The following is a 72,089-nucleotide window of genomic DNA, read 5'->3' on the forward strand; positions in this document are numbered from 1 at the left end:
AGCATGGGAATTACTGCTGGTGGAGGAAATATTTATTAGCATTAATACTTTAAAGGGATTGGCGAAGCATTTATTTTTCTTATTCCCAGGTTATTTTTCTCATCAATTTGGGTAGTATGCTACAGAGTTCTTGAGGTCTCTTTCAGAATTTTTATGGAAATATTTTAGTTTTGATGATTAAACATAAAAATGAACCAACTATTTACAACACTTACTAAAAGCAATACTGAAAACATTCAAATGATGCAAAAAATTCAGCCCAAAAACTAAATTGTAGATAAGTTTTAAAATGTTTGTGTATACAAAGCAATATGTTCATATATATATATATATATATATATATATAAATTGTTTTACTCATTCCTTTTTCAGAAAAATACACAGATTCATAGCAACAAGTGTGTTTATTGGGCTTATTTGTTCCAGGGTCCTGGACATTATTCAGGAGTTCACTTAGGGAACACATTAATTTACATAACATGTATTAAAATACAAACACATGTGTGCAAACCTATTTCTGAACTTAATATCATTAGGCACCCATGAAACATTTGAAGTGAGCATGTGAAAGATAAAGTAAACTACCACCTAGAGTAGAACATTGCCTGAGGGAGCACATTGCAATAGACACAGGTGAACTGAAAGGCCCTCTGTACATAAAAATGTGTATCCTGAAGGCCATTAGAGAGAGAGAATGATCAGTCATTCCCTCTGAAGCTGGTTCATGAGAGAAGCTTTTCCTGGTGTTTACTTTTTATTATTTTAAAACTTTTTTCTCCATTTTTGTTGCATTTTGTGTATACTTAATGACAGGATGTTGCTTCATTTTCATGCTTCTATATCCATTCTACTGTATATTCATTCTTCTATATATGGATAACCTGCTTTCCAAGAACCATTTCTTAAAAAGACTGTCCATGCTCCCATGCATGTTTTTTGCATCTTTGTCTAAAAGGATTATTTGAGTATTTCTGAATGGTTTTGTTTATGAGTCTTCTATTCTGTACCATTGATCTGTGGTCTGTTTTCATGGCAGTTATTTTTGAGCAATATGTTGTGTGTGTGTGTGTGTGTGTGTGTGTGTGTGTGTGTGTGTGTGTGTGACCTAGGCATGCAGTAGAGACAGAGGAATGGCAATGGAGGGCACCCTCAGTGCGATCCATATGTATGCAGTAGTGTATGTTCTAAGGGCACTTCCTAAGGAGGATTTTTGTAGTTGTAACTATCCTTACTCCAAGTGTTATATGACTCACTTGAATGATAAGACCCTGTGGTCCCACATGCTATTGTTGATGGCTGGATCTTATTTGGGAATAAACCTGGATTTTATAGAGGGATAGGTGGGCATCATGTTCTTTAAATAGTCTATAAATGGGTTTGTCGTTAGTTTAAAAAATATATGTATATATTTTTCAATTGATCCACACTAATTAAACATAGGTAAGTGTTTGGTGTGACATTTTCTTACACATCTACAATGTGCAACTATAAGATGAGGGTAATTGGTTTATCTCTGTCTTCAAACAGTATGCTGACAGTTTTTGATATGAGTTTGGTAGCAGTTGAAGACTGGATCAAGGAGGGAGGAAGATATATATTATGTTAAAAATGAACCATATACTCTGGGGTAGGAAGAAAGGTTTCAATGAAAATGAAAGAGCCCAAATGGTCTCCCTACCTGTGTCTATAGGCTCTCTAGACCTACGAGATCCTCATCTGTTCTTTAAATAATCAATGCTGAGTTCACTTCAGAATGTGAACCAAAAATTGATGGCTAGATGATTATGTTCCCATAATTTTTTCTTTTTCAATAATGTCTTGTATAATTTTATTCTTATACTGTATATCTCTCCTACTTAATGTACACTTCTGTGGTTACTAATATATATTGCTATTAATATTAATATATATTCAAAGTCAGTCATGCATCATAATCCTACAAAACCCATACAAATGAGTACTCCTTCTCTCCACTCACTAGGAGGCTATGAAGAGTAGATCCCTGAGTTTGAGTTACCCAGTAAATTTATTTATAGAGAGAAAATATTCAGGGGGTCATATTTAAAGTTAGTAGTGTAGCAGTCATTTAAGCTAGGATTGGGTGTGATAAGTACAGAGAAAAATCGCTATTCTACCTTCTGCTCCCATCTATGGTTAAGTTTGTTTTAACAAGAAGGGAATGAAATTTCTACTTCATCAAGGAAGCTGTTGAACCAGTTTTCCTATACTTTATGGATCACTACCTCAATTTCTTGGATTTGTGACTGGAGAAGACCTTGCTGCTATTTAGAGCAGGGTCTGGCTGGAATTTAGTTCTTAGGCTCAGTTAGCATTAGGTAATACAATTCAATCCATGTAGAAGGTAAAATAGATGTTTCTAGAAGGGAACAAGTCTTGTAATCTCCCACTGGTGAAGGGAGATGTAAATTTTTCAAAGAAAGAGGAAGCACTGAATGAGAGGAGCCAAAGAAGGTCTAAAGATTGTGCCAGTAGGATGGGATTAGCTTGATGCAGAAAGAAGACAAAAGGTGAGGACTTCCCAGGGCATCTGCCAGTGATGTCTTCCTAACTGCCTCAGATACCCCCTCACCTAGGTCTTGTTACCTACTCCTCTTATTTGAATACAAAGGGGTTTCCTTTTACATTTACATGAGTTTTTCTCTAGTTTCTAAGGGCCATAACATCAATCTTTATTATGTATTGTATTTTTTTTAATTTCTTTTTTGTGGTGGTGATGGGAATTGAACTCAGGGCCTCATGCATGAGAGGCAAGCACTCTTCCACTGAGCCACATTCCTACCCCCTTTTTTAAGTCTCCAAATTAATCATGGGCTGGGATAGTTTGGAACAAGTTAAGTTCATAAGGAACCCTTACAAATTCTCTGTTCTGTTGGGTCCTTGCTGGTAAATGAGGTTCTCCTCCTCTTGAAGTTCTGTGCTTTTCCCATCCGCACCTGCATTTTCTACTGGGCCAGGAGAGAGTTCTTCAGGTGGTGTGTTCTTGGTATGTTGTGTCTGATAAACCTGGTGCTCTTTCTGTTCGGAGTTCTTGAGTGGTATTGTACTGTGGCAGCACACACAGAGAGAGAAAGAAGACTTCTAAGATCTTATGACAGAGGAGGGTTCATAACAGTGTCCCCTGGCTCTTGGATTGTAACAGTAGCCTCTCACATGATCTCATTGCTCCATCCCTACCTCTGATAAAAGTCAGAGTGGTAAAAATAGTTAAATCATGCCATTCCTTTACCCAGAACTTCCTGGTACCTCTCATTCTCATTTCTAGTCCAAGTCAAATTACTTATGGGCTCTGCTTCAGCTGTCCTTCCTCTGACCTTAGCTCCTCTCTTCTTGCCCTCCATCACACACCAGGCCCTCTGGCCTCTTTGCTGGTTTTGTACATTCCTGCTCGGCTCAGCACTGCTCCTCCAGATGGCCTCCCTCAGTGACAGTTCAACAGTCCCATTGGAGTGCACTTTCCTGACCACTTGTTCTACCTGAGTCCCCTTTGTAGCTGGTTATAGTGATTTGATCATCACATCTAACTGGAGTTTTTAATTTACTTTTTTAAGGTCTGGTTATTTAGTGATAACCTATGTTTTCCTGAACATATTAATAAATGGTTTTACTGTCAGTGTTTGATAACTCCAGTGTGTTTCACCTGTGGGTCTTCCTTTATATTCTGATTTGGAACTATAGCTCCTATATTCTGGCATGCCTTGGAATTTTAGATTAAAAGTTTGTGCAATGATCTTTTTTGGCATTTGTTACCAGGGATTAAATCCAGGATTCTTACCTATTGAGACACATCCACGCCCTATTTAATTATTTATTTTGAGACAGCATCTCACTATATTGCCTAGGGCCTCACTAATTTGCTGAGGCTGTCTTAAACTTATGATCTTCTGCCTCAGCCTCCTGAATCCCATAATTACAAGTGTGTGCCAGCACACTTGGCTGATATCTTCTTTGAAAGTGGATTTAACTTTCTTCTAGCAATGTCTGAGCAGATGACCCCGATTAAGCAGAGAATGGTCTATTTTGGGTTTTCCCTTATTCCCAGGCAATAATGCTTCTGGGATCGCTAAAGCTTGGGTTCTTAGGGAACTTCATCACCTCTGCAGACCCAGATGTCCAATTTTTGTCTCCCTGGCTTAAAGACTGCTGAGATATTTGCTCAGATGTATTAAGGGCTTCTGGAAGATGCCTCTAGCAGCCTTTTCCTGCCTAATCCCAATGTTGCCCTTTGTTTATAAAGTTTGCATTTCCAAATACCTGGAGAGGAAAAGGCATGAGGTGCTGGGATTGCTCAGTGCTCTTCCTACTTTCTGGGATTTGGGTTTCTCCACTCCTGTGGCTTTGTTGCTCTCATCAGAGACTTTTCACATGCTCCTTCTCATGTTCTGTCTGCTTTGATGGTTGTTCTCAGGAAGATGGAGCAGCTGTCCTCCATAGGCCAAGAGAAAGTTCTTCATGGATGATTTTGGATTTCACAAGTGAAAACTCTAATTATTGCAGTTAGTATTTCAAACCTATTTAACAATCTCAGTTCAGCATAAGTCTTATTCTGAATTGATTTAAGGAGCCTTTTGTAACTCTCCAATGAAACATTTTTCACTTCACATTAACTTAATATTCAATTTTTCTTTAAGGCCTTGAGCTGTTTAACTATTCATTTGATTTACTTAACCATTTTCATATGTTTGCCCATTAAATAAATAATAATGTCAGTACAAAACAATGTTGGAGTTTACCGTTTTAGATAATTGAAGGTGCGCAACAACCAGAGATGTACAAGTTGAAACAATAAATTCAGAAAAATCTTTCCAGCTCCTGACTGCTATACTAAGCTCCTTTTGTAGTCAAAATATTATAAACTCCAATATTAAAAAAATACAGGAGCTGCATGAAGATCATGTAGGCTATCCCTGAACTGAAGTTGTATCATAGTGTGAATTTCAAGTCAGACAAGATATTACTATCATCTGTCTTTTACTTCCTTTCTGGGTTTTGCATAATTTTCATAATTCTTACTTTTTAGGACCCCTGAATTTGGGAATGTGATATTTAACTGGAATGCCAGTATTCTAATTTGTATCTGCCTCTGATTATAGGTTCTAATGTTGTTCTTATCACAATCATGTGGGCTGTTCTTTGGGAAAGAACCTACTCACTGCAGCACAGTTTAGAAGATGCTTGGTTTAAATGTGTTCTTATCTGGTGTTTAAAATCTTGATTACCAAAACTATCAACTTACTATTGGTTTTCCCTCTACAGAAAAACAGAACTCTGCAGATGTCTGCCAATAAGGACTCATTTTCAATTGACTTACTCCCAGTAAACTGTGATGGCTTCCTTGGGACCACCTCCAGTGACCAGAAAGGGCCTGTGTTATGTTTCTACAACATCTGTTATCATGTAAAAGAGAAGAGAGGCTTTCTGTTTAAACAGAAAATAACTAAGAAAAAGATACTCTCAGATATCAAGTATGTGCATGACCTTTTTTAAAATTAAATTATTTATTTATTCTAATTTGTTATACATGATGGCAGAATGTGATTCATTTCATATTGTACATATAGAGCACAATTTTTCAAGTCACTGATTGTACACAAACTATTTTCACATCATTCGTGTCTTCATATATGTACTTAGGGTAATGATGTCTAACTCATTTCACCATCTTTCCTATCCCCTTCCCCCCTCCCTTACCCTTCCTCCCCTTTATCTTATTTAAAGTTCCTCCATTTCTCCCATGCTCTCCACCATTGCCATTATGAGTCAGCATCCTCATATCACAGAAAACATTTGGCTTTTGGTTTTTAGGAATTGTCTTGCCTCATTTAGCAATATATTCTCAAACTCCATCCACTTACCTGCAAATGCTATGATTTTATTCTCTTTTAATGCTGAGTAATATTACATTGTGTATATATACCAAAGTTTCCCTATCCACTCATCTACTGAAGGGCATCTGGGTTGGTTCCACAAAGTAGCTATTGTGAATTGTGCTGCTATAAACATTGGTATGGCTGTGTCCCTGTAAGAAACTGTTTTTAAGTCCTTTGGGTATAAACTGAGGAGTGGGATAGCTAGGTCAAATATTGGTTCCATTCCAAGTTTTCCAAGGAATCTCCATACTGTTTTCCAGAGTGGTTGCAACAATTTGCAGTCCCACCAGCAATGTGTGAGTGCGCCTTTTTCCACACTTCCTAGTCAACACTTATTGTTTGTATTCTTGATAGCTGCCATTCTGACTAGAGCGAGATGAAATCTTAAGACTAGTTTTGATTTGCATTTCTCTAATTGCTAGAGATGTTGAACATTTTTTCATATGTGTGTTGCTTGATTGTATATCCTTTCTGAGAAGTGTGTGTTCGGGTCCTTGGCCCATTTATTGGTTGGGTTATTTGTTTTTTTACTGTTAAGATTTTGAATGCTTTATATATCCTAGAGATTAGTGCTCTTTTCAATGTGCTTGTGGTAAAGATTTGCTCCCAAGATATAGGCTCTCTATGCACCTCATTGATTGTTTCTTTTTCAGAGAAGAACCTTTTTAGTTTGAATACATCCCATATATTGATTTTTTAATTTTGTTTCTTGTACTATATGAGTCTTACTAAGGACATTGGGGCCTAATCTGACATGATGGAGATTTGGGCCTACTTTTTCTTCCATTAGGTGCAGGATCTCTGGTTTAATTACTAGGTCCTTGATCCACTTTGAGTTAGTTGAGTTTTGTGCATGGTAAGAGATAGAAGTTTAACTTCATTTTGTTACATGTGCATTTCCAGTTTTCCCAATCTTTTTGAGGCAATCTTTTCTCCAGTGTATGTTTTTGGCACCTATCTCTAATATAAGATAACTGTAGTTATGTGGGTTAGATTCTATGTCCTCTATTCTGTAACATTGGCCTACAAGTCTATTTTGGTGCCAGTACCATGCTGTTTTTGTTTCTATTGCTCTGTAGTATAGTTTAAGGTCTGGAACAGAAATGCCTCCAGCCTCACTCTTCTTGTGCATGACCTTTTAAAGGACCACTTTATTGACCTACAATGAACTTCCAGGTTTTCTGTATTAGCAATAAACTCTATGAATATTTGTGTTCACATCTTTAGACATATTAACAAATGCTTTCATTTCTTTTGTCTAAAGTAGGAGTGAGAGGGGATCCAACATGGCGGCTGGCGAGCAGGCAGCATTTTCTATACCTCCGCAGTAACGGGATCAGAGAGACACATAAATACACTTGCATGGGACATGCTGAGGAACTTCTAACAATTTTCCACTGAAAGGAGACCTGCCGATAACTAGTAAGTCTGTGGGAGGGGTCAGTTGGTCCCAGGTGAGTGAATCTCCGCAACGCGGATCAGGGTCACAATCCCGCCTGCCGCCGCTGAACTGCAGCGAACATAGGAACCTACTGGGCCCCGCAGGCCTGAGTCTGTGAACTGACTCTAGCGGCTTGGTGCTAGGATCCACACTCCTAACACCCCACCCCACCCCCAGCCAGTTCGGAGCAAAGCGGACCAGGGACACAACCCCGCCGGCCGGCCACGGGCGGCGGCCAGACTGGGCCCCGCAGGCTTGAGTCTGTGAACGGCCTCTGGCGGTCCAGCGATAGGATCCACATTCCTACCACCCCACCCCCAGCCGGCTCGGTGCAAGGCAGATCAGGGACACAATCCCGCCGGCCGCCGCTGAACTGCAGCGAACATAGGAACCTACTGGGCCCCGCAGGCCTGAATCTGCGAACTGACTCTAGCGGCTTGGTGCTAGGATCCACACTCCTAACACCCCACCCCACCCCCAGCCAGTTCGGAGCAAAGCGGACCAGGGACACAACCCCGCGGGCTGGCCACGGGCGGCGGCCAGACTGGGCCCCGCAGGCTTGAGTCTGTGAACGGCCTCTGGCGGTCCAGCGATAGGATCCACATTCCTACCACCCCACCCCCAGCCGGCTCGGTGCAAGGCAGATCAGGGACACAATCCCGCCGGCCGCCGCTGAACTGCAGCGAACATAGGAACCTACTGGGCCCCGCAGGCCTGAGTCTGTGAACTGACTCTAGCGGCTTGGTGCTAGGATCCACACTCCTAACACCCCACCCCACCCCCAGCCAGTTCGGAGCAAAGCGGACCAGGGACACAACCCCGCGGGCTGGCCACGGGCGGCGGCCAGACTGGGCCCCGCAGGCTTGAGTCTGTGAACGGCCTCTGGCGGTCCAGCGATAGGATCCACATTCCTACCACCCCACCCCCAGCCGGCTCGGTGCATCGCAGATCAGGGACACAATCCCGCCGGCCGCCGCTGAACTGCAGCGAACATAGGAACCTACTGGGCCCCGCAGGCCTGAATCTGCGAACTGACTCTAGCGGCTTGGTGCTAGGATCCACACTCCTAACACCCCACCCCACCCCCAGCCAGTTCGGAGCAAAGCGGACCAGGGACACAACCCCGCCGGCTGGCCAGGGGCGGCGGCCAGACTGGGCCCCACAGGCTTGAGTCTGTGAACGGCCTCCGGCGGTCCAGCAATAGGATCCACATTCCTACCACCCCACCCCACCCCCAGCCGGCTTGGAGGCGGCCAGACCAGGCTCCGCAGGCCTGAGTCTGTGAACTGCCTCTAGCGGTTTGGCGCTAGGACTTTGGCAGCGCTTAGTGCTGAGTTCCAGCTTTCAGACAGAGGAGAGAAGCGGTCCAGTTGGGTTCCAGACACCGGTCGGACCACAGAGGAGGACAGCAGCCGCCATTTCGGAGAGATGATGTAATCATCCCCATGTTCTATTGATCTCAGCTCATCCAGCGACGGAACAGGTGATTTCAGGCTGGTAGTTGCCTGCGTCTAGCAGACAGATTTCTAGCTCAGGCTCGGGACTGGGGATCTTGTGGAGAATACTCCTAGAGGCTCATGCCTGGCAAGGCGTGTACCGGGCACTGAGCAGCTGGATTCTGGTTCCCGGGGCTAACCTGGCCCAGGTCTGAGGAAACTGCGGAGACTGCCGGTGGAGGCCAGCTCCAAGTGGAGCGTGCGCTGAGCTAGGGGCGACTGGGTTCTGACTCCCGGAACAGTTTTGGCCCGGGGCTAGGGAACCCGTGGGGGTCGCTCGCTGGAGCCAGCTCCCAGCGGAGAGTGTATTGAGATAGGAGAGGCGGGTTCTGGCTACCGAAGCTGCTTTGACCCAAGGCTAGGGAACCAGCGGTGTCTGCTTCTCAGTCAGGGTCCTGTTGGGTGCTGTGGGGGCAGAGTGGAGCTTCCACCTGCACCCAGAGCAGGCCAAGTGACCCGCCGGCGTGGTAGCATGACACCCCAAACGCAGCTGGGTCTGAAGAGAGTAGCCGCCCACGCCTAGAATAGGACCAGCGGCCCCGCGAAGCGGTAGCCAAGTAACCTCATTTGGAGTAGGGGCTGTGCAGAGCGTGCAGGCAGACCTGCGGCCCACTGGCAAGACAGGCCAGGTAGCTTGCCAGAGTGGTGGACACGTAACACCGAGGCAGTTGCGGCACACTGGTTGGAGTGGGGGCGGAGCAGGGTCGCCGCCCGGGTCCGGAGGGGGCCCAGCGACCCGTTGGAGAGGTAGTCAGGTACTCCCATTGGGAGTGGGGGCTGTGCAGAACTGTGACCCACCGGCCTAGAAGTATGCCAGCGTGGTAGACTCGTCACACCAATTGGAGTGGGGACCCAGCAGAGCCGCCACCCACATCCAGATCAGGACCTACGACCCCAGGGCGTGGTAGTTACGTTACCACAATTGGAGTGGGGGCAGCGCAAAGCCGCCTCCTGTGCCCGCAGGGGGGGGCAGACCTGTGACCGATCAGCGTGATAGATAGACCACCATAATTAGAGGAGGAGCACAGCCACTACCCACCCTGCAAGGGAGACTTTCCAACTATACAAGAGCAACATAAATAAATAGGGGGTAAATTTCAAAAACACAACAGTTGCACCAAGCAGAAAGAAACGCGAGCAGTATGAAAAGACAAGGAAAGAAAGGACCACAAGCAATGCAGGTCAACTCAACTTTAGAAGAGGTAATAGCTGCAACAGATGGAATATCAGATAAAGAGTTCAGGATATATATGCTTCAGATGATCTGGAGTCTCAAGGAAGACATGAGACAGCAAAATCAGACAATGAAAGATCACATTGACAAACAAATCCAGGAAGTAAAAGATCAATTTCACAGGGAGATAGAAGTAATAAAAAACAAACAAATAGAAATTCTAGAAATGCAGGAAACAATAAACCAACTTAAAAACTCAATTGAGAATACTACCAGCAGAGTAGATCACTTAGAAGAGAGAACATCAGACAATGAAGACAAAGTATTTCAGCTGGAAAAGAACATAGACAGCTCAGCAAGTCTGCTAAGAAACCATGAGCAGAACATCCAAGAATTATGGGACAATATCAAAAGACCAAATTTAAGAGTCATTGGGATACAGGAAGGCACAGAGCTCCATGCCAAAGGAATAAACAGTCTATTCAGTGAAATAATACGAGAAAACTTCCCAGAATTGAAGATTGAGACAGAATCCCAAATCCTAGAAGCCTACAGGACGCCGAATGTGCAAAATCATAAGAGATCCACACCTAGACACATTATAATGAAGATGTCCAACATACAGAATAAGGAGAGAATTTTAAAAGCTGCAAGAGAAAGAAAGCAGATTACATTTAGGGGTAAACCAATCAGGATAACAGCTGATCTCTCAACACAGACTCTGAAAGCTAGAAGATCCTGGAATAACATATTTCAAACACTGAAAGACAATGGGCTCCAACCAAGAATCATGTATCCGGCGAAATTAAGCTTCAGGTTAGAAGATGAAATTAAAACCTTCCACGATAAACAAAAGTTAAAAGAATTCGCAGCTAGAAAACCATCTCTTCAAAAAATCCTTGGCAAAACATTACAGGAAGAGGAAATGGAAACTAACATTGATAACCAACAATGGGAGGTAGGACAGTAAAGGGGGGAAAGTAGTCAAAGAGGATAACAAATCAGGTTTAGTAACATCAATAAACAATTATGGATAGAAGAACAAACCACATCTCAATAATAACCCTAAATGTTAATGGCTTAAACTCACCAATTAAGAGACACAGGCTAGTAGAATGGATCACAAAACAAGACCCAACAATATGCTGTCTACAGGAGACGCATTTGATAGGAAAAGATATACATAGACTGAAGGTGAAAGGTTGGGAAAAAGCATATCACTCATATGGACCGCGGAAACAAGCAGGAGTGTCCATACTCATATCTAATAAAATAGATTTCAAGCCAAAGACAATCAAAAGGGATAAAGAAGGACACTTCATACTGCTCAAGGGAACCATACACCAACAAGACATAACAATCATAAATATATATGCCCCAAATAATGGTGCAGCCGTGTTCATCAAGCAAACTCTTCTCAAGTTCAAGAGTCTAATAGACCACCATACAATAATCATGGGAGACTTCAACACACCTCTCTCACCACTGGATAGATCTTCCAAACAAAAGTTAAATAAGGAAACTATAGAACTCAATAACATAATTAACAACCTAGACTTAATTGACATATATAGACTATACCACCCAACTTCAAGTAGCTACACTTTTTTCTCAGCAGCACATGGAACCTTCTCAAAAATAGACCATATACTATGTCACAGGGCAACTCTTAGACAATACAAAGGGGTAGAGATAATACCATGCATCTTATCTGATCATAATGGAATGAAACTGAAAATCAATGATAAAAGAAGAAAGGAAAAATCAAGCATCACCTGGAGAATGAACAACAGGTTGCTGAGTGATCAATGGGTTTTAGAAGACATCAAGGAGGAAATTAAAAAATTCCTAGAGTTAAATGAAAACACAGACACAACATATCGGAATCTATGGGACACATTGAAAGCAGTTCTAAGAGGAAAATTCATTGCTTGGAGTTCATTCCTCAAAAAAAGAAAAAACCAACAAATAAATGATCTCATACTTCATCTCAAAATCCTAGAAAAAGAAGAGCAAAACAACAGCAAAAGAAGTAGAAGGCAAGAAATAATTAAAATCAGAGCTGAAATTAATGAAATTGAAACAAAAGAAACTATTGAAAAAATTGACAAAACTAAAAGCTGGTTCTTTGAAAAAATAAATAAAATTGACAGACCCTTAGCCATACTAACGAAGAGAAGAAGAGAGAGAACCCAAATTACTAGCATACGGGATGAAAAAGGCAATATCACAACAGACACTTCAGAAATACAGAAGATAATCAGAAATTACTTTGAATCCTTATACTCCAATAAAATAGAAGATAGTGAAGGCATAGATAAATTCCTTGAGTCTTATGATCTGCCCAGACTGAGCCAGGAGGATATAGACAACCTAAACAGACCAATAACAATAGAGGAAATAGAAGAAACCATCAAAAGACTACCAACTAAGAAAAGCCCAGGACCGGATGGGTATACAGCAGAGTTTTACAAAACCTTTAAAGAGGAACTAACACCAATACTTTTCAAGCTATTTCAGGAAATAGAAAAAGAGGGAGAACTTCCAAATTCATTCTACGAGGCCAACATCACCCTGATTCCGAAACCAGACAAAGATACTTCAAAGAAAGAAAACTACAGACCAATATCTCTAATGAACCTTGATGCAAAAATCCTCAATAAAATTCTGGCGAATCGGATTCAAATACATATCAAAAAAATTATACACCATGATCAAGTAGGATTCATCCCTGGTATGCAAGGTTGGTTCAATATACGGAAATCAATAAATGTTATCCACCACATCAATAGACTTAAAATTAAGAACCATATGATCATCTCGATAGATGCAGAAAAAGCATTCGACAAAGTACAGCATCCCTTTATGTTCAAAACTCTGGAAAAATTAGGGATAACTGGATCATACCTCAACATTGTAAAAGCAATCTATGATAAGCCACAGGCCAGCATCATTCTGAATGGAGAAAAATTGAAGGCATTCCCTCTAAGATCTGGTACAAGACAGGGATGCCCTCTCTCACCACTTCTGTTCAACATAGTCCTCGAGACACTGGCCAGAGCAATTAGGCAGACGAAAGAAATTAAAGGCATAAAAATAGGAAAAGAAGAACTTAAATTATCACTATTTGCAGATGATATGATTCTATACCTAGCAGACCCAAAAGGGTCTACAAAGAAGCTATTAGAGCTAATAAATGAATTCAGCAAAGTGGCAGGATATAAGATCAACACGCATAAATCAAAGGCATTCCTGTATATCAGCGACAAATCCTCTGAAACGGAAATGAGGACAACTACTCCATTCACAATATCCCCCCAAAAAATAAAATACTTGGGAATCAGCCTAACAAAAGAGGTAAAAGATTTATACAATGAAAATTACAGAACCCTAAAGAAAGACATAGAAGAAGACCTTAGAAGATGGAAAAATATACCCTGCTCATGGATAGGCAGAACCAACATCATCAAAATGGCGATATTACCAAAAGTCCTATATAAGTTCAATGCAATGCCAATCAAAATCCCAACAGCATATCTTGTAGAAATCGATAAAAGAATCAGGAAATTCATATGGAATAATAAAAGACCCAGAATAGCAAAAACAATACTAAGCAGGAAGTGTGAATCAGGCGGTATAGCGATACCAGACTTCAAACTATACTACAGAGCAATAGTAACTAAAACAGCATGGTACTGGTACCAAAACAGGCGGGTGGACCAATGGTACAGAATAGAGGACACAGTAACCAATCCACAAAACTACAACTATCTTATTTTTGATAAAGGGGCTAAAAGCATGCAATGGAGGAAGGATAGCATCTTCAACAAATGGTGCTGGGAAAACTGGAAATGCATTTGCACCAAAATGAATCTGAATCCCTATCTCTCGCCATGCACAAAAGTTAACTCAAAATGGATCAAGGAGCTTGATATTAAACCAGAGACATGGCATCTGATAGAAGAAAAAGTTGGTTATGATCTGCACGCTGTGGGATCGGGCTCCAAATTCCTCAATAGGACACCCATAGCGCTAGAGTTAACAAACAGAATCAACAAATGGGACTTACTCAAACTAAAAAGTTTTTTCTCAGCAAAAGAAACAATAAGAGAGATAAACAGGGAGCCTACATCCTGGGAACAAATCTTTACTCCACACACTTCAGATAGAGCCCTAATTACCAGAATATACAAAGAACTCAAAAAATTAGACAATAAGATAACAAATAACCCAATCAATAAATGGGCCAAGGACCTGAACAGACACTTCTCAGAGGAGGACATACAATCAATCAACAAGTACATGAAAAAATGCTCACCATCACTAGCAGTCAGAGAAATGCAAATCAAAACTACCCTAAGATACCATCTCACTCCAGTAAGACTGGCAGCCATTAGGAAGTCAAACAACAGTAAGTGCTGGAGAGGATGCGGGGAAAAGGGCACTCTTGTTCATTGCTGGTGGGACTGCAAATTGGTGCAGCCAATTTGGAAAGCAGTATGGAGATTTCTCGGAAAGCTGGGAATGGAACCGCCATTCGACCCAGCTATTCCCCTTCTCGGTCTATTCCCTAAAGCCCTAACAAGAGCATGCTACAGGGACACTGCTACATCGATGTTCATAGCAGCTCAATTCACGATAGCAAGACTGTGGAACCAGCCTAGATGCCCTTCAATAGATGAATGGATAAAAAAAATGTGGCATTTATATACTATGGAGTATTATTCTGCATTAAAAAATGACAAAATCATAGAGTTTGGAGGGAAATGGATGGCATTAGAGCAGATTATGCTAAGTGAAGCTAGTCAATCTTTAAAAAACAAATACCAAATGACTCCTTTGATATAAGGGGAGTAAACAAGGACAGGGTAGGGACGAAGAGCTTGAGAAGAAGATTTACATTAAACAGGGATAAGAGGTGGGAGGGAAAGGGAGTGAGAAGGGAAATTGCATGGAAATGGAAGGCGATCCTCAGGGTTATACAAAATGTCATATAAGAGGAAAGGAGGGGTAAGACAAGATAATACAAATGGAAGAAAGGATGTACAGTAGAAGGGGTAGAGAGAGAAAAGGGGAGGGGAGGGGAGGGGAGGGGAGGGGAGGGGGGACAGTAGAGAATAGGACAGACAGCAGAATACATCAGACACTAGAAAGGCAATATGTCAATTAATGGAAGGGAAACTGGTGTGATACAGCAATCTGTATATGGGGTAAAAGCGGGAGTTCATAATCCACTTGAATCAAACCGTGTAATATGATGTATTAAGAACCATGTAGTGTTATGAACGACCAATAAAAAAAAATAAAATAAAAAAAAAAAAAAAAAAAAAAAAAAAAAAAATAAAGTAGGAGTGAGATGATCTCAAGTGTATGTTTAACTTTGAAAGGAACTGAACTAACAATCCATTTGTAAAAGTGGTTGTACCATGTGTTTCAATCTTTGAGAAACTGACAAATTAATGTGCCACTTAGTTTTTCATGTGTCAACCACATGTTTTGGTTGAAATAGGCCTGGTGGTATAATTTATTGCTTTTTTTTTTTTTTTTTTTGTACTGGGAATTGAACCCATGGCACTTACCCATGGAGCCACATGTCCAGACCAGCTCTTTTTCACATATTACTTAAGATAGGATCTCCTTGTGTTGTTAGGGCCTTGCTAATTTGCTGAGTCTAATCTAGAACTTAGGATCCTTGTTCCTTATCTTCCTGAGCTGATGGGATTACAAGCTTGTGCCATCACACCAGGATAGTTTATTGTTTTTTGATTGTGGGTACATAATGTAACTCTGATCTTTCCAAACAGTGAAACAGAATGTGTTTCTATTTCACTACCCAAATGAGCTTTCTGAAACAGATTGGTTTTAGGTACTTGTGCACTTTATGTCCTTTATAGTCTACAACAAGGAGGTTGAAATGAGAGCATATTGTGAAAGTACTTTTCTTTTTAAATAGACCTGTTTTAAATGATTGGTCTATGATTTTTCACATTCTATAACAATTTACTTATTACTATAATGAAGACAGATGGAACATATACAATCTCATCCCTACAACCTAAGATCCCTACAATCTCACTGATGTTATGTAGTTTTATAGAGTATCTAATAATTGTAATTTTATTTTTATTCTTTTTATCCAGAAACATAATCAGAATTCAATGTGTAGTGTTGAAGTGAGATCTAGAGTAGAAAGGAGATGAGTGTTATTATAGAACCTATTACTATGAGGTACCTCTATGAGTTCACAGATGCTGGCCTTAGGAGTGTCAGCATTTTTCTGATATTTGTGAGCCTCTGCTTCCCTTCTATGGAGTCATGATATAATTTGGCTTTGCTCAGATACCATTGCCTATGAATTCTGTTTCTGTAATAAGGGAAATAATCATTCCTAGTCAAAGTAAGCACCTTCAACTGGCTTTTCAAGGCTGAAGAGTGGCTATAAAATAATTTTTTGACTCAGTGTGGCTGCAGATCTATAAGTAAGTTGATGTTTGTTCTATTTTCTTGATATTTTTATATGATTTTACACTTTTCAGTTAATGCAAGCCAATTCCCTTTAGAAATCAAAGAATTGACGAAATAACATCGAAATTTTTGAGTCATTGGAGGTAAAGAAATAGCAAGATTTTAAGGGCTGACTGGGCTGAGGCAAGGGCTGCTGTGCAGGACTGGAACTCTGTCCATGCAGGAATACCTGCTCTCTTGCCTACTTTTTGTCTTTCTCTTGTGTTGGTTAAGTAATCCTGACTAGAATAGGGAGAGGAATAGTGGATGTAAGGCTTTGATCTTTTGCTATATGATTAGATAGATTGATTACTGAAAAGCTGACAAGCATTTTGTGAAACACAGTAATTATGAAATAATTTTCCCTACAAATTTTTTGATGAATGAGGTAGAAGGTACCTTGCTTTGAATGTGTGCAAGTTAAACAACTATAAAGCACACACTGTATGAGTGTTCATTTTACCTCACTTATCCCTTCCAGCAAGTTAATTATGTACTCAATAAACTAAGGTGGATATTCTTTTATTCAACCAAATAGGGATAATAGTAGGTGTCTGGTGTTGTTGAAGATGCTAGTCACAGAAATGCCCTCTATTCATAGAAACCTTTTAGTCTGATGGAAGAATTATAAAACTATAGCAGTTTCCCTGCATTTTTTTTTTTGCTGTGATTGATTGAAGTATTCAAAGACAATACAGAACCTCCTCATCCTCCATTGGAGGGCACATGGAGATACAGAAAGTGAAAACTCTTTGTGTGTGTGTGTGTGTGGAGAGAGAGAGAGAGAGAGAGAGAGAGAGAGAGAGAGAGAGAGACAGAAAGAGAGAGAGAGGGGTTGACCATGTCCCAAGAATGGCATTTAACTCCTTTGACTATAAGCAAAACAAGACCAAAGGGTGTACCATGATCTCATAATGTGTAGTAGATCCAACAGGAATCCTTCGGGTCTTTTCATGTTGTACAGTCAGTATTTGGGATTCAGTGTGCCATGTCTAATGGGGGAAGGTGTCAAGAGCAGTAAATGAATTATGATCTTTGAATTGTGTGGATTCAGAGACGATGCCCCTCCTGGAAACTCTAGGGGCCTAAGGTGCCAATTTGAGACTACAGAGCTTCTTTAGTGATAACCTGTTCAAAGGGAAATTTCATAGTAGCCATGGATTTATCAGTTCCTGACCTAGGTTCAAATACCAGCTGCCTGGGGGAAGAGAATTAGGGGTGTAAGCTGATAGTTCTAATTGGGCTGTTTATATTCAAAATTTCAGTTTTGCTTTTCTTGAAGAAACTTTCTCACAATTGTTCCTTTTGCTGTTTAAACCTATATAATGAATTTGCTGAGCCTGCTCATGGTCACTATTTATCTATCAATGTACAGTGATCTACCAGGCCCCCAGTTTTTTTCTCTATTTGGGTGTCTGTTTGTCTTTTATCCATACCCTCCCACCCAGTATGGAAACTTGAATTAATAGTAGTGCAGGGTGCAGCAGAAGGGCAGGAGGGAGAAGTGGTTACAGAAAGACACAGTCTTCTTGGCAAGGTTTTACAGTTTTAGGAGAGAGGCATATGCTGGAAAGCAGAAAATAAGAGGTGAATGGCTTGTGAGGGGTGAGAGAAAGGTGGAGGTGAAGATGGGGAGAACAGGAAAGGTGAAGGACTTAACTGAATTTTTTACATGAGTGTAGCTCCAGACTCTATTGAAACAAATTAGCATGGCTCTGTCTACTCATGGTGTTTGGGAAATAGAAAATAGTTGACCACCTGTAGGTGCTCATTCCCTTGACTAGAGTGTGAACTCCAGGGGGCTAGGACTTTGTTTTTCCATTTGTTTATCTACTGGATTTGCTCTCAGCTCTATCCCATGCCCTAAAATAGTATCTTGTACATACATAGTAGACACACACGACATAATTGTGTTGCTGAATGGATGTGGAAATAGTCAGTGCCCTACATAGTAACTGTGGCATTTGGGTTTCTACGATTCTGATGTTTTCTGTAACACTGGGATTTACTGTCAAAGAAAGCCAAACAAAGGGACTTTTGAAATGCTTTGCCTGACTATATTCACATTTGTTTTTCTGGTTGAATCATTCAGGATGGCTTGCTCTTTTTTTGACTACATATCTTAAAAACATGGGAAATTTTCTAGGCAATGAAAACTTAGGAAATAAAAAGGCTTTTCCTGATCACTTCTGAAGCAGTTTCTAGGTAGATATTAATAAGGGAAATGCATTAAGAACTGTAGACAAATACACTTTGAGAGTTTGCCCAAGCATTGTGAATTGGGGTTATTGCTAATGATTGAACCCAAGACTTCATGCATGCTAAATACCTCTACTTGCACTAACCTACACCCCCAGACATACCCAGTCATTTGTGTGTCTTTACACTGTGGGAGGAAGGATAGCAAATGAATTAAGAATTTTCTGAATCCCAGTTTACCACACTCTCAATAGTCCACTGATTCAGAGTTCCCACAGTTAATAAACAAAGTGAATGGTACATATCACCTCAGCCTCTGGAAGCCCTGGTTTCATTTGTTAAAGATCAGATGCTACAGGCTAAGAAAAATGAGATCATTCTAGCTGTGTGTGCTATGGGGCAGTTGCACTGGGACTTTCATATTTCATGACACCTATGCAATCATAGGATCAACCTCCCTGGGTATCGGTATGTGAGGGCACATAGCTGTTGGCTTTGATCCTGTGCTTGGAATAGATACTGATTCCACTGTAGAACACATCTTGATGTGCCTAGCAATTCAAAAGAGAGACTGGCATACACACCAGAGTTCTGAATGCCTGAAGCCAGGCTGCTGTGTGCACTCCTGTGCTCCTGCAGTAGCCCTGCCCTTAGTTCTCTTCCTCCACCTAATTCTTCCTAGTAGATTCACCTCTTATGTTTAAGATAATAATCAGCCTAAAATTGACTTCCTGGGTCTTAGCAAAGTCAACACTGCCATAATCACCCTCTTCTACTCTGATTGTTTACTACCCTCAGGAATACACTTAATTTGATTGAAGCATACTTATATCCATTTTTTGACTGTGCATCTCACAAGGATGTCCATACTACAGGGATGTCACCCAATACACACAGAACATTTTCCAGTCAATTAATCAGATACTTAACAAAGCAGTGAATCATCTACTCTGGTTTTTTTAATTGGTAAGATATTTTTCTTGAATGTGAAGAACACGCGATTTTTTTTTTATATAGTCTGGAGTACTTTGCTTCACTCTTTGATTTCTACTGAAAATATATTAATTTTCGTTATGACTAGATTTTAAAAGTGAGAACACTACTGCTAATCAATCTCCAAATCAGTGTTCATTAATGGTGTCTAACTTGATTGGGAAGCAGGTGAGGGGATTTGAAGAGGTTGATCATTAAACATGATTTAGAAACTGTTTTAAAAGGAGTAAGAGTAATGCAGATCATTCATAAAAAAAATTGCTACTTATTTTGTGGTCTGAACATGAAATATGTCATTTCCCCCAAAGAGATTAGGGGTTTCAAGATATTTGAGAGATCTCAGACATTTTTTATTGGTCCTGACTAGACTTCTAGTAATCAATGATATTTTTACATTAATATTTGGTGCTTGTTATCTTTCTGCAATTTCATCAACCTTTCCTAAATGCATTCAGTGTAGACCCTAAACCTATGGAACTCTTTATAAAGTAAAATACTAAATCAGTATATTTTTGTGTTTACAGTGGGATCATGAACCCTGGCCTTAATGCCATCGTTGGACCCTCAGTTTCAGGCAATACTTTGTGAGTACAAAAGAAGGTGTAAGTAAGCCTTTTTGGCTGCATTTTAGTATGCTTTTTAAAAAATCACATGCATTGGTTGTGCATGGTGGTGCACTCCTGTAATCCCAGCAGCTTGGAGGGATGAGGCAGGAGGATCATGTGTTCAAACCATCCTCAGCAAAAGTGAGGTGCTAACCAACTCAGTGAGTTGCTGTCTCTAAATTAAATACAAAAGATGACTGCAAATGTGACCCAGAGGTCAAGTACTACTGAATTCAATCCCTGGTACCCGGCCCCCACCCCACAAAAAAATCACGTGAATTTGCTGTGCATTTCCTGTCTGGTGCTAGGTACTATGGATAAAATCAATTTAGACTAGCATATGATTTTAATCCAAGGACCAGGAAGTCTTATTAAATTCAGCTTTAACAACATGGAATGATGAAGTGATCACAATATAGCAGTCCACCATATTATGAACTAATGTGGAAAGAAGATAAGGGAATAATGTTAAAAGTGAACAGAAGGAGCTGAAGTTCTCAGGGAGATCATGCATCAGACATAAAGGAGACTGTTGCCTGGGTTGGGACCATGAAGGTGAGGGTCACTGGGAGTCTATACTGAATAAGCCAATACTATTTTGCTTTAATGATTTTGGAATGTCTTATAGCACATGAAGAAAAGGATGCTAAGAATTTCTATGTGTGCATGCACATACACAAACACACACATATGTTAAACCATAGAATTTTTTGACTAGCTCAATTTTTAACTTGAACAGAATCTTGGTTCTGAGTAGGTGAGAGATGTGGCCGTTGTAGGAAGGAAAAAATCTCTGAACATGTGTGTCCTTTTATAGGTTGTTAGATATATTGGCTGCAAGGAAGGATCCAAGTGGTATATCTGGAGATGTTTGGGTACATGAAGTACCTGAGGATTCCAATTTCCCATATAATACAGGGTATGTGGTACAGGTAAGTATTGGTGATTTTGCCTTTTAGGTTTCCCCTGTTTCTGTATGTGCAAGAGACTGGGCTTATAGTTTTGCATGCTTCCAATTGAAGATGCTCAGTACCAACTTTATTTATACCACCTTTACATAATCTCCTTTAAGACTGAGGTAGGAGTCAAAAGGAGAGGCAGAAAGAACCTGAAATATAGACTTTTAGGCATTGGTATCAATTCTAGTTTTTTATATCATTTTCAAAACCATCTACTGTTGTCTTTTTGGCTCTTCATTCACCTCTCTTCTTCTCCTAAAGGATGACTTTAGCAACTCCTCATAGAAAGCATTTTGTAAATGTCTAGAAGTTATCATAATTATGTGTGCTCCATCTGAGTATGCAAATAGCTTCCCTTGGGCTCTAAAGCTCTCTGTATAGAATTTCTGAAATCCTTAGTGTTGAAACTTTACAATAGCTAGAACTTTCCTTTGGGTTTTATTTATTTATTTATTTTTTTAGTTGTTGATGAATCTTTATTTTATTTATTTATACGTGGTACTGAGAGTTGAACCCCATGTCTCACACATGCTAGGCGAGCACTCTACACTGAGCCACAACCACAGGCCTGGTTTTATTATTTTCATATTTTAAGTTACATACACAGAAGTGATGGTCTTAGAAAAACTCAGCGTTTCTCAATGAAATCACATTTGCCTTCAGGATGATGTTGCGATGGACACACTATCGGTGAGAGAGAACTTATGGTTCTCAGCAGCTCTTCGACTTCCAACAACTATGACAAAACAGGAAAAGAAGGAGAGGATCAACAGCATCATTAAAGAGTTAGGTCTGGAGGAAGTGGCAGATTCCAAGGTAATGTGTAAAATCTGATAGAGTCATAACCAGGAAAGAGGAGCTCAGAAGTTTCCTAATGTGTATGGTGTCAAAACTGGCTGCTTTCTGTAGTGATGAGAAAGGTAACGAGTTACATAGTATGAAGAGGGAAATACGTGGAGAACAATCTTACCTGTGGTCTAGTCCTGAAGAGGGAGTAGGTCTATGTGGAGAGAGCCCCTCACATGGCCGTTTCCATGGTCCTCCCACCCCCATTGTTCAAGACACAGGTTGTTTGATGTCTTTGCACTGACTTTTCTTGTTCTTCTTTTTCCTCTTTTAGCTGCTCTTCTTCAACTCTTCCTCCAGGAAATATTGTTACATGTTTTTTGAGGTATACTTCTGGATTTCATAAATGAAAAGAATCCAAGTATTCTTTTTTAAAGTTTTTTTTTAGTTATATGTAACACTGGATTCATTTTGACATAATTATAAAAGCAGAAAATATAATTTGTTCTGGTTCATTCCCAGGTACTTCCCTTCTCTTCCCCTCACTCTCTCCTCTGCTCCTATTCCTCTACTGATCTGTCTATTTACTTACAGTATTTTTAACATTATTTCTTGTGTGTGTGTGTGTATATATATATATATATATATATTCATATATGTACATAAAAAATGTTTGATCAGATTCATTCTATTGTCTTTACTTATCTAATTTTCCCTCCCTTCACTTCATTCCACTTTGTTGACTCCACTGAATTTTTCTATATTTTTATCCCCTCATCCTTTATTCTGTATTAGCTTCCACATATCAGAGAAAATAATCAGCCCTTGTCTTTTTTAAACGTTGGCTTGTTTCACTTAGCACGATATTCTCCAGCTCCATCCATTTACTGGCAAATGACACAAAGTTGTTCTCTTTATAGCTGAGAAATACTCCATTATATATATATATATATATATATATATATATATATATATATATATATATACTATTTTTTTCTTTACCCATTAATTGTTAAAGGGTATTAGTGATTTCCAGGTATTAGCAATTTTGCCTTTTAGGTTTCCCCTGTTTCTGTCTGGGCAAGAGCCTGGGCTTATAGTGTCATTCCATAACTTGGCTATTGTGAATCATACTGCTATAAACATTGCTGTGCATCACAGTAATATGTGCATTTTGTTTATATATATATATATATATATATATATATATATATATATATATATATATATATATAACAAAGAGTGAGATAGCTGATATATGGTGGTTCTATTCTTAGTTTGTTTGAGAAATCTCCATACTCCAGAGTGGTTGAACTAATCTGGAGCTCCACCAACAATGTATGAGCGAACCTTTTCCCCCATATCATTGCCAACATTTATTGTTATGTTTATTCTTGATAATCACCTTTCTGACTAGAATGAGATGAAATCTCCGTGTAGTTTTAATATGCATTTCCCTAATTGCTACAGATATTGAACATTTTTTTCATGTATTATGTCTTTTGAGAAGTGTCTATTTAATTCTTTTGCCATTTAATGGTTGGTTCATTTGTTTATTTGGTGTTTTGGGGGGGGGCGGTTATTTGTATTTTCTGGAAATTAATGCCCTATCTGAGAAATAGGTAAGAAATGTTTTCTCCCTTTCTGAGGCTCTCTCTTCAAATTCTTAGTTCTTGGTTGTGCAGAAACTTTTAAATCTGATGCCATCCCACTTATTGATGTTGAGTTTATTTCTTGTGCTCTAGGAGTCTTAATAAGAAAGAGGTTTTCTGTGCCAATATGTTGGAGTGCTGGGCCAACATTTTCTTCTAGCAAGTGAAGGGGTTCTAATCTAACACCTAGGTCTTTGATCCACTTTGAATTGAGATCTGTGCAGGGCAAGAGGTAGGATCTAAATTTAATTCTACTCCTTATGGACTTCCAGTCTTCTTGGTGCCATTTGTTGAAGAGATTGTCTTTTTTCCAATATATGTTTATGGCATCTTTTTCTAGTATGGGATAACTGTATTTCTGTGGCTTTGTCTGTGTCTCTCCTATTCCATTGGTCTTCATATCTGTTTTTGTTGGAAGCCATGTATAAATTATGATAAATTTTGTGTTTGTTTGAGCCAGCATAAGGCAGGGAAGCTGCTTTTCTGGGAACTCCTGGGTGAACTTCCTTGGTTCTAGAAAGCCCAGATCATGCTGGTGCCCTGCCTTAGCTCACAGCCATAGGATCAAACACAGCCCTCAGTAGGTGGGCGTAACCACCTAAGCACTAAATAACCTGTTTTTCCCCCACATTTATCCTGTTTTTCCTGATGAAATTACTTATTATGCCCTTTGGTCTTTACCGCTATATAAGTAAGCACAGGTTTTTCTCTTTATTAGGGTAAGACCACATCAGGTGTGTTCCACCCATCACAGCCACACTTTGAAAATATATATAATTCTTACCTCTTGTTTTTATTTCTTTTATATTACTTTCCTAGCTTTTATTTCCAGCTGGTCCACACCTCTCATAGTTACCCACTCCCTCCCCATGCAGGTTGTGAGTGAGATGTTTTGGTGCATATAAAATGCTGTTTTTGTTACTATAACTCTGAAGTATTATTTAAGGTCCAATATTGTGATACCTCCTGCTTTGCTTTTCTCTCTCAGGATTTCTTGGGCTATTCTGGGTCTCTTATTTTTCCAAATGAATTTTATAACTGCCTTTTATAATTCTTTGAAGAGTGTCAGTGAAATTTTTATGAAAATCGCAGTGAATCTGAACAGTGCTTTTGGTAGAATGGCCATTTTGACAATATTAGTTTTGCTTATTCCAGAACATGGAAGGTCTTTCCATTTACTTTTCTTTTCTTTTCTTTTTTTTTTTTGACATATCATACCTTTGAATCAAATGGGGTATAATTTCTCATTTTTCTGAGATCTTCTTCAATTTCTTTCTTTAGTGTTCTGTAGTTTTCATTGTAGAGGTTCTTTTGTCTCTTTTTTTCAGATTGATTTTTGAAGCTAATGTGAATAGGTTGTTTTCCTAATTGCTTTTTTAGCCAATTTATCATTGGATTATAGGAATATGGTTAATTCATGGATGCTGATTTGTATCCTGCTATTTGGCTGAATTCATATATGAGCTCTTGAAGTCTTCTGCTAGAGTTATTTGGGTCTTCTAAATATAGGATTATGACATCATTAAACAGAGATAATTTGAGCTCTTCTTTCATATTTGCATGTCTTCAATTTCCTCTTCTTGCCTGATTGCTCTGGTTTGAATTTCAAGGTCTATGTTGAATAGGAGTGGGAAAGAGGGCATGCTTTGTTCCTGTTTATAGAGGAAATGCTTTCAGATTCTCTTCATTTAATATAATGTTGGCCTTAGGTTGCTCACATATAACTACAGATAGAAAAAATTTATCTCAACATTATAAAAGGTATATGTCAATATCTTTAAGATTTTATAGTTCATTGGAGTAGAAATTTTCAAAAATAGTTTCTGATGATTCTATGGATTCAGTAGCATATAGGTTGATATTTCCTTTTCCATCTCAAATCTTATTTGCATTTTTCCCCTTTTAATTTAGTTAGTTTAGCTAAACATTTATCCTTTCCAAAACCAACTCTGTTTCATTAATCTTTTGAAAATTTTTGAATTCGCAATTTTATTGGTTTCTGCTCTGACTTTAATTATGTCCTATCGTCTAATGATTTGGGAATTGGTTTGTTGGTTCTTGTTTTCCTAGGGGTTTGAGATGTAATTTTAGATTATTTATTTGTTACCTTTCTATTCTGTTAATGTATTAGCTCAATGCTATGAACATTCCTTTTAGAGCTGACTTCATACCGTCACAGAAAATTTGATATATTTTATCACTCTTCTCATTTACTTCTCAAATTTTTAATTTTTCCCCCGAGGTATTCTTCTATCCATTCATCTTCAAAATGTGTATTATTTTATCTGCTGGTGTTAGAGTGGTTTCTGCTTTTTACCTTATTGTTGATTTCCAATTCATTCTGTTGTGTTATTATAGAATTCAAAATATTATCACTATTTTATTGTATTTGCAAAGATTTGGTTTGTGACTGAAAAGGTGGTCTGTTTCAGAAAATTTCCCATGTGCTCTAGTGAGGAAAGTGAATTCAGTCATTGATGGATAAAATATTCTGTTGATATCTTGTAGGTTCATGTATTAATGGTATTTTTTAGTTCTCTACAGAACTAGAATCTTAATTTATGTTTGGTTGATCTATCCAGTGTTGAAAGAGGAAATTTAAAGTCACTCGGTGTCATTGTATTGTGGTCAATTTGATTCTTAATATTGCTAAGGGTTTGTTTCATGTATGTAGATGCTCTGTTGTTTGAGGCATTGATCTTTTTAATCATTATCTTATTGATATATGATTCCCTTTAGTAGTATGAAGTAACTTTCTTTGTCTTTTCTGATTAATTTTGTCTTAACATCTACTTTATCTGATATTAGAATAGTTATGGTTGATTGTTCATGGTTATACTTTAATGATATAGCTTTTCCCATTCTTTTACCTTATGTCTATGGATATATTTGCCTCTGAGGTGAGTCTCTTGCAGACAACTATTGTTGGGTCTTGTTCTTTAATCTAGTCTGCCAATCTGTCATTTGATTGAAGATTTTAGACTATTTACATTCAATGTTGTTATTGAGAAATGGTTTATAATTCCAAACATTTGATCTATTTCTAATGTTTAAAGCAGACTTGTTTTCCTTTAATTGACTTTTATTTCAGGGACTTCATTCCTATGTTTCTTTTCATTTTCACTCTTCATTTCTTCTGTATGGAAAATTTCATTGAATATGTCTTATAATGCAGGCTTACTAGTTATGAATTCTTTTGTTTCTGTTTTTCATGAAATATTTTTATTTCATCTTTAATTCTGAAGCTTAATTATGCTGAGTATAGAAATTCTTGATTGACACCATTTTCTTTCAGAACCTTGTTTATAGTACTCCAAAATCTCCTAGATTTTAGATTCCAACTTGAGAAATCAGTTGAAATCTGTTTTGATTTAGTTCTAAATGAGACCAGCCCTTTTTTATTGTAGCTTTTACAATGCTATCCTTACTCTATATGCTAGGCATTTTCATTATAATGTTTCTTGGTGTGAATCTATTGTGATTTTGTATACATGGATTCCTATATGTTTCTTTGATTTGAATTTCTGTCTCATTCCTAAGGGTTGGAAAATTTTCTAATATCATTTCATTGAAAAAAATGTGCATGCCTTTAGCTTATATTTCAGAGCCTTCATCTATCCCAATAAATACTAAATTTGGTGTTTTAGTGATATCTCATATTTTTTGAATATTCTATTCATTCTTAACATCTTAACATTGAATTTTCTATTCATTCTTAACATCTTTTCTTTATGCAATTTTTATTCTAGATTATATGTTTTGTTTTCAAGACCTAAAGATTTATCTTCAAAGTGACATAATCCATTCATGTTGCTTTCCATTGAGCTTTTAGTTTGTTTTCTAAGTCTTTCACTTCTAGGATTCTTATTTGGTTCCCTTTTACAATTTCTTTATTTTTATTGCAGTAATCTTTCACTTTCTGTATTTTTCTCTGATTTCACTTTATACCTTTTTAGGTTATAGAATATTTTATCTTTTAACTTTCCAATTTTTTTTCTGACATATTCTGTGTAGTAGTATCTATGGAGTCCGTTGTTGAAATATTAGGGACTTTGGGATGATGTTTTTTCTTGATTTTTTTTCATAGCATTTCTATGCCTGCACATCTCTTTGTATAGTTCTCACTTCTTTTTTAAGAGAATGACTACTTATGAGTTTTTTTTTCTTAAGAGCCCTAGCATGATTTCCTATTCAGATGCTAATTTTTTTTTTGTCAATGTGTGACCTCTGCTGATCCTAATATCAGCACCAGTTTCAAGGATGCCACTGAACCCTATTTACTATAACCACTCCAGAGCCAAGGCTTGTATTATTCAACCTTATAAGAAAGAAAAGCTTGTTGCTATTTTTCTCCACAGTTTCCTAAATACATATGTAAACCTTTAAAAGTGTTCTGGAATAGCTCCAATAATAGTTATTAAATTTAGTACAATTACTGTAACCATAAATGAGGGATTGGTGGGGAATTGGGGAATATAGGCCCTAAAGGATTGGAAAAGAGAAAAATTAAGAGAGAGAGAAAAGATAATTTGCACTAAGGTACAAAGGTAAAATTGATGAATAGTGGGTATGTGAGGTAGTAGCAGATAATGCAAGAGAATGAATCAGGGGTAAGAGGAACAAGTATAAACTAGAGATATGAAAACAAAGATAAGAAGATTTATTCTTATAATACTTTAAACCATTAGATGAAATACATTCAAATGGATTGAAGGTACAATGTTGGCTATTGGGGTTAAAACACTCATTCATGCTAAAGAGTTATGTAAATGATCATAGTTGATGTTAGAGTTATTCATAGTAAACCATGCCAAGGTGAAGGAAAATCTTGTTAAATTTTGGTTGGGATACCAATGGGGCTTGGACAGGTAGCAGATAAACATCATTTTTTTCCCCCCGTGGATCTCTCCTGAGTTACGATGGCACAGGAGCCACCTTTCACCCCCTTTGGTTGTTGTTGTTGAGTGATTGGGGCTGCTTTTTAAACTGATTTTATCTTTCTAGGAAGACACTTTCTTTTACTCTTACTTAGTTCCAAGCAGGCACTTTAGTGTGTTGCTTTCTTGGATTTCCAGGGGAAATGTACAAAGGTAATTAATTGTTGGCTTCTTAGAATCATATAATCTCATTGATTTAAGTAATTTATTTTTTAGCTCTTTATGATATTTTAACATAACAAAAATGTAGACAAATAGTCTGATTACTCAAATGATATGATGGATAACCTAACAATGAATTACTGCCTCTATTCCCTTCAATGGTCATTTGTATCCCCTTTCTCCCACAATAACCTAAGGAAATGAGCATATATCTTACCTTACTGATACCATTATCGAACAAATGGAACAAGGTCTCTATATTATGAGCTGTTACATGTTTATATTTATTAATATGTCCCTAATTGTTCCCAAAAGCCTTTTTCTCTGCTTATAATAATTATATAAAATAATATATTTCATTGTGCCATACTTATACATTTATATAATACTTTGATCGGGTACCCAAATGTCTTTTAAAGATCAGTTCTTTATAGAAACCATTCAAAGGTTGTGTGTTTTCTACTTCCTACCTCCCCTAAATCTTCTTTATCCCCTCCCCACACATTTACTGGCTGCAAATATTGTGCCACTTGCCTTGTGAAATATCCCCTGTTCTGGATTTTTCTGAAAAGAAGGGTGAGCAATTCTGAGGTAAGTTACATATAGAAAAAAATCAATTTGGGGAAAAATATGAAATTTAAAAGATGCTAATATGGTATGTTGGAAATTATATGCTCCTGGCTCCAAGGTGACTATCTTCTTTTCAGTCCAGTTGGGATATTTTGTAGATGTGGTGTGTCTGTATGAGATGTTCAGAATACAGTAAAAGATCATTGTAAGTAGTTTTTTTTCTTTTTCTTTTTTTTTTGTTGTTTTATTGTGTTTTTTTGTTGTTGTTGTTGTTTTGTTTTTTTTGTTTTGTTTTGTACCAAGGATGCTTAAACACTGAGCCACATCTTCAGCCCTTTTTATATTTTATTTAGAGATTGGTTCTCCTAAAGTAGCTTAGGGCCTCATTAAGTTGCTAAGGCTGGCTTTGTACTTGAGAACATCTTTCCTAAGCCTCCCTAGCCACTGGGATTACAGGCATACTACACTGTGCCAGGCTCTCCTTTATTAAATATATTTCCCTACATCATAGTTTTGGTTTTTGTTTGTTTGTTTGTTTGTTTTGGTTTGGTGTTTTAGTGTTTTAACTTACTCTCTTAAAATATTTGACTGTCAAGGCATGTTCAGGACTATTAAAAGAATGGGATTCAAATCAGGTGACTACTCTGCACTGAGGCTTAGCCTACACATGGGGTTAGAGATAAACATTTTTTCCCCCAGGTGTCATTTATTTCCTGTCCAGAATAATGAGGAAAATGAAATAAAGTGTCTCTAACAGGAATGGTACTGGTTAATTCACCAAATAGCAGTGACCTTGGAAATTCTTGAACATGATAATAATTCATGTTTCAGGTGGAATCTAAAGGAGAAAGAAAAAAGACTAGTATAGGAATGGAGCTGATCCTTGATCCTCTCATCTTGTTCCTGGATGAACCCACAACTGGCTTAGATGGGAGAACAGCTAATGATGTCTTTACACTTCTAAAAAGGTAAAAAGTATGGCAACATTTTATTTCATTCATTTACTCTTTGATCACTTCTATTTTACTGGTATTTCTGGTGCAGGAGATTTAGAAGTTTTTTTTAAAAAAAATGTTTCTTCTTTGTTAGCAGGATACAGTCAATAAACAAGAAGTGGTTCAAGAAAGATGAAGCAAGAATATAGGAAAGGAAGGCTAAGGTGAAGGCAGGGAGCTTTTTAATTAGAAGGATCAGAAAAGGCCACAATCATGTGACACATATGCTGGGAGAGAATGAGTGAGATGTGCTATAATTCAGAAGAGAGTTCAGGTTAGAAAAGGCAGCCAAGTGGCTCTGAAGCACAGCATGTCTGATGTGTCGGGAAGACCAGCAAGGCCAGAGGGACAGACCCAGAGACTATGAGGAGTGATATTTGGTGAACTGTCACAACAATACCACAGACTGTAGGCTTAAACACAAAAATTAATTTTGTCATGACTCTGAAGGCCGAAATTTGAAAAATTGTATGCTGTGGGTTGTTTCTTCATTGGCCTCTCATTGGCTGCAGATGGTCACCTTCTCCCTTTGTATGTCTGTGTCTTAATCAACTCCTAACTGGACATAGTCAGATGAGAACCCTCAATGACCTCATTTAAATTTAAAAAGACCTCTTTGAAAGCACTATGTTCAATGTGGCCACATTCAGAGGCCCTGGGGGATAGGGCTTCAATATCTGAGTTTGGGGAGGACCCAGTTTAGCCCTTCACAGGTGGATTAGGATGTTAAGTAGAGTTGGGCTGGTGGCAGAGGTCATGTAAGAAGTATGGCTTTTCCTGTCACTAGAGGAAATGGGGAGGTTTTTGAGATTTTTGGAGTACAGCAATGGCTGTGGGAAGACTGCAGTTAGGCAAGGATGAGGGAAGATCCAGTGAAGGAGCTGATGAAGGATGATGAAGCTTCAACAAGGATGGTCCTGGTGAGCAGAGGGTGGATTCTAGATCTGTTTTCAAGGGAACCAACAGGATCAGCTCAGGATTTCCACCTGTCATGGGAGGATAGAGACAATGACTGCTGACATTTGAGGCTTCAAAAAGTGGAAGAATGAAAGTAGACAAATGCATTTCTTTTTATAAAGAAGAAAAATGCGAATGGATGTTTATAGGAAATTTTTCAATAGTTGAGATTTATACATCATCTTTAAAAATACAGAAACATATTTCAAACTGAAAGGAAATATCCAATAATAATACAAATGAAATTCTACTTTTCTTACCTGGATTTCCCTCTGTTACATTTCACTGTATCTGTAGCCCCTCCTTTTCTCTCTGCTACTTCCCATATAGTTTCTTCTGCCTTCATGCCCTTTCACCCCAAATACTTCCTACTACAAACTCCAATCCAGGAGAATGCACCATCATCTTTAATCTCCAGTCAATAAGCCTTTCTTTGCCAGGATCCAATCATGGCTACTCAAATCTGTTGCTAGGATGCAATCAGAGCTACTGTGTCTGTTTCCTGTCTGTCAGTATCTCTCCAGAAACACACTTTTCTTGTCTTCTTCCAATCTGGAGCAATTCATGGTGTGACCCCCTGCAGGGTCCATCCCAGTGAGTGTTACATGATACTCAGGAATGAAAGGATGCTGAATTCTCAGTGCAACACACCTGAGAATGCAACCTGCACAGGTAATATCAGCCTTTATCATCTAATTGTGGTACACATATATGTATACATAGATATTTACTAAAAAATATATGCATGAACAGAGATCTATAACTATTGCTGTTTTGTTATTGTGTATACATTGAAAAGCCCATGAATTCATAATAATATTTCTGACTCCAAACTAACACCTCTGTCTTACTTTTAGTCTTTGCCATTTTCATGTTTGTAAGTGACTTCAGACAGGGAGAGTTTCGGCTCCCATTATCTCAAAATATTTACTTACTTGCTTACTGAAGTAATTTATTTGTTTATTGGAACAAGTCTCCAAGTAGTGCTAGTCTCTCCCTTTATCTACCACCTCTAGAAACTCCTCTGCCTCATTGTTTTAAGATGTCAATCACACTATCTTCAAGGCTTCCCCTCTCTGTCACAACCTTGCTTCCTCTGATGCTCATAGCCCTATGAGCAAGTCTCTATGCCAGAAGAGAGGAAACAGCAAGAAAGGAAAATATTTATGAGTTAGACATCACAAGTTTAAAATGCCATTTGCACATATAAGTGAAGATACCAACTTAAGGGTCTGGAGTTCAGGCCCCAATACAGAACTCATGTATGATATTTTGATTCATATACATTTTCTTTGTGGTTTGCACTGCTTAGCATACAGGCAACTTTTGTCATGCAGAGAGCTCTGATCAGTCCTTCCCAAACACTGTTGTGCATGTCCATCACCTATGGTCTGGTTGAAATGCAAATCCTGTTTCTGTAGGACTCAGGAAGTGTTCAAAATTCTTCACAGGAGATTTGAAGAATTACTGACACTAATGCTTGTAGTCCTCAGAGCACACTTTGAGTGTCAGAGCTCTCAGGAACCACGTGTCCATCTTCCAGTCCTTTCCCAGCTCCTATTGCCTATTGACTGAATTTCCATCTTTTTGTCTGAAGTGCTCACCATAGGCCTGTTTTGCCATCTCTCTTAGTTATCTTCTTCACCCAAAACAACACCTACACAAGCAAACACATAAACACTGCCTGTCGTGTTACATGGAACTGCTTCTTACAGTTTTGAGAGTAGACTTGTTCACTTTGTTCACCTTGTTCTTTCACTGTATCTCTTTTCTTAGCTCACCATCACTGGGAATTTGGATATTCTACATATATCACCTTCAGACGGGTTATCACTCTCCTTTTTTTTTTTACAAGGAGCCAGATTGAAATTATAGATCTTACTTCCTGCTTCTCCATGAGGCAGAACCCCCTTGGATACAATAGATTTATGAGGTGCTTATCAAATTATTAAATTGAAGTGATTCTTTTCTCGAAATACTTTTTAAAAATTGGGAAAGTGATGTTGGCCTTTGTTTCTTCTAACCTTAAGTAATAACTCCTATAAAGGGCAGTTTAGAACTGTTTCTTCCATAAAATCTGACCAGAGCTCAGATCCCAACAGGGCCCCTGAGTAACTGTGAGGGCTTAGCCAGTTACTTAACATTTAGACCTTATCTGTAAAAAGAAGGAAATACTAGTATCATAACAGCCTTACTATAAAAATAAAGATTTATCTCTAAAACATTTAATTAAGTGCTATATGGCATTCTAAGTGCTAAATAATGTTAATGTATTACCAAGGTAGGATGAAAACCAATTACTAAAGATTCAGCATAATTAAATGATCAATGAAAATTGGTTATATGACCATCTTTTTAATACTTAATCATTAAGTAGTTCTTTTATTCATGTATTCACTAAAAATTTTATTTAAAGGATTAAATTACCAAGACATTGGCCAACATAAGACAGGATAATGACTTGTAAGAATTAAAATTTGAACAATCTACACATAATGAAGATGGAATATAACAATATACAATTTTTTCTCTTTATTTGTAGACTTTTCCATACTGTATTATTTGTAGTCTCCCAGGTCATTAACTAATTCTTGAAAGTGGGTGTACTTAAGAGATTATCTGAGATACTTGGTAATAATATGGATTCCTTATTCCAACCATCAGAGATTGTGTACCAACTTCTCTGAATTCACTGTCTCGTTAGACTCTAGGAAAATGCATTTTCTTTCAATCTCTATAGACAATTCTAGACTACTGATGCACCAAACTTTAAGAATATTTAGTTGTTTAATAAAAGCATTGAATTTTATTTTCCTCAATTACCAAATATATAATGAGTTGAGATGACAATTTTGTAAGAGAAAATCAAGTTGAACTGAGAGAAAAAGCTCTACTGGCAGGAGTAAGTATTCTATCAAGAAGTGCAAATTCCGGATGTTTAATGATTCATTATTTCCCTTTTTCACTTAGGATTTCTCAGCAGGGGAGAACAATTATCTTCACCATCCATCAGCCTTGTTATTCCATCTTCAAGCTCTTTGACAGTCTTACCATATTGGCCTCAGGAGAACTAATGTATCATGGTCCTGCCCAGAAGGCTTTGGAGTACTTCCAATCAGCAGGTACGATTAACCTTTTCACGCACTAGATCCTTCATTCACAGACTTCTGGAAGAGCAGAGGAGTCCACAGGAGTGCTACAGGAATGCTCCTTGACCTTGCATAGAATTAACTGAGGTGCAAGTTTTCTCTCTGAAACATCTTTGGTCAGTTTAGTGCCTGAATTTTTCTTCATTATGCAGCACTTGCTTATTGTTCACATCTCTCTCCTTGTCCTCTCCTGTTCGACTATGCATGGTGTGTGTGCTTCTCTCTCTCTCTGTGTGTGTGTGTGTGTGTGTATCTTATGGACCTTTATCTGTTCTCCTTCCCAGTTATGGTGACCTTTCCCTGAAAGGTCAATAATTAGCATGTTGGACTCACAGCTAGTTATTCTGTCAGTTAAAGATTTTGAAAAGTCCCAAAACATTGCTTTTCTTCAGTTTGTTCTAATTAGTTGTATTTGACAGCAGAATGCATTTCAACTCATTGTACTTGAATGGAGCAAAACTTTTCATTTCTTGGGCTTTACATGATGCAGATTCACACTGTTCATTCAATGATACATGTACCTAGGGTAATAATAGCTGACTCATTCCACCATCCTTCCTACCCTCCCATGCACCCACTCCCCTTATTCTCCCTGCCCAATCCAAAGTTCTTCCATTCTTCCTTAGCCCCCACCCCTTTATGGATCCACACCTAGATAGCAGAAAAAAAATATTTGGAGTTTGTTTCTTGGGGGAATGACTTATTTCACTTAGCATGATATTCTCCAACTCCATCCATTTACTGGCAAATACAATAATTTCATTCTTGAAGGCTGTATATGTATCACATTTTATATATCCATTAATCTGCTGAAGGGCAACTATATTGGTTCCATAGCTTAGCTATTGTGAATTGAGCTGCTACAAACATTGATGTGGCTGTGTCACTGTAGTGGGCTTTGAGTGTAAACCAAAGAGTATGCTAGCTGGGTCAAATGTGGTTTCATTCCAACTTTTCTGAGGAATCTCCATACTGCTTTCCAGCATGTTGCATCAATTTGAAGTCCAAACAGCAATATATGAGTGTACCTTTGCCCCCATATCCTTGCCAACACTTATTGCTTGTATTCTTGATAATTGCCATTCTGACTGGAATCAGATAAAATCTTAGAGTAACTTTGATTTGCATTTCTCTAATTGCTAGAGATGTTGAACATTTTTTCATGTATTTGTTGATTGTATTTCTTCTGTGAAGTATCTGTTCTGTTCCTTAGTCCATGTATTGATTGGGTTATTTGCAAAAATATTGCCTTTTTGACCATGAAACCCATTGTGGTTTTCCAGTACTTCCCTGACACATGGTCTTGCTCTGCCTTTGTGAGGATTCATGGAGATACTACTGCATTTTCTAGTAACATTAGATTGAAGATTTATGTCTTGAGTGGTATAAGTGACTATTACTCAATAGAATTTATGGTCATGAATCAGACTTAATGGGCCAAAATTTCTGAGATGCCGTGTTCTTTTTATTTCAGATTGAATATTATGATTTCTTTAACAGCTTATCTATCTGCTTAATTTTAGCGCTTTTTGCATATGATTATAGATGTTTCTCCATGACCACAAATATAGTTGTAAATAATCAATTTTTCTTAAATTATTTTTATTAAATTTCTGTCACTAAAAAAAAAATCAAACAAATGAGATTCTGGGAAGTCCAGGGACAATGAACTGAAAGATATCATTATCCAAAGTACATGTATGAAGTCATGAATTGGTATCAACATACTTTATATACAACCAGAGATATGAAAACTTGTGCTGTATATGTGTAAAAAGAACTGTAATGCATTCCATTCAATAAAAAAAGTAAGAAAAAAAAGAGTCACAGCTCAAATTCCATTTAAATACACAAAACATTCTTCATAGAAGTAGAAAAAAACAATCACAAAATTTATTTGGGAAAATAAGAAAACCAGAATAGCCAAAGCAATTCTTAGCAACAGAAGTGAAGAGGAAGCATCACAATACTAGACTTTAAGTTACACTTCAGACACATAGTAACAAAAATAGCATGATATTGGCACCAAACAGACATGTAGACCAATGGTACAGCCTAGAAGACACAGAGACAAACCCACATAAATACAGTTATCTCATACCAGTCAAAGGCACCAAAAATATACACTGGAGAAAAGATAGCCTCCTATACAAATGGTGCTGGAAAAACTAGAAACCCATAGGTTGCAAAAAGAAATTAAACCCCTATCTCTCACCCTGCACAAAACTCAACTCAAAGTGGATCAAGGACATAGGCACTAAACAGAGACACTGTACAAAATAAAAGAAAAAGCAGGCCCAAATCTTCACCATGTCAGCATAGGAAATGACTTCATTAACAAGACTTTTAAAGCAAAGTAAGTAAATTCAAGAGCCAATAAATGGAAAGAAATTAAACTAAAAAGCTACTTCACACAAAGGAAACAATCAATAATTCGAAGAGAGATCCTAAAGAATGGGAGAAAATCTTTACCAGGTGCAATTCAGATAGAGCATTAAGCTCCAGGATATATGAAGAACTCAAAAATCTTAAACACCCAAAGCACAAATAACCTAATCAATAAATGGGCATAGGAACTGAACAGACACTTTACAGAAGAAGAAATACAATCAATCAACAAATATATGAAAAAATGTTCAACATCTCTAGCAATTAGAGAAATGCAAATCAAAACTACTCTAAGATTTTAACTCACATCCATCAAAATGACAATTTCAAGAACACCAGCAACAATAAATGTTGGTGGGGATGTACAGTAAAAGACACACTCATATATTGTTGGTAGGACGGCAAATTGGTGATTTATACTCGAAAGCAGTATGGATATTTCTTAGAAAACTTGAAATGAAACCACCATTTGACCCAGTTATCCTACTCCTTGTTTTATACCCAAAGGACTTAAAATCAGCATGTTACAGTGACACAGCCACATCAATGTCTGTAGCAGCTCTATTCATAATAGCTAAACTATGGAACCAACCTAGATGCCCTTCAACAGCTTGATGGATAAAGAAAATGTGGTATATATACACACAGTGGGGTATTACTTATCCTTAGAGAAGAATGAAATTATGGCATTTGCCAGTAAATGGATGGAATTGGAGAATATTGTGCTAAACAAAATAAGCCAAACTCAAAGAACCGAAGGCCGAATATTGTCTCTGATATGAAGATACTAATTCACAATAAGGGAGTGAGCACTTGGGAAGAATAGAGGTACGTTGGATTAAGGATTAGAATGAATTGGACATTACCCCTATTTACAGTGGGCACTTGGGAAGAAGAGAGGTACTTTGGATTAAAGATTAGAATGAATTGGACATTAGCCCTATTTACATACCTGATTACATGCCTGGTGCAACTCTACATTGTGTACAACCAGAAGAAGGAGAAGATATACTCCATTTATGTATGATGTGCCAATATGCATTGTATTGTCATGTAAAACTAACTAGAAGGAATTAAATTCAGAGGTCAGAGTAAGTTTAGATGATTGTGCCACAGGAAGTTGAGGTAAGATGTCACATGTACTGTGCTGGTCACATTCTCTTCATAACGCTGCTCTGAAAATTTGTTGTCTATTTGGAATTATGGTAGCTTGAGAGGTGACCATTGGGATCTCTGAATTTAGTAGGTTGCAAAGCAATGTGCTGACCTGCCTATTGACATTCAAGCATTCTCTAGGTGAATTCAGAGAGCAATATCATTTTTGGAGCTACATTTAGATTTTTGAAGAAGTACTGATAAGCACCAGAGCATACTGATAGCTTCCTGGGGTTTGAAGATTTATGAGAGTTAAGAAATAATGTAAAATGTTCTGAAGAGTCCAAAAATGGTTTGGAATAAGTTGGGGTTTTGCCTGGGAGACAGATAGTTGTTGAAATGTTGTGTGATTGAATAAAAAAGAGGAAAGGATAAGTTAGTGAGGGCAGAAAAGAGCAAAAAGATTAGGAAAGAGTTGTTCAGTCTGTCTTCCCTACCCTCACATCCAGCATCCTCATATCCTGCATCCTCTGAGGTGAGTCTTCTATACTTTCCAAGACTATCAGCTTGAGTTATTTGGGTGTCTTATTTTGTAGGTTTTCCCTGCAAATTCTACAATAATCCTGCAGAATTGTTCCTGGATATCACTGATGGTGTAATAAAGAGAGATTCAGAAGACTATGAAGGTATGTAAAATCTTCACATTTACATAATTCTGCCTAATTAATTTGGCTGAGGTTTAGCAATGTGGTGACATTAAAACATGGCTTTGTGAATTTGCATGTCATTTGCAATGAACAAATAGATATTGTTGAAAGTGAGTACTGTGTGTATTTTTATTTAACTTATGAATGAGCATGTGAATTACTTTTTCTACTCAAGCTTTAGAATTTGGGAGTTATACAAATAAGAGATCACAGAAAAACTTGTGAAATCAGTAGTAATCTGTTAAGAGTGAGTTAGTAATCTGTATAGTAATCTGTGGCCTATTATCCACTTTTATTCCGAAGTTTACAAGACTGAAATGTGTTCAAGGACAGACGATTCAGAGATAAAAGAACTAGCTATTCATTTTTCCAAGTCCACTTTCTACCATGACACAAAAACTGAACTGGAAGAACGCTCGAGGGATGAGAATAGAAGATGCTTGGTCAGGAAGGAGATTCCCTATGTCACCTCCTTTGTCCATCAGATCATTGGCCTCATCAGACATTCATTCCAAAATTTTACAGGTAATCCCCAGTACTGGGCAACTTTGGTAAGTGACATATTCTCCCAGTTATGCTGTGAAATACCCATGTGGGAGCAATTTGTTTCTAATACAGACTTATTCGGGATTCTTTTGTTTTCTACCCATACTTTCATTTATTTGCCATTCCCACTCAGAATTTGAAAACAGCCAATCAATCTAGTGTATTGTCTTGAGTATGAATTGTCCCCCAAAGGCTCATGGTTGAAGGCTGGTCTCTAAAGGAGCAATGTTGAGAGGTGGGGCTCTTTGGAAGTGGCTGTATCATTTGGCATCATCAAAAGATTAATCCATTCATGAATTTACAATTTGATGTCATTATTGGGAGGTGATGTAACTGCACCACTCAGGGCCTAGTGGGAGGAAGTAGGTCACTGTTGCATGCCTTGGAAGGATGTATCTTGTCCCTGACCCCTTCCTTGCTCTCTCTGTTTCCTGGCTGCCATGAGGTGAGCAGCTTTCCTCCTCCTTTTCCATATGTCATGATGTTCTGCTTCATCTTATTCCCAAAATTAATTTAGCCAGCAGACTACAAACTGACATCTCTAAAACTGTGAGCCAAAATAAAATTTATCTCTTGTTTTAATTGTTTTTTGTGTTGTTGTGACCAGTTTACCTGACAAGAACAACTTAGAGGAAGAGATGTTTATTTATTTGGGATTCATGGCTTCAGAAATTTCCTTTCATAGAGAAGTTACTGCATTGTTCTGGGCCCAGGAACAATGCAGTGCATCGTGGAGGATGAGTCCAGCACAAAATGCTGCTCAGCTCATGGTGGGGTCCAGAAGCAGAAAGAGAGGGAGAAGGGACCACAGGAAGAACAGTGCTTTCAGGGCATCCCCTGCATTGCCCCCAGTGACTCATCTCCTCCAGCCACATCCCACCTGCCTACAGCTAAAACCCAGTCCATTCCAGCTAGGAATGACTAATTAGGTTAGAGTTTTCACAATTCAATCATTTCACCTCTGAATGTTTCTGCATTATCATAGGAGCTTTTGTGGCTACCTCATATCCAAATCATAACATCATCTTTCTTAGTTCTCTTAATTATTTTGTCACAGTGATAAAAACAATGAAGTTCCTACTCATATAAATCTTTTAAGTCGGTGATATATACAAACTCTAATGGATAATATTAGTCAAAATTTTATTTCTAAAAAAATGTTCTGACAAACAATTTTCAACCAATTGTGGTATTTTCTAGGAGCTGTCCATTATCATTTATTGATTCATTCCAAAGATACATTCCAATATCATGTGTTTCATTTGAATACTCTACTACAGTAGTGAACAATGGGTTAAAAATTTAAATTTCTACTTGTGTGAATCTTATTTCCTTATGAAGGAATCAAATGATAGCCTAATAAAAAAAAATACAGTGCATGTGAGATGGTAGAATGAACTATGCATAAGGTTTAGGGAGTGAAAAGATGGAAATGAAGGAGAGAGAGAGCTGGAGGTGGGAAGAAGAGAATTGATATGCCATTGAAATCAGGTGTTGAAGCAACCTAGTGTCATTTTTTCTTCCTGAAGGTAGTTTGTTCTGTCCACTGTCTGAGAGACAGTGGGCAGAATGCTCTTCCTTATAATTGACCCTCCTCATTAATTGATTCTAAGCTTGGCAAAACAATACATAACCCAAGAATGTGCACTTTATGCACAGAAAATAACCATACTTGAAGTTATATTCACATTGGGTTTAACTCCCTTAAATAAGATGCAATGATGTTCTATTCTCCTTTTGATCAACTCTGTGATAATTTTCATAATTCCTCAAGGTTTGCATTTTGTTTTGTTTTGTTTGCAATACTGGGGATTGAACCCAGAACTTCACACACACTAGGTCAATGCTCTGCCATTGGGCTACATCTTTAGCCCGTTTTTTAGTTAGTGTTAACCCCTGTGTCACACTAAATACTGGTTCTCTTAGTTCATTTATCCAATATTTTTAGAGAATTCAGTTTAGCTGGTTATTTTGGTTTATTATTTTTATGATCAATCATTGTATTTCTGTGGAGTATTAAGATATGACATATTGCAGGCTTTAGTGAACTGACTTCTCAGCATGAGTAGCACAGTTTTCGTATTTAAGTGTTGCTCTCCACATGTACATGAGAGTCTGCATTCCCATTTCAGGGATGATGTTCATTGCTTAGAACTTCTTTAGTCCTTGTGTTTTAGCATTTCTTTCAAACACTTTTGTTTCCTGTTGTTCAAGAGCAATATTTTATTCTTAGATAATAGACTTGAGGTAATTTGGAACAATGTCAGGTCAATTATATGCATTAACTTTGGTAGCCCACTGTTTAACAGGAAGACACTGTAATAATTTGATTCTTCTGAGTGATTTGTTCATTAGGCTTTTCTTACTTGTCTCTAAAATTGATTTTTAAGTGTCTTATCCAAGAAACATATGGTAGTTCTGGGCAAGACGTTATTAGAACACAGGTGTTTTTACACCAGGTGTGCATGTGTGGGCCCTAGGCTTCCTTAAGAGTCAAACAGCAGGCTCAGAGCCTCCAGGTAGCACATTCAGCCTACTCGTCTCATCATTGAACTCGGTTCTCCAAAAGCAATTCCAGCAATGTTCAGGGAAGCAGTAGTCTCTACAGTAAGGGAAGAACCTGGTAGATCCCTGAGCTCAGTGGGACAACTCTTGTTCAGGATTTTAAATGTTGAAATGTTAGCTCAGGAGCAGGCAAACCCTTTTAGGTAAAGGCTCAGAAGATAAATATTTTAGGCTTTCAGAGCCACACATGGTGTTTTTCTCACAAGGTCAGCTCTGCACTTCATTATAAAAGCAGCCACAGCTAATATGTGAGCAAATGAACATGTCAGCATTCCACTAAAACTTTATTCACGGACACTGAATTTTGAATTTCATATTTAAAGAAATGTTATTCTTTATATTTTACCCCACCCCAGCAATTGAAAAAATTGGCAAAATATTCTTAGCTTGTGGGCTTATCCAAATAAGTGGCTGTTTTTGGTCTGTGAGCCATAGTTTACTGATACTTGGTTTAAGTTTTTTTATTAATTAATTTATTTTTTATTAGTTGTTCAAAACTATTTTATTTTATTTTATTTTATTTTAGGTACTGAGAATTTAACCCAGGAGGCTTTACCACTGAGACACATCCATAGAACTTTTTATATTTTATATTAAGACTGGGTCTTGCTAAGTTGGAAACACCTTGCTAAATTGATGAGGCTGGCTTTAAACTGTGATCCTCCAGCCTCAGCCTCCCAGTTGCTAGGATTACAGGCATATGCCACTGTTTCTGACTCTGACATAAGGTTCTTAATCTTGCATGATTTTTATTTCTCTAAGTTTTTGTAAATGGAGCTATTAAAAGTTTTAATGACTTCCTGATAATCCTTTATTTATTGACTTATTGTATTTTAGTTATTTATTGCCATGATTCCAACTTGACATTTAATGAGATGATATGTTGGGAAGATATTGCAATGAATGGATTACTTGAAAATGAGGTTTTTTTGTTCTTTATATCTTTCTAAGCTTCATTGTTTCCACATGCATATTAAATATTTGACTATGCATTAAATTATTAACAAACATCCCTCAGAACACACTATGAGAAATGTTATTTAAGTATATCTGAACCAGGGCAGAATAATGTAGTTGGATAATTTCTTTCTTTCATCTATTTTGAACAGAGACCAGAAGACAGATGCACAAATCTCATAGATCCATTTACTCTGTTTTGAAATGTTCACTTTGCTCAATGTCTTTTTTTTTTTTCTTCATGCAAGAATAAACAACACATGTGAACCTTGTAGAGACATCAGCATTGATCTTGGAAGCTTGACTAGTTGAAAGAAAGAGCAGAATCTGAGGGTTTTGGAAATATGACAGTGAAATGAATTCCCAAAACTACCCCAAATATTTATCTTATTTAGCAAAAGAATTTTAAGGATATCTCATATGTGAAAGATTTCAATAATTTTCTTTCCTGAGTCTTTTCCTTACAATTATTCTTTACAGATCATGGTTCTTTTCTTTGCATCTTGGCTGCCATTTTTCCAACTGTCCATTACAAATTAGTTCATGGCTTGATATTGTTGTAATATTGAGATTTTTTAAAAACTTTTACATTTCCAAGATACCTGGAAAGGTGTTTTGTTTTCTTTACTTTCCCACCTTCTGTATTATTATAGTTAACCCATGTATAATTATAAGAATAATTCCTCACATGTATTCTAATATAACCTTTGACCTTATGCCCACTGAAGCATCCTTAAGAGATTTTTATTCTAAGAGCAAATGTAATATTGGTCCATTTTCTCTGGGAGACAAGCACACAGACTGAATAAGTGAAGATGGGTGATAAAGGCAAAGAATTGGCAAGTCAGGTGTGCCATATTTACTGTAGGCCTCAATGGTTGGTATTGAAAAACAACAATGTCAGAGGAGATGGTCACTGAAGCACTTGGATGCCCCCAGGTGGCAATGTGCTTTGGTGACTATGACAATGCTCTTTTTCCTGTGCAGGTGGGAATTCCAAACAGTTTGAATAGGTGTATATCACTACTTACTTATCATTCAAAATTCCATTGATAAAATTTTTGAGTGGTATTAAAATTTTACTTATGTCTTCATTTTGCAGTGATTGAGAGCAAACCCTAAGTCTGGCAAATGCTAGGCAAGCATTCTGTAGCTTAGCTACATACCCAGCCCCAAAATTTCATTTATTTCTAACAATTGGAGTGAAGTCATCCAGTTTTAATTTGAACTCCTTGAAATATAAAATTGTGCACATTCACTGGCATGAAACATGAGAATTCAGTTCAAGTCAAAAGTCTTATATTGTTCCCAAAACATCTTCTTCAAATGACTTTCTCATGCTATTAACCTATGTGACATTTATGGACAGTGCCTGGTGGACACTGGGAAGAATCTTAGCTTTTCTGGTCATCTGCTCCCTTGTCCTGTCAGTACCCAAAAAAACAGAATCCTTACATTTTCAATTTTAACTTAGAAAGTATCTAATAACAATCACTGTTTGATAATTCCTCAGTGACTATGGTCAATCCATTTAACATGTATATTTCAGTGCAGAGATTTGATTAGGTAATAAAAAGCCTTACCTGTAATTGAAACTCTTTCCTTTCATTTTTCACTTTTCTTTTTGAATAGATAATTTCTACATTTGTTGTGGGACTGGTTACCGGTGTCATGTTCTTTTTGCTGAGGGATATTTGTTCTGAAATCTACAATAGGTAAGTAAATTTGGATCTCCATTTTGTGAAAATGCCATCATTTTGTTTAAGTTCATGAACATCCATTAAGATTTCAAATTTATGACATTACAAGGTAAACATTTCTTTTTTATTATGGGGTAATATTAGTGTACTGAAAACTGAATGGAAGAGTTAATTTTCAGTTTCAAAAATTTATATATGTGTGTGGTGGTAAATTACACACATTACATGCACATTCTAACCACTTTAGAGTGCACAGTTAGTGGCATCAAATACATGCATGTTGTCACTGGTCAACACCATCCAACTTTGACCATTTGTTTATCTTCTCAGGTGAATCTTCAACCCACCTTAGAGTAACTACCCACACCCATCATTGTCACCTCTGCAACCATCTGTAACTTTTTTGTTCTGAATGTGGCCATTCTAGAAATCTCACCAATGTGGAAGTCATATAATACTTGTCTTTTCATGACTTCCTTATTTCCTGAGCATAAAGTCCTCAAGTTTCATCTAAATTGTAGAACATGTTTTAATTTCTTTCTCTTTTAAGACCAAATTGTATATAAGTATCAACTATATTTTATTTATCCATTCGTCTACTGCTGAAAATCTGGGTTGCTTACACATTTTGGCTATTGGAATGATGTTGCTTTGGGTATACACACACCTGCTTGAATCCTTCTTTCAACTGTATCTTGGAGCAGATACCCAGCAGTAGAATTTCTGCATCATGTTGTAAGTTTTTTAATTTTTTCAAGACCTGCCAAAGTCTCTTCTACTGCATGTATAGTTCTTACCAACAGCACACAGAGTTCCAATTTTTTTTACATTCTCACCAATACTTACTATTTTTTCTTTTTAAAAAAACAGGTCCACAGACTCTTGGGAGAAATGTTTGGTTTAAGTTCTTTGCCAATTTTGAAATTGTTTTGTTTGGTTTTGGGTGTTTTGTTATTGATGATGATTGAAGTTCTTTATATTTAGGAGTTTTTCATCCCTTTTCAGATATATGATTTAGATATACTTTATCCCATTCTGTAGGTTTCTTTTCACTGAGTTCATAATGCCTTTATGCAAAGATGTTTTTAATTTTGAAATAATTAAGTTGATATGTTTTCTTTGGTGGTAATAAAACAGTTTCCTCAATTTTTGTATTTGTGTGACCTGAGAGTATAGGATATGTGGATGGGAATGAGTTGTTCCTGACCCTCCTATGCAAAGCACTCTAGTCAGTGTTATGATCCTTTCTAGTTTCGGTCCTAATGTGCCCTTAACTCATCCCCTGATGACATTTTCAACAGCTGCCTCATGTTCTAAACAGATTCTCAACATCTCAGACCTCAGGATTCTCATCATACTTCACGTATGGAGAACCATTTCTCGATAGGCACTGGGCTCCATGCTTCATGATTATGGCTGTGTTACCTCCCAAGGCCCAAAGGCCAGAGTAGTGAATGATCTCATCCCCATTTTACTGTTGAGAACAGTGGAGCTTGGGTTTTACCTGAGGAGCTGATGATAATTCAAATAATGAGGAGATGGTGTTTTGTTTTGGGGTTTTTTTTTTGGGGGGGGCGGTCCTGGGGATATAACCCAGGACTCCTAACCCCTGAGTCACATTCCTAGCCACTTCCCATTTTTTATTTCTTTAAAATTTTGAAACAGAGGATCACTAGGTTGCTTAGACCCTTTTTAAGTTGCTGAGGCTGGTCTCAAACTTGTGATCCTCCTTCCTCAGCCTTTAGAGTCACTGGGATTTTGGCATGGGCCACTACACCTGGTGAGAAGGATTTGAGAAAAATTTAAAAAATTAATTTATTATTTTTTATTATATGAGAAAATAGTTGACTAATATTTCCAGAGCTATTGTCTTCTGTACAGGGAGAACAAAGGGCTATTAAAGGAAAATTCTGGGACAAACTCATTGTTTGCCTCTTAAAAATATGCATAATGTACACATGGTGCTTGAGGTAGCTTTTTGTCAGAACTGTTGGTACCAGTTCCCAGGTCTGAACATCTTAATGACACTGATTTTCTTATTCTTCTTGTTAATTAACCATTCCTGAGACAGGAAGAATATTATTCTTGATTCCCCACAGATAAGGAAGGAAAGAAGGAAAAGAAAAAAATGTCATTTTTAAAATAAGCCTTCTGCTTTTGAGTAGCAAGATGCATAAAGAAAATCTAAAATGAATCCCAGATATAGGTCAATTGTATTTTTTTAATTTTTTTATTCTAATTTGTTATGACAGCAAAATGCAGTACAATTCATATTACATATATAGGCAAATTCTTCATATCTCTGCTTCTATACAAAATATATTCACTCCATTTGTGTCTTCATACATGTATTTTGGATAATAGTGTCCATCTCATTCCACCATCATTTCTACCCCGATGTCTCCTCCCTTCCCCTCCCACCCCTTTGCCATATCTAGAGTTTGTGTATTTCTCCCATGTTCCCCCTCCCTACCCCACTATGAATCAGCTTCCTTATATCAGAAAAAACATTCAACAATTGGTTTGTGGTGGGGTTAACTAACTTCACATAGCATTGTATTCTCCAACTCCATCTCTTTACCTGCAAATGCCATGATTTTATTCTCTTTTATTGCTGAGTAATATTCCATTGTGTATATATACCACAGTTTCTCTATCCATTCATCTACTGAAGGGTATCTAGGTTGGTTCCACAATTTGGCTATTGTGAATTGTGCTACTATTAACATTGATGTGGCTATGTCCCTGTAGTATGCTGTTTTTAAGTCCTCTGGGTATAGACTGAGGAGTTGGATAGCTGGGTAAAAATGTGGTTTAATTCCCAGTTTTCCAAGGAGTCATCGTACTGCTTTCCATATTGGTGGCACCATTTTCAGTCCCACCAGCAATGTATGAGTGTTTCTCTTTCCCCACATCCACGCCAACACTTATTGTTGTTTGCTTTTGAATGAAAGAATAACCATAAAATTCAATTCTGTATTCAGGTATAGTGAATTTTCCATTTATTGAAGTAGATGGTGTTTACCTATGAAGAGACAATTATTACATCTGTTTTCCAGAGTTAAGTCACTTTTTTACCTTCTAAAGGCAGAAATCTCTGGATTTTTTTTTTTACAACTCTGTTAGTATTTATGCCCTGCATAGATGCCATTTCTTAACCAAGCCAAGCACAATCACAGGGTTTTGAAGCCATGAACCAGGTATACTGTGCAGCAGGAAGCCAGTGGGAAAAGTAGTGAGAAATCTGTCATCAACTGCAGTGTTAAGAAAGTGAAAAGCTGACCATCACATGTTTTGGTAGAAAAATCCATAGACATACAGGAATATAGTTGTTTTTTCAAATGTTTTCTGGAGAAATTGGACACTAACCTTTTTGAATTTGCATTTTTTAAAGTCACTTGCTACATTTTTAGAAGATTTTGGACTATGTGAAAATGGCCTCTGTGTGTGGTTCATCTAACTCTCCTTTAATGATTAGATGATTAGTGATTGATTGTTTCGATTAGAAAATGATGTCTCCGCTTTCTCTCTGGAACCAAGTGGTTAGAGCTTCCTTTGAACATTATTATCAGTCCTTCATTTAAAATTGCTGTGAAGGCCAGTGGTTTAGTACTCTTCTTTGGAATCAAGTGGTGTCATAGTACATCTTCTAACTGTGTAACTAAGGAATTGGGTTTGAATCCAGTGTAGACTGTGAGCTCCTTTGAATTCATAGCCTTAATGGGTTGTGATGACAGCTAAACAAATTAAGAAAAAGATGTATTTTTAAAAAATATATTTAAATCTAGTAATCCCACTTCAGTGTATTTACACAAAATGTTTTAATTCAGTTAGTTGAAGAGGAATCTGCACCCCTGTGTTCATTGCAGCCCTGTGCACAACAGTCAATTCAGGAATCAATTCAAGTGTCCATCAGATGAGGAATGAATAAGGAAAATGGGTGTATGCCCAAGGGAATGCTGTTCAGACTCAGGAAAAAATTTTACCATTTTTGACAACATGGATGAAATTGGAGAGAACATTATGCTTAAGTAAAATAATCCAAAGAGATAAAAAAAAACCCACATGGTATCACTTATATGTAAATTCTGACACTATTGGACTCTTAAAACAGTAGAATGGGGGGTTCCAGAAACTAAAATATGCAGGAAATGATGTGATGAAGGTCAAAAGTACAACTCTCAGTAAGGTAAGAAGGATAGGTTTTGCTTTCCTTGAGATATATTCAGCAGGGTGGTGAATGCAGCAAATAATAATGTATAATTCAAAATTAGTGAGCATATATTTCAAACATTTTCATCATAAAAATGATGAAAGTTAGAAGTTCAACCCCTGGTAACCAAAAAAAAAAAAAAAAAAGTTTCCTTGTTTTTAAGTCCTTTGAATGATGCACACATCCTCTCTTTACATGTTTACACCATTATCTTCCCTGTCAGTTTAGTTTTCTGCTTAGGCAGGGAACCCCATCCCTGTTTCAAGGATGTTGTCAAGCTCCCATGAAATCCTTATTTCTGTTGAAGCTTAAATTAACTTGACACTTTGCTTGCTACCCCTCAATTATTTTACAGAGATGTACATATTGATACTCTTCATACAGGTGATTGAATTCATTTTCTGTGGGAGGCCAACCTTACGGGTGACTGAGTTACACTCCCCAGCTGGGTGCTGAGGCTCTCAGTCACAGAAATGGGTGTGTCTTGCTACAGCCCCATGGGTGAAGCTATGCTCACCTGTTCCTTTGTAATATAACCCTTGCCCTGTTTAGGATAGAATCTTCCAGGGAAGTGCCTTGTGTGTGTCCCCTCCTCTTACTGTGCCCTTGGGTGTGGCCTACCCAGGTGTCAGTCAACCTGCTGACAGTGGACATCATGAAGATAGACTCAGCCCCTGAAACCTGACCCCTTGCCTCATTTGAATAGCTTCTCCTCAATAAAAGGGGTCAGCGCGTGCTCTTGCTCTCTCTCTTTCTGCAGACCCTTAAGGTCAGAGGAGCCATCACAGCGACCCCAAAGAAAAAGGTATTTGTGTCTCTTGTGTGGTTATTTCGTGCAGCCCAGTTAGCCCAGTTTAACTAGAGTGACCCCTGAGCCTTTTAGTCATGAGAACAGAAACCCGGCAATTTTCATTATGAATAAACATCAGTTTGATGTCCTTTTTATCACTTTGGAAACTCCATAGGCTATCCCACCTCAAGGATGGTGTCCAGGCTTTCTGATGGTCCTGGGTGTGTGCCCTCCACTCTCTGGCATTTTCCTCCACATGCCCTATTCTCTTTTTTTTTTTTTTTTTTAAAGAGAGAGTGGGGAGAGAGAGAGAGAGAGAGAGAGAGAGAGAGAATTTTTTAATATTTATTTTCTAGTTTTCGGCGGACACAACATCTTTGTATGTGGTACTGAGGATCGAACCCGGGCCACATGCATGCCAGGCGAGCGTGCTACCACTTGAGCCACATCCCCAGCCCATGCCCTATTCTCTTGTTACTTCACTTTAAAACCAAATTGGGTAATTGAATACCTTAACCCTTTGGAGCTTTATTTCACTTAATGTTTCTCTTCATATATTAGGAATTATACTCAGCATTTTTGTGAGTTAAACTGAAGATGAGAGTATTTTTCTGATCTAAGTGTTAGCTCAGGCTGTAATAGCAAAGCATCATAGACTCAGTGACTTACATGAGAAACCTTCATTTTGTTTCAATTGTACAGTCTGTAATTCTGGGGTCAGAGTCCCCTTCCAGCTGGTCAGGCTTCTGTGAGGGTCCCCTCCCTAACTGTAGAGGGCTCCTTCCCTCTGCATCTCTCATAGCACAGAGTGTCTGGGGTTCCTTCCTCTTACAAGGGCACCAATCACATCACAGGGGCTCCACCCTCATAACTTCATCTAAACCTTATACTCCCCTAAGGACATACTTCCTAGTACCATGGCCTTCGGGGTTATTTCTTTAACATAAATAAAAACAAAAATTAATGAATACAAGTCAGTGCACAGCAAACCACACAGAAATTTCAACATGTGCTATTATGTGATATAACTAGGGCCCCACCGAGAACACACAGGGAGAGACCTGATGAGGTGATGCTTTCCTGTCTGTTTAAACCAGAAGAGTTCTACTCTGGAAGGAGTTCTGTGGGAAGAAACCAACCTAACAGTGTGACTTGACTGAGCTGCTTTTATTCCCATTCTTTCCTGACAGAGCACTGATGCTCTTCTACCTAATGGCCTACCAGTGTGGCTTCAGCAAATGGACGGTACAGCATTTTGTGCTCCAGAAGAAGCGTTTTGTGTGAGTTGGCCTCTATTCAGGGAAAGGGCACTGCTGGCTGGTGGGCAAACTGTTTCCATCCTGTACTGGGCCAGGGATTTGAAAATGGGGATTACTGAAAAATTTCTTTCCTTTTCATTACTATTCCATTCCTTATTATTTAAATTGAAATTTAAATTGAATATATTTATCATGAACAACACAAACTTTTGAAGTATATATAAGGATTACCAATATTAACTGAGAAAAGCAGTCTTCAATGGAGTGGAAAATCAAGAGCATGTGAGGGCTGCTACCCAGGGAAAAGAAATGTCAAGGATGAGGTGTGGTTGACTAATCCCAATTCTTCAGAGAAAGTGAGGAGTAAAGAGAGTAAGATGTGTCTTTTGTTTTTAAAAAGTAATACATCATAAGGACCCTCTCAAGAAAAATTCAGGGGATTTGGTAGGCATTTAAGTGTTTCGTTAGCAGCAAATTGGAGATAAGATATGAAGTTAACAAAGTACGTGGCCAAGCGCAGCCCTGAGTGGGTCACAGAGTGGAGAGAGCCAGAGGGGAGCCTTACAGGAAAGAGCAGGATGGTTTTATTCCTTGTACTGTTTAAAGACTTGCCCATGCCCACATTCCCAGGACAGGAATCATCAGAAAGGAAAGGAATGAAGACACGGATGAGACAGTTTGGAATTTGGAAAGAGAAGTGTTTGGAATAGCAAAGATTAAGATTTGGTATCTAATAAGGATGTATTGTTGGAAAGCATGATCACTAAAGAAGGAAATCATTTTCATGTTTTAACATGAGAATGGAATTGAAAAGAGTTTGGGGGATCTTCAGCTACATTGGAGGCTTGGAGGGTAGCAACATCACTTTCACATTGCAAAGTGAGGAAAAGATAGTCCCTTGTACCACTGAGATTAATCCTTTCTTCTGGCAGAGCCAGTCTCAGAGGGAAAGCAGAGTCTCTGAGGAGAGTGAGGAGATGCAGACTCTGCATTGCTGGAAGGGTTATATGGGGCCAGAGTGGGCAGCAGCAGGAGAGGTGCTGATGCCCCATGGGAGCTGCACCTGAGGTGGGAAGGGCCTGGGAAATCAGCCCAGGGCCTGTGGGCAGCTGCAGGGTTAGACCTGGTGGCAGCAAGAGTCTGCACAGCAGCATCTCCTCTGGGCTCTGCCTTTGTAAACTAACCTGGCGTGTTGGTATATATTTATATTCTATAGACATGAGTCCTCCTGTGGGTATTACAGAGTGTCATCTTATTTCTTTGGAAGTCTTTTATCTGATTTACTACTCGAGATGTTGTTGACAAGTTTTGTATGTATTTGTACACTATACTTCATGGTCGGTAAGTAACAAGAAAAAGAGGATGTGTCTTTACTCTTGGATATGTGGAGAAGTTAACTTCTGTTTGCAAACATGTTTTGGGATCCCAAAACTGTAAAAAGAAGCTATAAGGGAGAAAGTACACATCTACTGTATCCTCTCTAAAATAGCGAGTTAGAATGTACATGCTTTTCTAGACTTTCTAAATGAACTTTTTAAAACTACTTATAAAACTATAATTTACCTGTTGCCACCTATAAAACAATACAGATGCTGTTTGTCTTACACAAACATAGACTGACTTTTTTAAAGTATTTGAAACTGTGTTAGAGGAGCTGGAATATTTATTGTCTTTTTCTATTGTTTTTCTCTCTCGACATGTATCTCAATATAGATATGAAATATAAATAGGCAGTAACATCTATAGTTTCTATAGAGACACATAGAGATGCAAAAAAAATCTATATATATATATATATATATATATATATATATATATATATATTCTCTCCCTGCTCACTTTTCAAATGAGAGGAAGATGGTAACTTAGGGGTTTATTGATTTAATGAAATTACTTGTTTGACGAAATAGACAATATCATTTGTGCATTATGCTCTGGCTTCACCCCAGACTTATTGAATTATCATTTATATATGTTTTACAGATAAATACTCGCCCCACACACACACATTCACACACATCAGAAATTTCTTTGACAACACATTATAGAATTTGAACCAATAATGGAGTTTACAACCTTCCGTTTTACAAATAATACTTATGGCATAAGAATTAGGCACAAGATCTAGAGCACTAGATTCCTCATCAGTGTTCTTGTAGCTGTTCCCAAATCCTCAGATCATGTGACACAGAACATTAACTAGTGATAATTATAAAGTAATTTAAGAAACTTAAGACTCCTATTCTGAACCATAGAACCATGTGGCAATTTGTCTATAAGGACTTAAATCTGAAAATACATCCTCTCAGTTATGTGACAGAAACAATAAAATTGTTTGGAATAGTGGGTGACTTTTTTGTCCTGTTATACTGATATTGGCACAATAAATATCTTCTCAATGTTATACTGATATTGGCACAATAAATATTCCCTAATACACAGGGAGCTACACTGGACTAATCCCTTCTTTTTTTAAGTATCCAAGCCAGGAGTAGAGACTTTCTTCATCATGTTCTTAACCCTCTTGGCTGTGGCTTTTTCATCCATTTCCATGACCCTGGCCATAGTAGCAGGACACACTGATGGAAATACTGCAAACCGTATCATGGACTCCTATTTTACATTTCTGATGGTGAGTGTGTACTGTGCTTCTCTGGGATGCATTTTCACCCTTGTTTCTTCTTCACTTTCCTGTCATGTAAATCCATATTTGGGGATTTGGTAGATGGGACTCTTTCAGGAGGCCACAGACTGAAGTATAGTTTACATTAGAGAAGATAACACTTTCCTAAGGAGTGTTATCTCATCTCTTTTGCTGGTTTCTAGTTACTTAACTTAGGCACCATGTTCTTACTAATGATCTTTTAATAGAGACTTTTTGGTGACATATTATGAAATCTTGATAAATTGGAACTTCAAAAAACAGAAAAAATAGCTGATTCCCTCACAAACACACAGCTCTCTGCCTGCCTTTCATGCTGGTGTTAGAGAACTGCAGGCTGTGTAAGCAGCAGAGGTTTGGTTGGATTCACTACCCCCCAAAGTGAAAGTGAAGCTCCATGAGAAGTGTAATGACAGTCTAGTTCCAATGCTTCTTGCATTTTGAAAATATTTTAAAATTATTGGAAATTCTAAAATCCATAGTTTTAGGTCCCCATTGTCCTGGATCCTGAGGATCTCTTACATTAATATATTTATCTTTAATCTTTTTTTTATAAAAATATAGGTTACTAAGTCTTTGTAATTTATGCTCTCAAAATTAGCACAAACATAAATGAATCAACAGATGAATAGAATAAATGTCCACATTCCATCCATTACAACATCAGCTATAGGGACATGCTCAAACTACAGTAGGAAGAGATGTCTTCCAATGACACTCACAAAGCACATATTCTTTATTAAACACTTCTTATTATTGAATTATAATTATTCATAATATTAGGGTTCATTTTGGCAGAACCATTCAAGCATGGCTTAGCACATACTCTTGCCAAAGTTTAGTTCTCTGTTTCCGAATCTGGCAACTACCAATGAATAATTAATGAGAAGTGATAAGTGTTGTTTATATTTCATCTACTGTAAAGGAAATGTACTTCAATCTAAAAAAAAAAAAAGATGTTTTGTTTGATTTATTGATACTTTGATTTTTTATTTAAAAGTCTCCATGTAGAATTTTAAAAGCCAGTCATAAAATTGCATTTTATTCAGAGAGTCCATATTGTCCATCAGGCACTTGTTAGGTCAAGTCTGATGTTTGCAGGCACACCAGCACTCTCATTGGTGTGCATATCCCCACACACCTCACACCAGTTAGGACAAGAGTGAGGTGGAACTCAGCCTTTCCTCTCATTCATCTCCAACACTCCTTCCTGAGTCAGCATTGTTATACTGCTTTTTTCTAGCATTAAATGGAGACATTTACCACATTTTTCTGGTGCACTACACTGCATTATTTAGTTTATCAGTTCTAGCCTTTGGGAAACCTGAAGCCTGCAATTCTGAAGCCTAATTTAATATTCACATCATGAATACAAAATGCAAACACTGTAAATAACAACACTTATTAACATATGGGAGTAGAGAGGAGTATGTGATGCTCAGGAATGTTCTTGTATATGTTTCTAGATTTTCAGGATTATTAGGGGCAACACAATGTAGGGATATAATTAGAATAGTGAGCACAATAAGGCCCATAGTACATGCATTCTGCATTCTAAGATGCAATCAACCACAAACAGAAAACTTACAAAACAAGAATTGTGTGTGTCCTAAATATGTTCAATTTTTTCTATTTTTTATTCATTATTCCCTAAGCTACTTAGTATATATGGCTATATGTATATGGTAAAATCTACACACATAGCATTTCTATGCTATTACATATTATGATAAATGTGGAGGTGATTTAAAATATGAAGGATACATATATTTAAAGTATAAACAATTTACTTGGGATTGCATGCAAGCATTATGCTATTTAAAAATAAAGGGACTTGAGCATTTATAGATTTGGGTATCTGTATGCATGGGTCCTGAACCTGGGCTCTTTAGATACCAAGAGACAAGTATACTTCTTAATCTTTTATTATATACATTTGCAGAGGAAGTTGAGGACAAAGAATTGACATAGTATAATTATAAAGTAGTTTAAGAAACTTAAGAATCCTATTTTATAGTTTATTTTATAGTATAGTTTATAGTATATTTATAGTATATTTTCCTTAACTTAAAACTATAAACAGCCTTAGTCATGCAGAGGTTTGAACATGCAAATGAAGGTTAATGTGTAGAATAAGTGCAAAAATTTCAAGAGTTGTTCCTAGCAGAAATGTTTAGAAGATTGTAGAGTTCTTAGAAAGCATCTTCTTATAATTCTTCTTGAAATCCTTGGACTGTTCTAATTCATACTTTTTCTCTGTGTAGATTCTTTTGGGTCTGTCATTGTATTTTGGAACCAGGATAACTCAATTCTCATGGGTTCACTTCTTCAGCATTCCTTATTATGGCTTTATGGTAAGCTGTCCTTTTCTGTCCTTGTGAGTGTGTCTCCAAGATGGGAACAGAGAAAATAAAACCTACCCATTTTACCTTCCCTGGTTTGACTTAGGACCATCTCCCACCCAAGAATTTTTTTTTTCAAGAGAAATGGATGGGGAATCTCTAATAGCCTTCATTACCACAAGGTCAGGGAGTCATCTGGGGTTTTCCTTCTGTCATCCTGTTGTTTGAGGATGAGAAAGGGTGGGGAGAATAAATCTCATAGTAAAGCAGAAAGATTGACTGATGCAAAACATTGTTTCTATTCAATAAGGAAGTGAGGAGATGGGAGACTAGAATACATAGATCATGTTGAAAGGGAAATTATAAAAGAAACAAAGGCTATGTAACACTCAACCCTGTTTAGCAAGCTAATCAACTAAAAAAAAAAAAAAAAAAAAAAAAAAAAAAAAAAAAAGGTGCCTTAATACAGTGTAACCAAGAGTCTATTACCTATCATTTTAAGTGGTTTTAATGAAAAGAACAGGAAATGTCATTATAATAAGTCTTCAGTGTTTAATGAACAACAATGTATCATTAGAATTATAAGGTTGTAGGATGACACAGAGAGAGCAGGAGGTAGGGGCTATGAGGTTATCTAGCAAGAGTTCTTCCTTCTTGGCTAATTGGAAACAACATCCCAACTCTGGACCTCTTAATTAACAACTTCAGTCACTTTGTTGTGACAGACTGCAAATATGAAACTTGGTTTGTCTTTAAATATCATAGTAAGTTTAATAAACTAACCCCAGAAAAGCAAAGGCCAAATGTTCTGTTCAATATGCAGATACTAAGCCACTATTAGGGACAATAGGGGTGAAGAATAGAAGTCGATTGGAATAGACAAATGGAAATGAAGAGAAAAGACAGAAGACAGTAATAGAAAGGACAGTAGAATTAATTGGACATAACTTTCCTAGCTTTGTATTTGAATATACAACCAGGGTAACTCTGATCATGTATAGCCATAAGAATAGGCTCATAATTAGAATAAGCTGTACTCTGTGTATGTATAATATGCCAAAATGCACTCTACTGCCATGTATATCTAAAAAGAACAAATAAAAAATTACTATAAAGACTACACTTGAGGATTCAATTGTGACAATTCTTTGAAAAGTTTTCGAAATTTAAAATCATCATGCCTTGCTTTTTGTGTTATATAGGCTTTACAGCATAATGAGTTTTTGGGAAGAAACTTCTGTCCAACACTCAATATAACAAATGGCAATCACTGTCCTGGCTATGTAATGTAAGTGTGTGTCCAGTGTCATAAGGATTTTCCTTTTTCTGCAGTGAGATTCAGCTAGTCCCTTGGGCTGTGACTGTAAACTTGGCTGAGCTCATTAAGCCTACTTCCCTTCCCCTTAAATGAATATGATAGCTATACATTTTAAGGATTAAGTAAGATATTATATGCAAGTTGCTTAGCATAGTTTCAAGTTACATGTCTGCATTCAATGACTGATAGCTATTGTATGTGAAGAGATAATTTTGAAGATATTGTTAGTCCATAGTTTTCTTTAAGGAAAAGCAAATAAATTGACCAAAACTTCACAGATGCTAGGAATAAAGTTATATTTTCTGCTTAATTTCAGATGTTCTGGTGAAGAATTCTTGTTAATGCAGGACATGGATCTCTCACCTTGGGGTTTGTGGAGGAATCATCTGGCTTTGGATATTCTGATATTTATCTTTCTCATAATTGCCTACCTAAGAATGTTATACCTTAAAAGAAATTCTTAAATTTCACTTTCATTTACTGCGAATTACTTTCACATTTAAAAAGCACCCTAATTTACTTTAAGTATTTTTTTTTTTGTCTTTTGTTCAGTTCCATCACACTGTTGATCAGGAACAATTATTTTCAACAGAAAATCAAAAAATAACAACAAACTGAATTATGCATCAAAGAACAAAACTCAAAATCTAATGATATTTCATATTGTATCAATTTATCTCACCAGAATGTAAGCATTAGGAAGAATTCAGGCTAATTTATTGACCTGAAAAAAAGAGAACTTGTCTCTAGAAACTCATAACAACTTTCCATTATCTCTGGCATCAGGTTCCCCATGCACAAAATGAGTAGGCAGGTTAGTAGCCCTCCAGTTTTAATAATCTGTAAAAACTACCATTAAATATGATCTACCACTAAATAAATAAAATGTGTAAATGTTGTATGGGAAGTATGAAACCTGAATTACTCTGGAAAATCAGTGCTTTTTCTGGAATGAAAAAAATCCATGATGATAAAAAATCACGTCTTGGATAAGGTAATTGAAGGTGTTGAACTTACAGATATTCTCTAGTGGAATTGTAAAGGTTTAAGGGTCTTAACTGGAACCCTTGGGCTGCAGGTCTAATTGAGGGCCAGGGTCTGGGGATGAGGCTCTTGTGCCATTTCTGGGACATTCTGGCTTTGAACATTCACTTTACCACCTTGCATGTCTCAGTGGTATATAATCTGGCTGCATCAGAATCTCCTGAGAGCTTTGCTAAGACACAGATGTCAGGTCCTGCCCCTCCCACTAGAGGAGCACCTGCAGAGGTGCCTCCATGAAGAATTGTCAGGGCTGATTGTGACCTTTTCCAATGTTCTTTCAGTTCTGAAAATGTTATGCTTATGGTTTAATAACTTGGATATCTGTGCCTACACAAGACCCCCCCGAACATTTGTACACTTATTTATTTCTGTATTCTCCCTTAATTCTTTACCTGTAGTAGAAAACTATTTACCAGTACTGTAAGTTTGTCTTTAAAACTTCTCTTTTATTGAAGGGCGATGTAACAAAAAGTACAGTTCATTGAGTTAGCATCAAAATAAGGCACATGTGGCAGCCACTAGTTCAGGCCAAGAATTAGAATGTGACCAGCACAGAAGACCCAACATGCACCTTCTCAGTCATTGCATCCTCTTCCTATGTTCCCCTCTCTTGTTAGCAGAATATCACTGCTGCTCAGGTTTGTGAGTTACTAGTTTGTTTGATTCTTTTTTGTGCACAGGTACATTCTTAAGTCTCTCTTCCACTTTTAATAAGCTTTTAATATTTAAATAATTTTATATTTACAGAAAAGCTGCAAAGATAGTGTGGAAATTTCCACATGTGTCCTTTTCCCAGATTCCCATAATGTTAGCATTTTACATTCCAAGCTTCACCAGTCAAAGGTCAGAAATGAACCTTGAAACATCCTTGTTGATCAAACTGCATAATTGTTTCAGATTCCACCATTTTTTATTAATATTCTTTTATTGTTCTGGGATCCAATTCAGGACATCACAATGTGTCTAGCTCCCCTTTTCAGAAGAAAATACAGGAATGAAGGGATCTAAGAAATCTCCAGATGTAGACCCCTGCGACTGTGGTGTTTTGGAACATCATTTAGCCATCACTGGGTACCTTGCCACATTGCTGCAATGTCAATATAGGGACATGGCTGTTGATGTTTATCTTTACTTTAAATAATATTATTTCTTTTTATAACACTTGACTAATGCATCTTCTAACATCTATTTTACCAGGTTATTATGTAGATATCAAAGTCAATTAATTTTTTTTTATTTTTGGTGGAATTTTTCTGTATCTGTATGTTACAGTTCTCTACATACACATTTCAATACACAGAGAGGAATATATATCCATATTTATACACAATATACACCTGCCAGATTGAAAACAACCCAAGTTATCAATATCTTCTTTTAAAATTAATAATAAAGTAGATCATATTTTATTTATTCTTTGCACTATAATTGCCTTTTAATGTACTTTTTATTGTGGCAACAAATACACAATATAATTATAATTTTGTTGCCTTCTAAGTGAAGGAACTTTAACAAAATGTGAATTATTTTTCATAAGCTGAAAGATAAAATATTAGTTTATAGAAATTTACTTAAGAACATGAATGTATACATATATAATTTATTTTTATTTCCTTGGATGTCAAAACTAATATATAATAGAAGGAACCAATCTACTATGTGGGAATAGATGAAATGTCAGTTGATATTTATTCTCCAGTTATTTCCCTTGGGATACCGCTTAAGACTGCAAGAAGACTGCTGCTATGAAAGGTTCCTCAATATGTTGGGAGGAAGGGAAGAAAAAGTAGGTAATTTGGAGAGATATTAAAGAAGAAGTATATGTACCACTTTCTCTGTCTTTGAAGCCATTCTCATGCACCTTAGACCTCAAATTTATTAGAATCTATTGCATTTATATACATTTGAAAGTAGTAATGATGATTTTTTAAATGTCTTTTGCTGACTCCAGTGTATATTCAATGGGCTTTAGAAGAGAATTGTCTAGGGGGCAGGAATGGAGACTGGAGGTTGTCAATGGATCCTACAATGCCTGGGATTGGTGCCAAGGTAGATCTACTGAGGGCCACTCCTGTTGCTTGAGCTGGCAGCAGCAGGTGCTGATATTGAGCTTTCAGTATGGTAATGTCCTTCCAGGAGACTGGGTCAGCTAGCAACTTGGTGGCAAAATGAGGACATGCAATAATTGAATGATTATTTCTAATGCCTTTGGGGACCACTGCACTGGGATATAGGTCCTCATGGAGTGATGTTTTTATTTTGGCTGTGGCTGTTTTTGCCCTTTGAGAGCAAAGTCATTGAAACAAAGACCACTGTCACCTGCAAAGTCCAAAGTATTTACTGATACTTTATATAAGTTTGCAAAAACCTCCATTAAACCTATAGGAACTGTTCCCCAAAGTTGGAATACTTAGGTCCATGAACCAAGCAATACCAGCCTCTCTCAGCATCATTTTCATGAACTCATCTGCAGAATTTATGCTTTAGGTCTCTGCACCTTTAGGACCTGATGTATTAGAGGTCCTGAATCCTGAAGAGTAGGTAGACAGGGGCACATGGACATACAGGAAATTTTCTATGAAATCTAACAGTGTCTGCCACTTAGTCACTTTGGGATTTCCACAGTGGTGTCACAGCAGCAGAGAAAGGAGTTATAATATTGGTCATCCCTGTAATCCTGAAGGCTGGGGTTACTGCCGTATAATAGGCAGAGAATTCACAAAAGTAACTCAGTTCTCTCTGCAATCAAGTCTCTGAGGCTTCCAGAGTAAAGGTGTGGATAAGTTTACCAGAAAGCAGCTTAGAGTACAGCTGAACCAATGGCCAAGAATGAGGAAGTTCTAGAAAGGATGGTGAAAGACACATGTAGAAAAATGTGATTATGATCAACAATGAGAACCAGCTAGTTCCACTGAACCTCTACACTTCTCCATGTTGTGTTTTCTAGAAACTACAAGTGGCCTCTCCCTCAAGCTGTCCAGAGTGGATTTAAAGTGAACATAAGTGGATCTGCATCGTATGAGGGGTGGGCTGAAGTAGGTGCTGTTGTGCTGTCACATCTCTGTGCACCTTCACTTTTGGTTGCTGCTGTGATGGGCAGTTCCATGTGAGCTGAGCTCATTCCAACAGCATCCCTTCTCCACCCTGCACCACACCTCTCTCCACGTTTCTGCTCTTAGTCCTGTTTCTATGTGGTAAGGTCCCCAACTTGCAAGCAAATGTGTTGGGGCATTTCAAGGGTGAGAACTCATAACCAGCAGAATAAGGCCAAGCAGCAATGTCCCAGCATAATGTTTTTCAGATAGGAAATTATGGAATGCTTTCCTTCATGTGGTCAGAGGAGGAATCTAGGTGGTTGCCTACAAAGGCAACTTAGGCAGCCTCTTCTCCTTTCCTATCTCATTTTCTTTTTTTGTTTTTTCTTTTTTTAAAGACAGAGAGAGTGAGAGAGAGAGAGAGAGAGAGAGAGAGAGAGAATTTTAATATTTATTTTTTAGTTTTCGCAGACACAACATCTTTGTTTGTGGTGCTGAGGATCGAACCTGGGCCACAGGCATGCCAGGAGAGTGTGCTACTGCTTGAGCCACATCCTCAGTCCTCCTATCTCATTTTCTAATACAGGTTTCTAACATGGGCTTTGGAGTAAATTACCTATAACAAGTCCTTGTTTTGGCCCTTTTTTTCACATAAATGCAAACCCAAACATGTTTTGAGCTGGGCTCTTCTAATTTCTTTTCCTCTCCCTTTCATCATGGTTTACAGGATTGCGAAATAGAGTGCCTTTTCTGAAGACGAAGGATTCCCCATGTTACTGATTATTGTCCCCTCACTTTCTGGCTGCAATCTCTTTTTCTTTTGCAAACCAACCCACTACTCTGAAATTCTAAGCATGCTTAACCAAAGCCAAACCCTCCAAATTCTAGCCGAGCCGTCCCTGTTCAGGTGCCAACTGTGTAGCCCCCGTCCAGCGCCTACTACTGAACCAGGGTCAGTTGGGTGACACACACAATACATACCTTTTTCATGGGCCGTTCAAGAAGACTTCTCCACTTCAGATGTAAGCTCCCACGAGGCAGGCAAGAGAAAAATCACGGGAGGCAGGTGGGAGAATGTGCGGGAGCATGTTCTGAAGCCCAATTTATTGGGGGGGGGGCATTTGATGGAATGTTCCATCCAAAAAAGGAAAAGGGTAGTATTACAACAAACAGGTGGGTGTAAAACAGCCTCATAGGGTGATGCCCAATCCCAGAGCTGGACCTCACGTGGCTGAGCAGAGGTAAGTCCACATGTATCACAGTGGGTGCAATGCCAGGAGCTATGCCAAGACTCAAAAGATGTGTGCATAGCTCCTGTTCAGGGTGGCCTCCGACAATATCTAGGACTTTTGTGAAGCCCAACTAAAGGAATGTGAAGACATTTGCACACTGTAAAATGTGATGAAAATGTGAAGGTTCCATCACTTCTTCTTTCACTCCTCAATAGGAGTGAAAGTGCCACTTAGAAGGTGGCATCCACCGTCCCTAAATGAAAGAAATTGTGAACAACACAGCTATCAAAAAAAAAAAAAAAAAAAAAACCAACCAGACAACCTGAAATGAGTGCTAGAAAGGAGAGAATATAACATATATCAGGTCAAGAACATGCATATATCTATGAGCACATAATCATTCTGCCATTTGGCTAATGTTCTAATGCTAAATTTCCAATTTTCCATAAACTACACTACAACAAAACATCAAAACACAAGCAGCCAAACAGTATGTAAACTATCAAATGCTGCCTGTAAAACATGGTCTGTCATTTAAAAATAGTTAATGGTATTCTTTTTGTCTTATTGTTAATAAGATGTGCATACAAATATTAAATTCAAATACAAAATATTTAGAATCATATCTATTATATAAATTATTATCACTAGAATAAGAACAAACAAAAAATATCTAAGAAGAGAAAAATAGAGAAAATAATAGGAGAGTGTTGAAAAGAGAAAAAATAAGATGGTAGATATTTTACAAAAGCAAGAAATGTAAAAGGATTAAGCTCTTATTAATGACAAGTTCAATAAATGGTACAAAATGAAAAAGAAATCTGTAGAAACTTGAAAACATGTTCAAAATAATGTTAAAAAATAAATCTACAAAGATGTATGAAGGACAAAATATTTTAAAAATGTGTTATTTGATAAATTTTGATAAAAGTGTCATTTGATAAATGACAGTATAAGATGAACCTGGGGCCTGTTGAAAGATTATTTAATATCGATAAATGAAACCATACTCAAGGATTTGATTACCATGAATCAGATTGAATAGTAGAGCTTTAACACAGAAAATAATACCTACTAGTAATATGAGGAGAATTAGCAAAATCACATTGCAACTGGAAAGTTAACCCTACCTCTCTCAATCTTTTATGGAGAAAGTAGACAAAAGAGGTTTGAATTGAATATTATGACTATAGGTGCATCAAACTTTATGCAGGTTGAGCTTCCTTAACCCCAAAATCTGAAATTGCTTGAAAATCTGAGAATGTTTGATTGGTCATTATGACACCACAACTGGAAAATTCTACACCATGAAACTTTGTATCATGCACAAAATTGCTAAAAATATTGTATAAAATACCTTCAGATTATGTGTACAATGTGCAAATATCTTGGGTCCATCCCCAAGAAATTTCTTATATATTCTTACTCTGGAGGAGTAAGAATCTAGAATTTAGTGCTTATAATGCTCTACAAATACTCAGAGTCCAATGGGCAGGAAAAAAGGGTATTATTCAAAGCCAGCTTTGAAGAAAGATAAAAGAAACATTTTTGTTTCAAATTTCCATCTTAGGAAAACTCAAGGGCCAAGAAAGCTTTCTATAAGAGAAGAAGGTGATGAAGTGGGCAAGAGACAGGAAAAATACATCTGAAGGTTTAGCTAGTCTGTGTCAGAGATCATCATGTCAGTGATGCCTGGCCAGTGCAAGGGTAGTTTCTGTTCTCAGCATGAGGAAGTTCAGAAGTTATAACAGTTGGAGTTTTAATTACCCTTAATTTTAAATACATTTCCTTAATTTTAGAGAGAGTCAGTTTCAAATTCTCCTGTTTAGTCAGCCTTCAGTGTTGAGGCTTCATGTCCTCTGGCTGGCTGTCCATCATAGCATCAGTGTGCAGAACTTGAATATTAAAGAGATGCATTTTCCTAAAGGAAGCAAGTTCTGAGTTGTTTAATAGCTTCAGCTAGGGGAAGGGCTTTACTGTTAGTTTGTGTAATCACTCCATCCATGCCTTGACAGCTAGTTATTTTGGTGATGTTGGACAGGTTTCTCCATATAATATTCCCCAGTCTCTGAACGATGTCCTCTAAGGACATTGGATTATTAGTCAAACATATTTGTCCCATGCCACAGAAGCTTTGTTCCATTCTTTGATCTTACTGGTCTCAATTCAGTGGAGAAGTGACACTTTGATTTACTGCCAGAAGACCTCATTTTAGCCAATATTAAGCAACAGAGGGTTTTGAAAAGATGTGCCTTAGGCCAGAAAAATACAAAAATATCAAGAATAACAAAGCAATCAGGTCTGTATAATAGATCTGAACTAAGAAACATAATCTTTTTGGTTCTATAAACTTTTTTTGAAACCTTTTCTTTTTTTGTATTGGAACATAACAGTTATACATAGTGGTTGGGTTCATTTTTACAAAATCATATATATTTGGAATTTGATTTCAATTCCAGTTCCCCCCTTCCCTGCCCACTTTCCCTCCCCTTGGCCTTCCTCCTTTTCTCCTTCCCTTACTTTACTGATCTTCCTTTCACCCTTGGATTCTGTTTCCTAGGAGATATCACTATGGCTTTTCCTCTTGGCATGCACACATTCACTCCAAATTATTATTTTCTCTGAGCCCCAAGACAGCCTCCAGCCATACTTTATCTCTATCTAGTACTAGTGAAAGCAAGAGGATGAATTGTTTCAGCTGTTTCCATTCCTTTACTTACTCATCACTGCTTGAACCATTATATAGGACTTTCCTCAAGTTCTTCAGAGGTCCACAGTAGTAGTGAGAAGAACCAAGGGAGTAAATACTGTGTACAAAGACTCTCCTCTACTTTTGGCATTCAGTCTCAATCGAAACACAGCTGAAACTCCAGCTTCACTTGTTGTTCTTTTCATAATTTTAGTTGACTTTAAAATGACTAAATTTGGAAGTCATGGAGCTGAGCAATATATTATTAACCTCCCAGTAGCTTTGCTGTAGATAAAACCAGACAAATGATTTCGCCATGTCCCTGTGTGTGGGCATAGTGAAATCATTTGCCTAGGTTTCTTTCCAGGAATTTGAAGCCCATTTTTGTTGAAGCCAATGACTCCACTTGGGCCTGAGCAAATGTCAAATGGGTGACATTTTGATATTTTTTAGGGCCATAAATTCCTCACTCATATCTGCTAACACCAATAGCTTCTGAACATGCATCCTGAGAAGAGCCATGGCATTGTATTGCACACGTGTAAACTACTGCTTACTTCACCTCCAGTCACCTTTCCTTGTGCCTTAAATTACCCTGTACCTTTATCCCAGAAAAACCTATAAACTTTACCTTAGTGTGGTCTCCAGTCCCTTCATGCTTTGTCAATTCACAAATCCTCTCTTTCTTTTTTATACTTGTCATTGCAGTGAATGGCATATTGTGTGTTGTTCAAAATGGGCCTGGTTTGGTAACAACTTGGTGAGACAGCCAAGAAGAAAGGACCTTTGCCATGGTTTCTCCGTCACTTGCTGCTATGGAGACCTGTGCACAAGTTAAAACAATTGTCTAGGCCACTTGTTGCAGGGACCATTCAAAGGGCTTGCCCCTGGTTCACTTTTCCACTGTAGAAAGGCTCTGTGGGTGTGAAGACATCCTACCCTATGAGTCACTTTGGTACAAGCAATCAGATTCTTATTTCTGTCCCTCTAGTTTTACTTTTCTTGTGAGGGTTCTGGATTTGGGATGGATAATATTTGACATCTGAAAGGAAACTCTGGTTTGACCTTCACTGGGGGAAATGTGGTTTTGGATCAGAGAGGGATTAAAGATTGTCCACAGAAGTTCTCTTTTTCCTCTCTGGTTTGTTTTGGTTCTGGTTGAGGATGGCTTATATTTGATTGCAGAAGCCTGGTCTGGTTTGGTTTGGCCTTCACTATAAGGGTCCTCAGATCTGGTTCCAATTGCAGCATAGTAATGAAAAATATGATGTTGACCTATTTTGTCACAATTTAAAAAATAGAAAATATTAATTACATATCCACATGCAGCCCATTCGTTGGTATTCTCCAAAATTGGGTAACTTGCAGCTATAAACCCATGAGAAAGAAAGGCTTTTCTCCTTTCTTTCTTTCTTTTTTCTTATTTATTTATTTATTTATTTATTTATTTACTTTTGTAATAGTGCCTGATCCTCAGGAGAATAAGGCCTCAAAATGGGCCCTGATGTCAGCATTGGGAAGAATTTAACTTAAACCTGTCAAGTTAACCTGTCCCCTCATATCAGAAGAATAGCTTTATCAGGGGTTTCTGGGGCCACTCTTCTCTTTTGGTAGGGGCTTCTCCTGCACTTTTTAATGTAATTAACAGTAGTATCTTGTGGCTTTTTCTGATGAATTCACTTTGGGTTCTAAATGCCTACTTTAATATTTTGTTTTATCAGAATGACATAAATATTTTAAAATGTGGGTGGAGTATCTTTAAAATAAATCTTAAACTGAAATAATAGGATGAACATGTAAATGTGTAGCTTTCTATTTTTTTTCTTCTTATTATATTAAGAATAAGTATTATTCAAGGTCACTTATAGGTTTATTTCCCAGTCATATGTGGAATGCAAACATATAAGAGTTAACTCCTAAATTCACTGAAGACTGAAAAGAAGGAAAAAGAAGGAGGAGGAAAAGGAGTAGAAGAAAAAAATGTCAAGAATCTTTTTAAGAAATCAGGCTGCTATGAGAACTGCTTTCCCTAAAAAAAAAAAAAAAAAAAAAATGTGGTTCTCAACCCTCATAAGACTGAAAAGGATTATCTTAAAGTTTAGTCATATAAACAGGTGACCTTAACTTCTTCCATTCTGTCATAAATATAGTTTGGATTGAATTGTCCTTTAAAAAATTGATAAATTAATTTTTCTGTATCTCTCCATTGTATCCTGTGTGTCAAGTTCAACAGTTTAATTTATAGGTGTTTTCTTTGACAAAGAAATAAATTTCAATGCTTGTCTGATATCTTATGTACATGTAACTGTCAAAGACAGATTAGGTGAGTTAAAATGAGATAAATGTTTGTAAATGTTCTCCTGGAACTTAAGTGTTAAAGTTTTGTTATGTTGAATATTGATGAAACATCTGAGCCATTTCTAAACAAGAAATTTAGGGAATAGAAGACAGTTGCCTATTTATCAATACAGCTGATATAATCACTAAGGATGCCCATATGCCTGAGTGTGGTAGGACCCTTTTTGTTTTGCCACAAGGAGCCCAGAAGTTAAACCCCAGCCAGCCTATTACTGTACACACTCCCCTGGCAGGATCAAAGGAAAAGAGAAGAGAGAGAAGAGAAGGGGATAGAAGGGAAGGGCATAGCCAGGGCAAGATACAATCCTCTAGGGCACATAACCAATGAACTACTTTTTCCAGCCATGTCCCATCAGTCTACTGTTATCACCCAGTAACCCATTGAAATTATTAACTAGGTTACAGCTCTCAAAATCTAATAATTTCATTTCTGAACATTCCTGCATCAATACATGAGTTTTTCCAGGGATACTAAAGATCCAAATCATGAAACAAGAACCGCACAGAGCTGGTTATAGGGTGGTACCCAGAAGAAACACAAGAAACAGAAGTCCTTCCATTCAGGACCTTCACACACAGAGTAAGAGCATTTGGCTCTCACCAAGTGCCCTACATGTAGCTAATTAAGAACTGAAATATTAAACACACACACACACACACACACACACACACACAGAGAGAGAGAGAGAGAGAGAGGGAGGGAGGGAGAGAGAGAAAATATTTTATAAATTAGATGAAAAACAAGGTGAAAACTTCTTTGATTCTCTTGCTTTGCCCTATTTTGGGTGAGGATCTGATTCTAAGCATTGTGTCTCCTTATATGTTCATTTTATCAATTGATTTTACCTTTAAAAATAATGATTTTTTCATTATAAAAGTTGTATATTTGCATTAAATCAACTATAAATAATTATACTAAAATAGAAGAAAAAATAGATATTCATTTTATTACCCATAATAAATATTTCACTATTTTCATCCAACCACTTTCTACACAGTATATGGTATATGTTTTGGATTTAATTACTTACATTTTTGTGTACAGGGGATAAATGTAGGCTGCAATCCCTCTATCATTGAGCTTCATTCTCAGCACTCCGATTTCTTTTATTTATATCATTCCTAAAGCTATATACAATCTAATATCCTGTTTCTGTTATTTATGCTTTATCTCAATTTTACATTGACTTTCTCCTCTTTTAATAAATAGATACTTTCTTTGAACTGTTTTTAGAGACATCTGATACCATTGTTACCGCTATTGACTGGTGACAAGTCCTTGCTTCCCCAATGTTGAAGAATAACACCAGAGAAGCATGTTGAGGCAAGGTCAGAGTAGAAATTAGAAGTTTATTAAAGGACAGCAGAAAAGACTTCTCCTGGAGGAAGAAGGGGACCCAAGAGGTGGAATCCGTGGAAGAGCGGTTGTTTCCCCTTTTTATAGTTCTTTCAGTGATGGAATGTAGGTGGGAAGCCCGAGGGGTGGAACACAGGTGGGCCAAAAAAGTAATCCGGGCAGGAAGGACTTCATTAACACTTCTTTGGGATGGGCTATCTTCAAATCTGTTGGGGCTGTTCATTAACATTTCTTTGGGATGGACTTTGGGCCTAGGGCTTTTCTTGGGACTTCATTAACATTTCAAGAGTTTCACTTGTTATTAGACCCGATTTACCTAACTGCACTGCCTACCTAATTTTAAATCTGGCTTCACTATAAAAGTCACTAAAACCAGCTGTGAACAATTTATCCTAACTTTGGTTTAAAATGGAACATGAATAAAATGGATTTCTATATAGGTCTTCAAGAATCTTTAAGCTGACAGAATGAATCCAAAAGAATAACTTCATGATAATGTTTGGGTGCATGATGGATATATACTTAAGTTTATTTAAAAGTCTGCAATATAGTATTTTCAATATTCTGAAGAATGTACTCTGACATTTGTTACCTTCCCTTCTTGCCTGAAACTTTGCTGAATGAGACAAAGAATTAATAATTCTCAGGATCAACAATGTGATATTGTGAATTTTGTTTGTAAACCGAAGATAGAAGAATTTCTAATGCAGGTGCTACTTTCTGAGGGTAGAGGTAGGAAGTTTAATACTGGGATGGCAGTACTCACTCACAGAGCCTGATAAGCAATCCTTCTCCTGTCACTTTCTAGGGTTTCCACGGGGTCAAAATATTTCAGAGAAGTAATTATTTCAGCAGTGTGAAGACATTAAACTGTTCACAGGAATACTTTCACTCAAACCCTCCATCACCAGAGATTCAGTTCCTTATTTATTTGGCCCTGGGGCACAACAACTCATTGACCAGAAATTGCCTGTTGTGAAGTGCAAGAGGAAAAGCCTAGGTGTCAGAGTCCCTGGTGCTCAGGGGCAAGGATAGCAACAGTGCCAAACCCATCCAGCCACATGTGGTGTCATCTGTCCAGCAAGTATCCACTGATACCAGAGAGAATTTCTTCTGTTCATTTGGAAAAAGTACCAGAGGCTGGGGTTTTGGTTTGTCCCTGTGTGGTTAGGGACAATCGTCATGGATTCCAAAGGAAGGTGGAGGTCCACTACTTGTGCTCCCAGAGCTGGCTTATCAAGGTCGGTCAGGCTGTACCACGCCTTTTGCCTTCTGCCGGCTCCCTGACCCAAGGAGCCTGATCTCTAGGGAGAGGTTGCCTCAGGCATTCTGGCCCTATGCTCCTGCTTGCTGTCTAGCTCGCTGCCCACAGCCCTGACCCCGGCTGCTTGCACCTTCCCAGGCTGCCACTGCTGATGAGTGCCTGGCTCCATCCGCCCGGCGAATGGGGTGTCCCAGTACCTGGAAAGGCTCTGCCTTTGCTGCAGGCAGTGTCCTGGGTCCAGGAGACTGAGTCCCCCGAGGCGCACAAGGGAAGGGGAGGCCCTTAGTCCTCTAGTGAAGAGGAAGGAGCAGGAAGGAGCAGGCAGGGGAAAGTCTGGGGACCTGGAGAAAGTGCTTGAGGATTCCCAGGGCAGCACTGACGCTTGGTGTCCTTGAGGAGTACAAACTCCTGCTTCAGGGCTTGTTAGAAGATCATGCTGGCGCCTTTGGACCTCCCTATCCCTGCTTTATATCCATCTGTTTCAGTGTTCTGCCTCTGAGTACAGGCGTTCTGAGACTGGTGTCCTTGATCAGTTGGACTACTACTAAGTGAGCAAATTTGTGTGACATTAAAGGTGGATGGGTGTTAGAAAAGAGCACACTGCTCAAATGACATGACTGAGATGTACCCTTGGCAGTTTGATTTGAAAGTAGGAAATTAAAATTGCCCATTCAGAATGTTTCTTCAGAAAATAATGTGGAAATGCAAGTGATCCTGGGTCTGTTAAGATAAAACTCTTGTCTGTCCCCAAATGTGTGATGAAAAGGAAAGTTAATAATGATAGATCAAATGAGAGCTACTGCTGGTGGAAGAAATAGGTGTTAGCTTTAGTGTTTTGAAGGAATTGTCCAAACGACTCTTTTTCTCATCCCTAGGACATAAAGTTTGCTCACAAGTTTAGGTAACTTACTACAGAGTTCTTGAGTACTCTTTCAGAATTTTTGTGTGGCTACTTTAATTTTAGTAGCTAATTTCAAAATTTAGCCATCTATTTAAAACATTTATTAAAAATAATACTGAAAACATTCAAATTTTGCAAAAATACAAACCAAAAATCTAAATTTTAAATCCATCAGTTAAAAAAGTGTATGTATAATGATATATATATATATATATATATATATATATATATACATATATATATGTATGTGTGTATATATATATATATATATATATATATCATATTAGAATTGTGAATGTTCACTCCTTTTTCAAAAAATGTTCACTCCTTTTTCAATAAACAGAGTTTCATAGCAACAAATGTTAATTGAGTGTATTTGTTCCAGGGCCCTGGGCATTATTCAGGGGTTTCCTTTAGGGAACACTTTTTTTTCCCATAGGTGTATCAAAACACACACACACACACACACACACACACACACACACACACATGCAAAACCTATTCCTGCATTTATTGTCATTAGGCATCAATGAAACATTTGAAGTGAGTGTAAGAAAGGTAAATGGAAAATAAAACACCACTCAGAGTGGAACATTGTCCTAACCCTGAACATTGGAATGGATACAGGCGAACTGAAAGGGAATGATCATTCATTTCCTCTGAGGCTGACACTTTAAAGAAGCTTTACCTGGTATTTACTTTTTTTTCTAATTTAAATTTTTTTCTATATTTTTGGTTATTATATTCAGACATAATGATAGGATTCACTGTTACATGTTCATACATGTATACAATATAACAATATAATTTGGTCAACATAGTTGTCTAGTATATCCCTTTCCCTCTCCTCCTCCCTCCCACTGGTCTCTTTCCTCTGCTCTACTGATCTCCCATCCATTTTCAGAAGACTACCCCACCCATCACCTTTCTTTTTCATTTTCCTCTCTACTTTCCACAGATGAGATAAAACATGTGACCCTCTGACTTTGTCCTATTTTGTTTATTATAATAGCTTCAAATTTCATCCTTTTTTTCTGCACATGGTAGAAAAAAAAAGAGTTTTATTTATTGTTGAATAAAACTCTATTTTGTATATATACCATGTTTTCTTTACTCATTCATCTGTTGATGGATACCTAGCCTGGCTCTCTAGCTTGGCTATTGTGAACTGGGCTGCTAAAAACATGTTTTGTGTGTGTT

The 72,089-nt window shown here is 37.6% G+C and overlaps 1 protein-coding gene across 1 annotated transcript; it reads left to right on the plus strand.

Annotated features, from left to right (window-relative positions):
- The first annotated feature begins 5,292 nt into the window (after window positions 1-5,292).
- LOC144251245 (broad substrate specificity ATP-binding cassette transporter ABCG2-like) lies at window positions 5,293-50,712 on the plus strand. Its single transcript, XM_077794271.1, has 11 exons — window positions 5,293-5,483; window positions 20,220-20,279; window positions 21,118-21,232; window positions 21,923-22,082; window positions 24,394-24,416; window positions 30,198-30,334; window positions 34,289-34,440; window positions 38,547-38,636; window positions 38,961-39,208; window positions 44,358-44,440; window positions 50,619-50,712. Exons 1-11 carry the CDS (start codon window positions 5,293-5,295, stop codon window positions 50,710-50,712), a joined length of 1,353 nt encoding a protein of 450 aa, XP_077650397.1.
- Window positions 50,713-72,089: the final 21,377 nt, after the last annotated feature.

The sequence above is a fragment of the Urocitellus parryii genome, assembly GCF_045843805.1.
Source record: "Urocitellus parryii isolate mUroPar1 chromosome 10 unlocalized genomic scaffold, mUroPar1.hap1 SUPER_10_unloc_3, whole genome shotgun sequence".
NCBI lineage: Eukaryota > Metazoa > Chordata > Mammalia > Rodentia > Sciuridae > Urocitellus > Urocitellus parryii.

What these genes read in the sequence shown, in the direction of transcription:
- LOC144251245 (XM_077794271.1), top strand. Translation starts at nt 5,293, where the DNA reads ATGTCTGCCAATAAGGACTCATTTTCAATTGACTTACTCCCAGTAAAC. An exon ending in GGCAGATTCCAAGGTAATGT is followed by an intron (nt 22,083 to 24,393) that starts GTAAAATCTGAT and finishes TATATAAGTAAG; the next exon opens with CACAGGTTTTTCTCTTTATT. An exon ending in GGAGTACTTCCAATCAGCAG is followed by an intron (nt 34,441 to 38,546) that starts GTACGATTAACC and finishes CTTATTTTGTAG; the next exon opens with GTTTTCCCTGCAAATTCTAC.